Source organism: Panicum virgatum, chromosome 1N (assembly GCF_016808335.1).
Source record: "Panicum virgatum strain AP13 chromosome 1N, P.virgatum_v5, whole genome shotgun sequence".
Classification (NCBI taxonomy): Eukaryota; Viridiplantae; Streptophyta; class Magnoliopsida; order Poales; family Poaceae; genus Panicum; species Panicum virgatum.
The window spans coordinates 58,777,884-58,838,315 of NC_053145.1; the positions used below are offsets into that span (position 1 = coordinate 58,777,884).

The 60,432-nt window shown below is 47.7% G+C and overlaps 5 protein-coding genes across 7 annotated transcripts; all 5 read left to right on the top strand.

The window, feature by feature from the left end:
• Positions 1 to 2,101: 2,101 nt before the first annotated feature.
• LOC120657053 (ADP,ATP carrier protein 2, mitochondrial-like) lies at positions 2,102 to 5,536 on the top strand. Its single transcript, XM_039935295.1, has 4 exons — positions 2,102 to 2,233; positions 3,536 to 4,026; positions 4,369 to 4,740; positions 4,848 to 5,536. The coding sequence occupies exons 2-4, from the start codon at positions 3,556 to 3,558 to the stop codon at positions 5,142 to 5,144; spliced, it is 1,140 nt and encodes a 379-aa protein (XP_039791229.1). The 5' UTR covers positions 2,102 to 2,233; positions 3,536 to 3,555; the 3' UTR covers positions 5,145 to 5,536.
• A 4,342-nt stretch (positions 5,537 to 9,878) lies between these two features.
• Positions 9,879 to 13,168, top strand: LOC120657054 (rho GDP-dissociation inhibitor 1-like). Of its 2 annotated transcripts, none has more exons than XM_039935297.1 (6): positions 9,879 to 9,983; positions 10,319 to 10,689; positions 10,830 to 10,896; positions 12,146 to 12,364; positions 12,517 to 12,641; positions 12,762 to 13,168. In XM_039935297.1, the coding sequence occupies exons 2-6, from the start codon at positions 10,450 to 10,452 to the stop codon at positions 12,840 to 12,842; spliced, it is 732 nt and encodes a 243-aa protein (XP_039791231.1). In that variant the 5' UTR covers positions 9,879 to 9,983; positions 10,319 to 10,449; the 3' UTR covers positions 12,843 to 13,168. The 2 variants fall into 2 exon arrangements, with proteins under 2 accessions (XP_039791231.1, XP_039791230.1); XM_039935296.1 differs by having other exon boundaries at positions 9,920 to 10,098; positions 10,317 to 10,689.
• A 2,449-nt stretch (positions 13,169 to 15,617) lies between these two features.
• LOC120657055 (fimbrin-4-like) lies at positions 15,618 to 20,535 on the top strand. 2 transcript variants are annotated; one of them, XM_039935299.1, is made up of 15 exons: positions 15,618 to 15,791; positions 15,937 to 16,042; positions 16,176 to 16,346; positions 16,467 to 16,720; positions 16,843 to 17,014; positions 17,391 to 17,429; positions 17,531 to 17,599; positions 17,688 to 17,804; positions 18,107 to 18,318; positions 18,493 to 18,651; positions 18,723 to 18,922; positions 19,027 to 19,193; positions 19,273 to 19,369; positions 19,502 to 19,593; positions 19,802 to 20,535. In XM_039935299.1, the coding sequence occupies exons 2-15, from the start codon at positions 15,953 to 15,955 to the stop codon at positions 20,081 to 20,083; spliced, it is 2,121 nt and encodes a 706-aa protein (XP_039791233.1). In that variant the 5' UTR covers positions 15,618 to 15,791; positions 15,937 to 15,952; the 3' UTR covers positions 20,084 to 20,535. The 2 variants fall into 2 exon arrangements, with proteins under 2 accessions (XP_039791233.1, XP_039791232.1); XM_039935298.1 differs by having other exon boundaries at positions 15,635 to 15,791; positions 15,911 to 16,042.
• Positions 20,536 to 33,350: 12,815 nt separating this feature from the next.
• LOC120657056 (anthranilate O-methyltransferase 3-like) lies at positions 33,351 to 36,302 on the top strand. Its single transcript, XM_039935300.1, has 4 exons — positions 33,351 to 33,535; positions 34,623 to 35,075; positions 35,190 to 35,456; positions 35,604 to 36,302. Exons 1-4 carry the CDS (start codon positions 33,461 to 33,463, stop codon positions 36,027 to 36,029), a joined length of 1,221 nt encoding a protein of 406 aa, XP_039791234.1. The 5' UTR covers positions 33,351 to 33,460; the 3' UTR covers positions 36,030 to 36,302.
• A 760-nt stretch (positions 36,303 to 37,062) lies between these two features.
• On the top strand, positions 37,063 to 38,433 carry LOC120653728 (protein ALP1-like). The gene is made up of 2 exons (XM_039931407.1): positions 37,063 to 37,302; positions 37,420 to 38,433. The coding sequence occupies exons 1-2, from the start codon at positions 37,063 to 37,065 to the stop codon at positions 38,431 to 38,433; spliced, it is 1,254 nt and encodes a 417-aa protein (XP_039787341.1).
• The last annotated feature ends 21,999 nt before the right edge of the window (positions 38,434 to 60,432 follow it).

Genomic DNA, 60,432 nt, shown 5'->3' on the forward strand with positions numbered 1-60,432 from the left:
TGATGGACTCCACCTGAAATAGCCCAAATAATCACTTTTTGTGGGATAGTTTTTTGAGATAAGCCAGGAAGTAGCCCTCATGTTTGTGGATTTTGTGTCATTTTTGACTATTTTAGACTAAAAATAGCTATAGTCCTTCAATCCAAACAAGTCCCATGATTGTGGCGATGTAGCTCTCGCAGCCACGTTAACTGTACCACAGGTACTTGTCCCCCTGCAGCAGGGGAGATGATGTTCTCTGAGGTCTCAAAGGTGATTCTCTGCATCCTTGACCTCGAGGAAGAGTTGCTCCTTCATAAGCTGTGCATGCAAGAACGTAAAAGCTGAAATCGTATTTGATCTCACATGGTGCCAGAAGTTGATGGTCTTGTGCATTTAAGAATCAGCTCTAATGATTCTTAGGTGCATTTAATTAATTAGTAGTACTACATATATTCGGATGCTGGATTTTTATTGGCCGATTGGTGGTCGACCCATGAGAACCAATGAGGCACCAAATGAGGCAGTTTAGAAAGAAATGGATCAACTGGTGTACCGCTACTACACGTTGGGTACTTGGGTAGATAATCAGTTGTGGTTCGCTCCATAGAGCAACCATGCTCATCTATATTTGTATGCTATTTTCTCTTATTTTCAGAAAAGTAATCGTGCTTTATACCTACGCTACCTTAAAATTATTACTGTCACAGGATATTTGTAGAGGCCCGCCTCTCAACGGATCATCGTGAACAAACACATGAAACCCTCCTTGACCTCGAGAAAATGTACAAATCGGGGACCACTCCAATTCGATGTTTCCTACTTCCTATGCTGTCACTTTCATATTTGAACTTTCCGCGAAATAAAAAAAAACCCCTCCTTTATTCCCCATCAGCCACCCCCCTCCACAAAATCCAAATCGCCCATTCTTCCCCCACCGGCCATCCAACTTGGAAAAAAGCTACGATTTCTCGGTGCCCTTGCCCCTTTGCGATCGAGACGGACGGTCGAGACTCCCCAGTCTAAAAATCCGAAACAATACACCAATAAACATCCGCATAATTGAGCAATCAAAATTGACCCGGTCCCTATCACAACCAGGGTTTTAAAATCCGACCGGACCGGCCTAACCGCCGCCCTCCGGTACCGGTTTACCGGACCGGTTAGGCCGGTAACCGGTGGAAACCGGTTGAATTCAAATCCAAATTCAAATAAATTCAAAAACTCCTATGCAACCGGTTCCGACCGGTTTACCGGCCGGTTTGACCGGTTTACCGGCCGGTTTGACCGGTTTACCGATCGGTTTGATCGGTTTGAAAATCAAAAGCTCCCGTGCAACCGGTTTACCGGCCGGTTTGACCGGTTTACCGGCCGGTTTGACCGGTTTGATCGGTGGGCCTTCATGGGCCGGCCCATTTTTTTTCTTTTTCTTTTTTGATTTAACTTTAAATTCCTACAAACTATACTAAATGAATGAATTTTTTAGAAAATTTGACACCATTAAATTCATCACACCTTGAAGTATTTTTAGGAATTTTTTGGGAATTTTTCATTTTTTGAATTTAAATTTAAAATTTGAATTTTGGCCGGTTGGGTACCGGCCGAAACCGGAACCGGACCGGACCGGTTTGACCGTAACCGGTCAAACCGGACCGGTTGCCACCGGTTAGGTTAACCATGATCACAACGAAGAGTCCAAAAAAAATCGAAAAGAAATGAAATGGTGTGTGCTGACCATCCGTCCCATCCCCCAGAAGGCCGTAACCAGCCTCGCACGTTTCGCACACCCCCCCAGCCCATGTTCCGTGCTGCGCTGCCCTTTCACACTCTGGCCGCCCCGCCTTCCCCCAAACTTCCCTCGCGCCGGACCCGATCTGACCAACCCGTTCCGCCCTAAACAAACCCTAGCGCTCCCCCATTCCCCACCAACCACGTCCCCACCCCTCCCGCGCCCCCACTGGCCGAGCCCGCCGCGCGGCGCGGTCGAGCGAATCAAAAAAACCCGACATGAAATGGGACTGTGCCCCCATGTGGGCGCGGATCCGCCGTCCCCGCCCGATCGGACGGCCAGGGGCCGCGGGCCGCGGCACGGGAGGGCCCCGCGCGGCGGGGGTACGCGACTGGGGGCGGCGCGGCGGAGATAAAAGGGCACTCCCCGAGAAGGCCTCGCTCCCCCTCCCAACTTGACGCGCCTCTGAAAGATCGGAGCCGCCGCCCAGGCCTGCCTCCATTCCCCCGCCTCCGGTGCCGAAGGGTGAGTCCCTCGCTCGCGCCCCGCCTAGCTTCCCTCCCGGCCTCTGCTCCAGATTTAGCCTCGTGCTCTCCCGCTCCTATTTGTGGCGATCCGTCCGCCAGCGTGGTGTTATATATAGATCTGCTGGTCTGTTCGTCCCGTAGATCCATTCCTTTTCGTTTGTGTTCGCTTGGATTGTCCGTGCGGTGGTCTGGTCTCCCCTTTTGGGGTTCGTCGTACAGATCGGTTCTTCCTGCGTCTGTTAAAGACTGAGGAGGCTCACCTTGTGGTTAGTTCATCTGTGCCTGAGATCTACTTCGTTTCTTCCTAGATGTGTGCATCGCGTGGTTCTCTTGTACTAGCTGGCTCGGAATCTCGAGATCTCAGTGGAGTCTTTAGATCGCCGGGTTATTCGTTGGTCAGCCGGGGAAGGTGGGACAGGGCGTAGAAAAAAATATGGCGTTCTTTTGACCGCTGTTTCGTGATTGTGACGGTGACGCGTTAGATCCGGCTCTGCTGTGTGTTGCCGATGGCGATCTGCCCGTCCCAAAAAGATCTGTTGAAATGTTAAATTCTCTAGACTTGATCCACCAATCATATGAAAAAGATCTTGGTTAGCGTTCTCTCGGACGTAGATCTGTTATCATTTCTGGCTTATTTACGTGATGGCTGTCAGAATCTTTGAACAACTTTGTGTGCGGAGCCTAGTATGGCTACTTGGAATTATAATTCTCTTTAGGTCAACCAGTTGCATCTGTTGCCCAGCCTCATAGAAGCCTTTGTTTTCACATTATGTGCACCGCAAACAATCATCCCTGCAAACAAATATAGTGCTCTTTACCTGAGATCAGGATAGTCGGCATTTGTCATACAACTTGTTGAGTTTTTTAATAGTTCCATAGCAGTTTAGCATGCTTCATGTGATTATCTTACTTTAATTTAGTAGCTTACTTTATTTGTTCGCATCTGTCATACTGTCTGATAATTGTTTTCAAGACTCAGAAAAACAAAGTTATATCATGTGCCCTGATCTTTTTCTGCATATGATGCTGGCACATAGATGATTAATTCTTGAGTATTGGCATGAATGATTCAAAGTTGTCTGTAGTTAATTTCTTTGAAGGTCTTCTGCTTGAAGAACTGCATCTAGTTATGAATTTGCGTGCTTGCCAATGTATGCTGATATAATATACCTGCTGTGCTCTGTTGAAATGTAGCTACTACTGTAGCTTTGGTAGAAAGCCTGGAGTAAAATGTTGGAGGTCTTATTCTGATTATGTTTGTACTGTCCTAACAAATCTTTTCTTGATGTTTACGTGGCAGGAAATAGTTTTGAGGTGGTGATGGCGGACAAGGTCAACCAACCAACTGTCCTTCATAAGCTCGGTGGCCAGTTCCATCTGAGCTCCAGCTTCTCTGAAGGTGTACGGGCCCGTAACATCTGCCCTTCTGTCTCATCCTATGAAAGGAGTTTTGCCACAAGGAATTACATGTCCGTCAGTGGTGGCATAAATGTCCCAGTGGTTTCATCCTCCCCGCTTTTTGCTAATGCTCCAGCTGAGAAAGGAGGCAAGAACTTCATGATTGATTTCCTCATGGGTGGTGTTTCAGCCGCTGTCTCAAAGACTGCTGCTGCTCCCATTGAGCGTGTGAAGCTGCTTATTCAGAACCAGGATGAGATGATTAAGGCTGGTAGGCTGTCCGAGCCATACAAGGGTATTGGTGACTGCTTCAAGCGCACCATCAAGGATGAGGGTTTCTCCTCCCTGTGGAGGGGTAACACAGCTAATGTTATTCGCTACTTCCCTACTCAGGTAAACCTCACATTTATTGAAATTCCTTATTCCTGGTGGCAGAATTTTCATTATGTTTTCTATCAGAAACTATTGGAAATATAACGAAACTGCATGGCCGTTCGGTGCTTCAATGATGAGTTGTTTGTTTTGTAGCCATTTGTATTTTAGATATACTTGATTGATGGTTGTTTAGTGCTGTTTTAGATACCTGACCTTTTTTATTTGAGGCTTACTGTCATTTAGCTGTGTGTAAGTTCAATTTAGAATTGCTGTCCTTAATTCAATTCAAGTGGGTCCTGTTTTGGCTGTCACATTATTTTTCATACTAAATGTCTTGATGCTTGTCTTTCTTTCTCCTAGGCCTTGAACTTCGCATTCAAGGACTACTTCAAGAGGCTCTTCAACTTCAAGAAGGACAGGGATGGTTACTGGAAGTGGTTTGCTGGCAACCTTGCCTCTGGTGGTGCTGCTGGTGCTTCCTCCCTGTTTTTCGTGTACTCCCTTGACTATGCGAGGACAAGGCTGGCCAATGATGCCAAGGCAGCCAAGGGAGGAGGTGAAAGGCAATTCAATGGTCTTGTCGATGTCTACCGCAAGACACTCAAGTCTGATGGTATTGCTGGGCTTTACCGTGGGTTTAACATCTCTTGTGTTGGAATCATTGTGTACCGTGGTCTGTACTTCGGGCTGTATGATTCTATCAAGCCAGTTGTCCTCACAGGCAGCCTCCAGGTTTGTTCGAACTTCAGTCATCTTCTCATCTGTGTTCTGTTACTTCGTGTTTGAGGGCATTAAGTTGTTTGTGATATGAGAGTAAGATTGTGCCTTTTTCTTTGTAGGACAACTTCTTTGCGAGCTTTGCCCTGGGTTGGCTGATCACCAACGGTGCTGGTCTTGCATCCTACCCCATTGACACTGTCCGCAGACGCATGATGATGACGTCTGGTGAGGCTGTCAAGTACAAGAGCTCCTTGGATGCGTTCCAGCAGATCCTGAAGAAGGAAGGCCCCAAGTCTCTGTTCAAGGGTGCTGGTGCCAACATCCTCCGTGCCATTGCTGGTGCTGGTGTGCTTTCTGGCTACGACCAGCTCCAGATCCTCTTCTTCGGCAAGAAGTACGGCTCCGGCGGTGCTTAAATGGAGAAAAAATGATGACGAACAAGAGCAGTTTGTTGCCGGTCCTGCCCAATCGGGATCTGGTGAAGTTTTTGCCTTTCATATCGAAAAAGTAATAATTCATGTAGAGGGAGGATTCTTCCAGCATTCGTTTTGGTTGGAGACTTCGATCTCCAAACACTATCGTAACTATCCTAGATGGTGGCATCAGTCCCCAAAAACATTTATCGTCATAGGTTCAGTCGAGTCTGCCCAACTTTACCAGCGGGGCAATTTTCCTTGCATACATTGCCTTGATTAAATATCGGATGAGTCAAGTTGATGCAGTTGATTTTACTCCTTGTTGCAATGGTTGGTTTTGTTCGTGACAGCATTTGCCTATTGTATTCCATATGAGTACTGCATTTCTCTGACCTATTTCTGTTTCCATATGAGTACTGCATTTCTCTGACCTATTTCTGTTATTGGTGGTTTGTGTCGAGCTTCTGTACAGGGAACTGTTTCAGATTCTCCCGTCTTAGAATGGTTTGACCACACGCTCGACATTTTGAGTGCTGTGTGCGCCTTGACATAGGTGAGAGCTGATGTCGCGGAGCTAGAGGATGCACGTGGTCGCATTTGCGATTGCGAGCGAGCGTATTGTGGAATGCTGACCTGCGCTCACGAGCAACTCGCAGCCGCCTGTCTTCTAACAGCTTCTCACGCTCCCCATTCGGTGTCTAGTCCACCGATTATCTTCTAACCACCCCCTCAACACGCCACCTTGGCCACCTAGGGAAAAATGACATGCCACGTAGTTTATTGCCGTGGCCCTAGTCATGGCCCAGCAAAAAAACCCACTAACATCTTGAATTATAGGCCCAAATGAGAAGCAAGTGGCCCACTAGGGCAAAACGCAAGCCAATCTGAGGCCCTAGTAGCTAAGCAGCACGCAGCAGCTCGCGAGCGCATCGACTCGCGGCGGCGGCCGCGCGGCGCGCTAGCGGCGGGCAGCGGCGGCTCGGCGCACTAGCTGGGCCACCTAAGCAAAAATGACATGCCACCTTGGCCACCAGGCAAAATGACATGCCACGTAGGCAAAAATGATGACATATCATGCAATTTAAGAAGAAAGAGACAAATAGAGTTGCATGGTGATAAAACATGATGTACACCAAAAACCATAAAACTACAATGAAACTCCATTGAGAGGAGTTGAGTTTCATCTACACACATTCAACAAGTTCTATTGGTCACATGACACATTTGATCAATAATGCTAATCAACAATTAAATGTGATAGCTTATATATGAAATTGTGCAATGAAACTATGCATCCAGGGAGGTGATTTTATTCCAGTGTTAAGTTGACATGTCACCCTTAGTAACTGTGTGATCAAACTATGTACTGAGATTGGTCTAGCACAAAGTATCTACGCCCCCTAGAAGAATGCAATGGCGACATCGGTTTTGGCAAAGCTATTAGGGCCAGTCTCAATGAGAGTTTCATGGGCACAATTGCTTAGATTGTGAACTAGGTAACTGTGCCAGATGAGTTTTATGGTGATGAAACTCTACTCATATCCCATGAAACTCCAGCCTTCACTCTCCATGCCATGTCAGCAAAATTGATGATATTTAATGCTACGAAACTTTCTATGAAACTTCTATTGAGACTGGCCTAACAGCGAAGAAAGCAAGGATGGCGTTGGTCTTGGATGGGGATTGGAGGTGATTGAGGTACCTAGAGGATTTGAGGGTTTGCGCTAGTGTAAGGCTACAGGTGGTGATGAGGAATTCCTCGAAAACAAAGCCATCAGGTGGTGATTTGAGAGAGAGAGAGCGAGCGCTAAGGTTTGAGGTGGATCCAAGGGCTATGGTTGTTTGCACGAATTTTAAATATTGAAAGGTGTGAAAGAAAAAAATTCAGTAAGATGGATATGATTGACTAGAAGAGGGGTGCGGAAGCGGTGGAGAGGTGGTTGAGGAAGGAAGTGGGAGGAAGAGGAGGTGGCTATAGAGGCGCAACATCGCGGCTCCAATGTCGGTGGTGCGCATGGGCAACTCGCCGTCACTAAGTCGATTGTGGACATGTTGATTCCGATCCGGTTGAAGTTTTTTAAGATCAGTTTTAACGAGAGTTTCATGAAGAGTTTTAAATCCCATCTCAATAAGAGTTTTATTAGGAGTTTTATGAGCATTAAATAACATACAATGTCACTAATTTTGCGGACTTTATAGTGTCATTATGAGTTGAGAAGAGGGAAAGTTTTATAGGATGAGATAGTAGTTTTATCTCTATAGAATCTACTTGGTACAGATACCAAATTCTTAATTTTCATAAATGTGCTCCAAAGATGGCATAAGTGAACTTAAACTCTAGTCGGTTGAATTCGGAGGCTGCGCCTACCATGGTTGAGTGGCCCGCTAGTCCCGAGTAGGGGCGGATCTACAGGCGGGTTAGGGGGGATCAAGCCCCCACTATCTCCCCAACAACCATAGATACCCCCCTTTTTTTGGGATGAAGCAATGAAAAGGAAGAGGGGAGGAAGAGAAAGAGAAGGGGAGGAAGAAAAAGAGAGTTGATATGAGCCTCTTATACATATTCAATCTAGATTCGCCACTGGTCCCGAGGTTATATAAGTCCAACTTTACAGTAGATCCTGATTGGTGGCTTCGTTGCCGCGCTGGTCCGTAAATGGCGGATTCGTTGCTGAATACAACCTGATGTCGTGCAAAACAAAGTTGTACATTTTCCGATCCGCTAAACTGCAGTTGATATTGTAGAGCGTTAGATTCCCTGCTCGTAGAAGACCACAACACCCGTGCCCCGATTGAAAGAAAATTACCAATCTACAGGCTGCACGACGAGAGTCATGAAATTTGTGCGTAGTTACCATCACAACATTTTTCTCTTACCAAAAATTATACTTCTTTTTCTTTTTACAGTTTTGGCGAAAAAGGAGGCTATATTAGCATAGCAAGGGCATGGTCGCTGTGATGACCAACAAATACTTGCCATTGCCAACCCTCATCTATTAGGCTGTGAGGCTGTTTTTCGATGAAGATTTTCAGCTTGACATGCTTGCCATTGCCAATGTCAACCTTCCTTTGCAGGATTCTTCTGATGGTATAAAGTTTTTTTTTGAAACACAGTACATACACTTATTCCTAAGATATGCATGCAATCCTATCTCTATGAGCATTTTCGAGAGACTGAACCAGCATATCCTCGAAATTGACACATTACCTACCTACCATTGAACAAATAGCGTCAGCTAAATCCTAAAATAAATTCAGAAAAATACAAGCACCAGTACCGAGTCGAGAATTAAAATCCTAGTAAGAGCAAGTATTATGGTGGACTAAAAGCAGTCTAAATGCTGATGTGGAGGAGAGAGAGAGAGGAAAAATGCGCTGTTAGCTTAAAGCCAGCTTCGACATTTTGTGAGATAGACAAGTGGGATATGTATTTATGATGAAGAGCTAAATCATTATACAAGTAGCCTGAAAGATGGTCTGCAAAGATTCTTACAGCCAGCATCAGACTAAATTATTAGAGCAAGTATTATGGTGGGCTAAAAACAGATTGAATGCTGAGGTGGAGGAAAGAGAAGAGGAGAGAGGAGAAGTGGGCTATTAGCTAACAGCCAGTTTCGACATAATAACTAAGAAATTGTGTGAGATAGACAAGTGGGTAATGTATTTATGGTGGGGAGTTAAATCATTATACAAGTGGGCTAAGAAGTGAGCTGCAAAGGTCCTTGCAGCCAGCAGCGGTCTAAATTATTAGTTTTGTCCTAGCCTTGTTCTAAGTAGATTCCACCACAAGGAACTTACAAGCCACGTGGCAGAAAGATTGCATGCCCGTTGGACCCCAGCCAAGCTGAACGGAGCTGAAAATTCGGCGCAGCAGTTGCCTCATCGCCAGTATTGACAACGCTGCGGGCCGTTAGTACGTACGAGCCAGCGGGATGAGTTGGCGTCAGGTGCCCCCTTGATTCGAGCGTTACGCCGCATCGGGTGGCCTGACGCGGCGGAGATCCATGATTGGGGCGTGATGGACGGCACGGGCCCCATGCTACCGGACAAGGCCCCGGACAAAGCTGCCCGCGCGGACGGGGCAGGGCACCCGCCCAGATCTTTACCTGCCGATCAATCTCCCGGCAGGATAAAAACTTTCGGCAGATTAATCCACTCCCCACCCTCACCGTGCTGTCAAACCTTCGATTTACCAAAACCGCTGTTACCACACAACTGTTACAGAAACTTCAAAGCCACCAATGATCTGATCGCATCGGTAGGAGAATTAAAACTCCTAACCAACGCCACCACGGCTGTACAACCTGTAGAAGGGTCGCATCGCATTGCATCACGGCGCAGGGAGGTCGTGCCCGTCACGACGTCTCCACTCCGTCCCCTCTCCGCTCTCCCCCGAGCCGCGGCGTGGAGTTAGCCCGAGTGGTGCGAAGCAATCGGCGGCACTCCACAGGTGGGGGGTTCGAATCCTCACCGGGGCGAATTTCTCTGTTTGTGGAAAAAAACCCCTCTCACTATGCTCCTGATAGCTTGGACTGTGTAGTCAGCCTAGTCCGGCCTAGCGTCACGGTTTCCCGGCCTAGTGGGTAACGGTCCCGGCCCGGGTAACGGTTCCAGGAAATAGCACCGGACCAAAGTCAGAAAGAGCCGGGGTTCGGAGAGTTTCTCGGCCTGTGTTAGAAGGCCTCCTTCTTATAAGAATGCTCGGGGGGGGGGGGGGCAGCTAGCCCCTCACAGGTCGAGTAGAATTAAAGCCTCTTATCCTCTCTGCCGCGCCACCGATCGCCGGATCATCCAAACCATCTCCCCTCGCCGCCCGGCCGCCCGCGCCCTCTTTTTGGAGCCTTGCGCCGCGGCCCTTCCCCCTGTCCGAATCCGCCTCGACGTGTCCGCCTCCTCCCTCCCCTCCCCGTGCGCTCGCCTTTTGGTGCGCTCTTGGTATCTATGCTCGACTCCCGTGCCCTCCCAATCGGGATTTCCTGACTTGTTGAAGGCAAGCCTGTTCCCGTGACTTTTGAGCCTCTGTGGGCCGTCCGCTCTGAGATGGATGGATATGATCCATCACCAGAGCACTCATGCTATAGTGTTCCGTGAACAGTACCCTCTATAGTGTCCATCCAGACTCAGAACACTGTTCCTCTTTGTGACTTATCTTAAGTCAGAGAAGTTGGATCGGTGCCCTCCCCCGCCTCCTCCTCCTCATCTCTGCGGCTCTGCCACGCTTCCTTCCTCCTGTCTTGCGTGCTTCTTCGCCCGTCCACTCCGCTTCGATCTCTTGGCTGGCGGCATTGCGTGCGGGGGCGTGACGATGTCGTCGGCGGTGGAGGCGGCCATCTCCTGCTCCAAGGTAGACGTCCCCGCGGCGCCGGAGCCGGAGGAGGCCAAGGCCAAGAACGCGGCGGCGGAGCACGGCGGCGACGCGGCGAACGGCGAGGCGACGCCGCCGCCGCCGCATTGCCACGAGGACGAGGAGGACGAGGAGGAGGCCCCCAAGGTCATCGACCTCGGCCCCCGCGTCAGCATCAAGGACCAGCTCGAGAAGGACAAGGTACTCGATTACTTACTCTACGTCCCCCCACTCGCCGCCATTACCGTCGATCTCCATGCCGATGATCTTGCCGTTCTTTCGGTTACGGTTAGCTAGTTTTCTGTGCGTTTCTTTCATTTCTCGGTCGTGTTTATTCGCAGGACGACGAGAGCCTGCGGCGGTGGAAGGAGCAGCTCCTCGGCAGCGTGGATTTGAACTCCGTCGGAGGTAAACTCGCAGCAAACATTTAAAACAAGCTACTAAACTTTCCTGCCAATTCGCTGGTTGCGTGCGTTCGATTGGCTCGCGCGCCCGTCCTTGCCGCCTAGTTTAATGCATGGTGGGGGGGGGGGGGGGGGGGGGGGTGGGGGGGGGGGGCACCGGCACATGCCGCGGCTCCGCATGTGAGGGCACCGCCATGCTCGCCGAGATGGTCCCGGCCGTGACCGTGACGCCGGCCGTGAGCCCTTCGTTCGTTGGTTTCCCTTGCTTAGCTCGTGTCCTCGCTAATGCACCGCCGGCCACACCCCGTACCGTACCTGGGGCTCGTGTTGCGTTCTGCCGTAGAAAAGACGCGCTGGGTGTAAAGGAGAGAGGCGGTGGCCGGTGGTGGGCTCGGTTGGATAGGCCGGCCGGCCGGCCGGTCGTCGGCTTGCTTGTCTTTTCATGCCGACCGTTTTCGGAGGAAAGGGGGTGAAGGGGCACCGGTTTTTTTTTCCTTGAACGCTTGATTAAGATCGGCACCTTCCAATCCTGAAAAGTGGCATGCTGGTTGTTGTCGTTGTGCTGATATAGTTTTGAACGGCACTTTTCCTGCTTTTAAGATTAGTGCATCATTATGCAGGGCATAGTTCGGAGCCCTTGCTTTTGGTTTAGACTTTTTAGACGAAGGCCATTTTGGTTTAGACTTTTTAGACGAATGCCATACACATTTTCATGCATTGCGTATTTTTATTTAACACGCGAAACACCTTCCTGGCTTTTAGCTAGGGTTGTTAGACACATTTTCGTGCATTCATGTTCAGAATCAGCTTGGCCTGCATTAGAATGCAGAATTCTGAACAGTCCATGTCCTAAATGCAAGTAGCACATTCAGAACTTTTTCGGCCATTTAAGTGGGAGATTCAAGTATCTCAAAAATTGGAGCGATTCATGTTCAGAGAAAAATAATATTATCGCGATCTGATCAAGTAGCACATTCAAGAAATTTGGTGCTTATAAGATGAGCACATTTCTAGAGGGCCTCGTTCAGGAGCCCCTGCTTTTGGTTTAGACTTTTTAGACTAATGTTACACGCATTTTTATGCATTTCGTATTTTTGTTTACTGTTAAGCTCCTTCCCTGTTTCAGTATGAGTGTTGGGCACATTTTCATTCATTGCATATTCAGAAGAATCAACCATTCAGCATGCTTTGCATCTGAAATTTGATGCAAACAGCAGATCTGAATTTTGAACATCGTCCTGTATGCTTTGCAGAGACGCTGGAGCCGGACGTGAAGATAATGAGCCTGTCGATCCTGTCCCCCGGCCGCCCCGACATCTTCCTGCCGCTGCCGGTGGAGCCCAACGCCAAGGGCGTGTGGTTCACCCTCAAGGAAGGCTCTCCCTACCGGCTCAAGTTCACCTTCTCCGTCAGCAACAACATCGTCTCCGGCCTCCGCTACACCAACACCGTCTGGAAGACCGGCCTCAAAGGTGAGAGCTGACTCTGAAAATCTGGAACATGATCTCGATCGCCGAACACCCCATGCTCCCATTTCTGTGCACGACCACGTTCCAGTCGTCGCCTGCTCAATGATCACACAGCTCACGGCCTGCTCGCTGCTGTTTGTCCCGCGGTGGCGCAGTTGACAGGGCCAAGGAGATGCTCGGCACGTTCAGCCCCCAGCTGGAGCCCTACACCTACGTGACGCCGGAGGACACCACACCGTCTGGAATGTTCGCCCGGGGTTCCTACTCTGCCAGGACCAAGGTAAATCGCAATGTCGAGAACGAGATCGTTCAGTTAATTCAGGGGTGGTAAATTGCAGGCGGTAAATTCAGACTTCAGAGTTTCAGAAGGTTTATTTATCCGACATCCTGGTTTCGGCAGTTCCTCGACGACGACCGGAAGTGCTACCTGGAGATCAACTACACCTTCGACATCCGCCGGGAGTGGCCGTCGACGAGCTGATCACTCGTTGGGTTCAGAGCAGATCACTTGTTTCGTTTGTGTGTTCCTTCTTTTTTTTGCCTGTTCCGTTGGGTTCGTGCCGTCTTCCCTAGGTTTGTATTCGTCCTGTGTGACTGCGCGTGTGTGAATATCGTTTCCTTCTGTTTTGTCAGTTGGCTGTTGTGTTGGCAACGTCCGCAGACGGGTTCAGTGAGGTCGGTTGTCCATCGGTGTGGGCGTGTTGAACTTGTGTCCGGGTCTCGTTTCCAAACTGCCTGTTGAATTCAGAGCGATGGAATGGAGCTGCTTTCTACGTAATGCACTCTTGACAGGGCTTTGTTTTGTAAGTGTTAACTCGTGGAGATTACCCTTTCGGCATCGTTACAGTACTGGAGGTCGAGTACTTGACACCAACTTTTGAAATCCCTGGTGACATGACATCTTGAAGGCAGTACATTTGAGCAGTTGAACACGTGCCGCTCTTCAGCGCACTTGTTTCGGCCGTTCTATTTGCTTTCATCGAGCCATGCCAAGAATCATTCTTCAGGCCTACACTACATACCTCGTGTCCAGGTCCGCGACACGCCCTGCCTGGCTGAGCTCGGCAGGGCAGCGCCCGCGCATATACCACTCCCGGCGGTTGCCGGCGGCGACAAGCGAAGCGTGTGGTCTCTTCGCGGATCCTGGAGGCACAAATCGGCCCCATGGCATGGCCCAGAGGGCCGAATAACAAACTGGGCAGGCTGACGAAAAGGGTATGGTCTCTGGTCACAGACGGGGCCAGGCCGACCAAACCGGTCTAGTTTGGTTGGCCCATCACTGCCCGGAGTTCAGGTGGGGTGGGGTGGCCGGGTGGGGGAACCCATTCATCCACCATCGATAGGGACCGTCGTCACTCACACCTGTCCGTGTCTCTGCGATACTGCTGGCCTACGTTCGTTCGAGCCACAGCCCACAGCCACCTCGAGCTAGGTGGCTGTAAACTATGTTTAAAAAATTCGTCTAACAAATTATAGATAAATTGTGTAATTAATTATTTTATTTAATTATATTTAATATTTCATACATACGTTCAAACAAAGATTCGATGTGTTGAGGAATCTTGTAAAATTTTGAAATTTTAAAAGCAACTAAACAAAACCTAAAATAAAAGAAAAGGACGCCGCTTCACGTGAGCGCGGAGTAAAACCCGTCACGCTACAAAAGGCGTGTGGGCACGTTCACGCCCGCGGCGATCCACCTCGCCGGTCGCAAGACGCATGTGCCATGTGCCCCGGACGGGGCATATAGTACTTTAATTTATTCGGAAATCGGAAGAACCCCCGTCCCCTTTGCTCTCCGAACTCGTCAACTGGCACCTGCTGCTTGCCATTCCTCTCCCCCTCTTCTTGTTCTCGCCGTCGGATCACAAGCGGTAGCACTCCGAATATACAAAAAGCCTTGAAGCCAAGGAATGTACGGGCGACCGACGCAGCTGGACGCCGCGCGCGCCCCCGATCGGCGCGAGCACAGCCACACCGATGCGGCTCGGCCGGTACCCCAACGTGCGGCGTGCAAGCCTGGCGATCTGGAGCTTTCGGAGGATGCTTCAGCCGGGCGCCGGAACGGCAGCGCGCGACAAATTTTGCCAGGAGGGAGCGGGGATCGTCAGCTCGGCGGCCCAGGGCCGTGCGAAAACTGCTTGCTCGCCGTCCGCTTCGCGGCGATCTCCCCAATGGCGTTTAGCTGTTTAGCTTTCATGCTCGGTGCGTGACAGCCACAGGAGTGGCCGAATTGGTCGATCGCTCATGCAGCTCGTACCGCGAGCACAGAAATGCTACTGCTTTTTGTAGTTGTGGAAGTCAGAAAAGTAGTCATTGGGCAGACTCGGTCACACGTTTTTCTCTGCAATTCTGAATATTTGTGCCTCTCCATTTCTGCTGCGGCGAAGGAGCTGTACGTGTACGATACGTGTGTGCCCACGACCACCAACGGAGCCACGCGCGTCGCTGTGACGGGCCCGGCGTGGGCCAGGGGCGGCGCGGGCAGGGACACGAAGCCATGTGTGCCGCTGCGTGCGTGTATGTACTACGCAGGGCGGTGCGTTTCCGCCGCGAACAGTGTCGAGGTCGGAACGCGCCGAAGCCAAGCTGCCAAGGGCCAGGCCGGTGGCGCTTTCGGCAGCACAAATCGCAAGGGGACAAGGGACTTGCGGCCGCGGTGGGCCGTGCCGAAGTGTCGGTCCGATCTGGTGTCTCGCCCGCTCGTGCTGGGATCGGCGCTGGCCGGCGCGTTCTTGGCGTCTCATTTTTCTTTTTGCTGTCCTAAAAACTCGTGCGCCACCGGTTCCAGTGCGCTGGCACCACCGATTCTGAACGGTTTTTCTGCTAGCAGTTCGGATAGTTGTAACAGCGTGACAGATTATTTTACCCGCAAGCGACGTGGCAATTTACAGTTGATTCAAATGTGTTTTATGAATTATAAGGTCCGGAGCTTGTTGTAACGAGTTTGATGGTTAATGGAACCTGCTTTCGGTGTAGAGAAAACTGTAAATCCATGAGAAAAAAAGTTTATGCCAACTCAGCCATGAAGAAAGAAAGCAATAGGAACTGGGAAGGGGGAGGAAAGAGGCAGTTTCCTGGATTTGTTTACCTTTTCCAATCACTGCGTTTGACAGACTAGAGTTGGAATGTTGTGAGAAAAAAACACTATTAACTGGCTAGTGGCTGGAGGCTGCAGCGATGTGAGAGGGAAATACTGTCTTAACCCCCGATAAACTTAATTCGGCGACAGGAAACAAAAAAAAAAACAAACAGAAGAAAACGGGGCCCACCCCTGCCCTTACCTCCCCTCCTCGTCTCCACCACTTTGCCTCTGCGCCCCGGCCCCCACGAAATCTGGAGACCTGGACGCCATTGCTCGCCTTTTTTCCGTCGAGCGCAAGGAAACCCGCGCGCGCCAGGGGAGGGATTGCCGTGACCAATTCGAAAGGTATCTCCTCGCCGCGCCGCGCCGTCGGCGGGGCCGGGCCGCCTCCTCGTTTGCTTTTTCCAGGGGGGGTTCCATTCCGTCCGGGCCGTGAACCTCCCTGATCTGGATTCCTCTTGCAGCCGCTGCGGGCGCGGGCGGAATCTGGCCGCGGCGGTGGTGAGATGTCCGCCGGATTCGTCGGGGTCGTCGTGTCCGACCCATCGCTGCAGGGGCAGTTCACGCAGGTCGAACTCCGATCGCTCAAGGCCAAGGTGATGTCCGAATCCGTGGATTCTCCGCGCCGCGCCCTCACCTCTGCTGCGCCTGCGCTGGAAACCGCAGTTGTTTCGCGCTTGGTTGGTCAGTTTCGTTCCGGTTGGTTATTTTGTTTTGCCGGTGTCGCAGTTCGTGTCTCTGAAGAGGGATTCCGGCCATGTCACCACGAAGAATCTGCCGGGGCTGATGAAGAAGCTGAGGGGGCTCAATGAGGTGGTATCCGAGGAGGAGATCGCCGCCTTCCTGTCGGAGTCCTACCCCGACAGCGATCAGGAGATTGAGTTCGAGTCCTTCCTCCGGGTACATGCATCTCGGCGTTTCTCTGAGCTATTGAATTGGAATGTGGACAGCAGGACAGGAATGGTGCGCTATTCTCAAACTATTCTAATGCGACTGTGGAATCTGGCTCTGTTTCCGCAGGAGTATCTGAATCTGCAGGCCAGGGTGAGTGCCAAGGAAGGTGGTGCTGGTGCTGGGGGCGGGGGCGGCAAGACGTCGTTCCTCAAGTCCAGCATCACTACGCTGCTGCACAATATCAATCAGGCAGAGAAATCGTCCTACGTGGCGCACATCAACACTTATCTCCGCGACGACCCATTTCTGAAGAAGTACTTGCCAATCGACCCCGCTGGAAACCAGTTGTTTGATCTCATCAGGGACGGTGTTCTGCTCTGGTGAGATGGCTTTGTTGTTTCTGGCTTGTAGCAGAGGGCATTCGTTTAACTTATTGTTAAATAAAAAATTATCCAATGCTAGACATTTCTGATGGTTGTTCATTTATGGCTCATTTTCTCAGCAAATTGATCAATGTAGCTGTACCTGGGACCATCGATGAGAGAGCAATAAATAAGAAAAGAGTTCTTAATCCATGGCAGAGAAATGAAAATCATACACTCTGCCTCAATTCTGCCAAGGCCATTGGATGCACTGTTGTCAACATTGGTACACAGGATTTGGTAGAGGGAAGGGTATGTTTATCTGTTCCCTCCTTGAATGCTGCAGTTTAATTTGTTTTAAAAAGTTTGGTGACGATGTTCATGGAACTATCTGTCCTCCAATTCCTCAATGTATTGTACCGTGCTTATTAACTTGGGTACCAACCTTGCAACGTTTACTACTTTGTACCAGTCTCTATATTCTTTATATCACCTATTACTACGTGCTCCCTACATTTTCTTGCCTTTTGCTGATTGCTGCAGTGCTTTTTTCCAATCTGCTTCTCTAGATGTTGCAGACATTTAGACACCTTCTTGCATGGGCTCAATATTACTCTTAGTTCATGTTTTTTATCCAAGCTATTGGAAATGCCATGGCTTACACAAACTTATATTGTTTTGCATGCAGCCTCACTTAGTTCTTGGATTGATATCACAAATCATAAAGGTAAGCATTGAATCAAGCTTTGCATTTTGGGCTATTCAGCAAACAGACTATCGTCAGACGTCTGGTTCATTGAATAAAGATTTGTTTGTACTTTTCATCAGATTCAACTTTTGGCTGATCTGAACCTCAAGAAGACACCGCAGCTGGTGGAATTGTTTGATGACAGCAAGGTAAATAATGGCAGGCATGTTTTAATTGTTTATTTTTATTTCGGGATGTTTTCTTGAAACAAATTTCATTTTAACCCTTACTGTGCAGGATATAGATGAGGTTTTGAGCTTATCACCAGAAAAAATGCTACTTCGGTGGATGAACCATCATCTGAAAAAAGCTGGCTACAAGAAAATCGTTAACAATTTCTCTTCAGATGTGAAGGTGCATACAATTAACAAAAATGCCGCCAAAATATGAGTCACTGTTTATTTGTTGATACATGCCACTTGATTATATTGTCACCGCATTTGAGTTACATTGACAAACTAAGGTTATGCAACAGTTGTTAAAGACTACTTTATTCTATTATACCCATAGCTGGATGTGATTACCACCTTAGGGAATATAGGAGTTAGGAAAAGTGTGTCAGAATGTGCTTGATCCATCAAAATTGGTTTTTTTTTTTCATGCTGATGTGCTTACTCTGTTCAACCACCATGGTCACACAAGTTAGTTCTGTACAGGATGGTGAAGCATATGCTTACCTTCTGAAAGCTCTTGCTCCAGAGCATTCCCCTGAAACTACATTGGATACCAAGGATCCGGAGGAGAGGGCAAAACTGGTACTCGAACAAGCTGAGAAGTTGGACTGTAAAAGATACCTGACCCCAAAGGATATCACTGAGGGGTCTGCCAATTTAAATCTTGCATTTGTTGCGCAAATATTCCAACATAGGTAAATATGACAAACATTGGTTTCATAAAACATTCAATATGTGACTTAGCTCACCAAATCATGAGCTAATTTCCCTCGGTCTTCCACATTTACACTAAAAGTTTAACAGATAACCACTAAGGATTCGGCATTGTCATCTGATCCTCACTTGGATGCTATTGTCCTATGCCACAGGAATGGTCTAACCAGTGACACCAAACAAGTTACGCTCACACAGACAGCAACACGTGATGATGTTCTATTGTCTAGAGAAGAAAGAGCCTTTCGGATGTGGATCAACAGCCTTGGGGTTGAATCATATGTGAACAATGTATTTGAAGATGTTCGCAATGGGTAATAAGATATTTGGTATATTTTGTGTTTTTCTCTAAATGAGTTGGTTATTAATGTCCATCCTGATGCAGATGGGTACTTCTTGAAGTACTTGACAAGGTTTCTCCTGGATCTGTCAATTGGAAGCTGGCAACAAAACCTCCAATTAAATTGCCATTTAGAAAACTGGAGAATTGCAATCAAGTTATAAAAATTGGGAAGCAGTTAAAGTTTTCTTTAGTAAATCTAGCTGGGAATGATATTGTTCAGGGAAACAAGAAATTGATTGTTGGTGAGTTTGTCCACGTCTAATTTTTCTAGTGGAACTAAATGGAACACACTCTTAATATTCATTTGTAGCATCATGTAACTTAAGTTTTGGGTGTTGTCTTTCAGCACTCTTGTGGCAATTGATGAGATTCAATATCCTTCAGTTGTTAAACAAACTGAGATTCCACTCCCAAGGGCCCCAAGGAAAAGAAATTACTGATGCTGATATTCTAAATTGGGCCAACAGCAAAGTGAAAGCATCAGGAAGAACTTCTCGAATGGAAAGTTTCAAGGTGCTTAAATGCCATCTATTGAAGTCCTATTTTCTTGTCAGAAAACTCTGGATGCTTAGTTTCGTATTTTTCTCTTCAGGACAAGAGCTTATCAAATGGATTGTTCTTCCTTGAGCTGCTTAGCGCAGTACAGCCAAGGGTTGTGAACTGGAAAGTTGTTACAAAGGGGGAAACTGGTCTGTTCTCAGCCCATATGCATTCAGTTGACCATTGGACCACCTTATTTCCTGACTAATCTTTCGCGGTCTTCATAGCTGACGTCAAAACTGAATCATAACTAATCTACAATTTATTTTTCGATTTGTCAGATGAGGACAAGAAGCTGAATGCTACCTACATCATTAGTGTTGCAAGGAAGCTTGGATGCTCTGTGTTTCTGTTGCCAGAGGACATCATAGAGGTAAATCGCTATTGCTAGTAAATATGAAACTTCCAGTAGTGTTGCCAGCAAAGATAAATTAAATGCCTAGTAAGCAGCGCTATTTGCTGAAATGTTTCGGTATCTTCATCTTTTTACTCTCTTCTGAAAACAATGATGCTGATTCTCACTTGCAAATTGTTACTTAGTCATGCCATTACTTTATCATTCTTATGTTCTTTCTGAACAGGTGAATCAGAAGATGATCCTTACACTTACTGCTAGCATTATGTATTGGAGCCTACAGAAACAGCCTCAGTCACCATCTGAAATGCCAGAACAATCAGACCCATCTAGCATGGCTTCCGATGCAGCCTCTGATGTTGGCTCAGAGGATGGTGCTTCAACAATCGCACCATCCGAGTCTGAAGATGTGAACTCGCTGTCTGATAGCATATCCAATTTGACAATGGATGATGCTACTTCAATCGCCCCATCTACCGAAAATGGAAATGTCGTGGCAGAATCCTGATGATTATGCATCTGCAGTTCTTTTTCCACATAGTACTGTTTTTTATACAGGGAATAGTGCTTTCGTGGTTCCCAAAGTCGTAGCTACCAGAAGTGAATTTTTTTACTACTTCTGCTTCCTGTGTATGGTAGCTTGATAGATACAACAAATGCAGATAGATATAGATGGTGTTGGTTCATTGAACTCGCTTCATATATGATACTATAGGAGGGGAATGGATAATTATATGTTGCTGGATGGGTTCTTTTTTTTTTTGTGTTGTTGGTATAGACCCCATGCAAATCTTAAGTTCTCTTCTGCATCTGGGCGGCCAATTCGTTCATCTGTTCGATGGACTCGTCATTTTGTACTACCTGGTGGCCATCATCTCTTGTAATGTCTTGCTATTCTGAACTATGCCTGTACATAACATACTTTAAAAAGGTTTTGCCTTGCCCAGGAGCTTTTGTAAATACTGTTCTTTCTTCGTTCTTTGCATGCGATTTGCGCAGTTCAATCTGAGAATTCGATTTGGTTAGACTGTTTGCCTTGTGGGCATTTTTGAAATACAATTCAGTACCCGTTTTAATATCATATCATACGCAGGAGCCAAAATGACTAACTGCATCGATCACGCTTCTTTCACCTGTGATGACGGTTTCCTCATGCGAGCAGCACAAGTCTTAGTTTTGTGCCCTTCCGCCGGTGAAACACGATAAAGATGACTTCAGTTAATTCTTTAGGAAAAAAAAGAAAGGAAGATGACTTCAGTTGTTAAGCAGTGGTGGCATCTTACATCACGTGCTTGCTAATTCTAGTTAACTGATAAGTAACTACTCCTAAGTACTTACTGGGTTAAGCCTGTCCTATGCCCTTGAACAGACAGGCTGAGATAGCTCCCTGCCATCACTCAGTACATAGGTGCCTGCTCCCCTACTGCTACTCAAATTGCACCATTCCCTCTCCCTCTCCCTTCAACCGCTCAACTCTGTCCTCTCTCTCAAGCGAGCTAAGGTCCGGGCACTATGTAAGCCAAGCCGGAAGCCGTGGCTCCCCCTGTCGTCTCCACCGCTGCCAGCTCCGCCGCCTATCCATCAACGCGGAATGGCGGAGGGGAGTAGCCGGGCATGGCAACCCGGCGGTGGTCAAGGAGTTCAGCCGGCCTAGACGTATCGGCGTCGCGGCATACAAGGGCAGGCCAGGCATTCGATTCCCTTCGTGTGTTACTCCCAGCTGTAGCTAGCAATTGATCATTGATTCATTCTCTTGCTCTCGATTTTGCCTAGTTTTTGCTTCCGCAACAACGACATTGTTATTGCCGCAGAGTGCTGTGAACAATCTCGCAGTTTTTTCGGGTGATGGGTGTCGCCTTGGTTCATCTCTGTACCGTTTCCTTGGAGAAACACACTCGCTCTGAATCGGAATGAGTGTTTAGTTCTGAGCTGCGACGATTTTTCTTCTCGATGTGGGTTGGCTCTTGCTTCTGCCTTGCACCTGGCATCGAAAGCACACCAGCATGCAGTGCCTTCTTTCTCCATCTGCATGTTTGGTACGGCGCATAACTTTGCTCACCACTGCGCCTATCAGGAAGCAAACAGCTCCTTCTTGCTTGGTAGCATGATTAGAGGAGGAAATTAAATTGGCAGAGCATGCTTGAGACCTCTGTCTATTGTCAAAAATCAGCATTGGAGCTGCTGCACTTCGTTCACATTCCAGACATTGCCTCTGTGCACATCACCGCCAAACCATTGTCGAAAAACTTCACCTGAGCACGCCGGCTGCTTTGGCAAGCGACATTGCAGCAGCCCGCAACCTTCCGTCGCTCGGGATGGCTTCCTCACCTTCGCGAGAGACACGCCTTTCGCTCCACAAGGCAACACCGCAACGCCTGGGCTGGGCAGCACTGGAACGGCTGGCGCCGGGGCAGCATCACAGCTCTTGCCGGCCGCGTCCCACCAAAAACTCCTCGCGGCGCGCACGGCCGCACATGCAGTCGTCGCTGTCTGGCTCTGGCTCCCCCACAAGTCGCGGTCGGCCCGCTGGCGCCGCGCGTGCAGGCAGCGCAGGACCGGCCGACCTGTCCGCTCCCCACCCCACGGTGCCTGCCCTCTGCCCTCCGCGCGCGGCCAGGAACAGGACACGGCGCCGGCCGAGCCTCGGCCTGCGCTGGCGCGCTGCGAGCGTGTAGCCCGCCGGCCGGGCCAGCACCTGGTTTTCGGGCGTGGCGCTGGGAGCATTTGGCAAGTTCCGCCTCAAGTCATCGCGCGCTGCTGGAGCTCGTCGCTAGATGCCAACGCGAGATGGACGGCCAGGGTTGACCTTATTGTCTTTGAGCGGCAGGAGGGGCAGGCTCAGGCGCTGTTGAAGTGGTGCTGTGGTGGCGGCACCGGAGCAGGGGACAGGGGTTTACCGTTCAAGTGGTAAGAGACGCTGTTGGAAGTGAGGTACACGAGATTGGATCGGACGGTCCGCAGTGGTCGGATCTAGAAATCTTCTCTCTCTTTTTTCAAAATCACAACGCGCCGTTGTTTCTTTACCCAACAGCCGGCCATTTTTTTTTATGGAGAGGACCGAGAGGTTGTAGGTTCGGGCGTTCCTATATACCGTCCGGAAGATCGTTAAGCAACTTGTCGCACAGCCCAACTCGGGCCACCTGCTGAGTAACACACAGCCCATAGCGAATAAAGAAACAGCGGGAGAGAGGAGGCGGCATTGCGATGGCCTGAACTGCTGAACAAAAGTAGCACTGCAGCATTCGACTCACTCAGAAGCTAATATCTAATAGACTAGTCTAGTATTTTCTAGTTTTACTTAACTCTTTTAATGGAGTCAACATTATTGACAAATGGATTCAACATTCTAAGAAAACTAATTCAACAGTTTGAAAAAATTAATTCAACATTTTTCTAAAAAATGTTGAAACAGTAAGTTACAAATGTTAAAAATCATAAATTAAATTGTTGAACTAGTATATTAAAATATTGAACTGTTAGATAAAAGATTAAAAATAGCATATTGGATCTTATTTTCTTGCATTAATTTCAACGAATATTATGGTCCAAACGGATTTTTAATCGGATGTATGGTTGAAGAGAAAAGATCCATTGAAGTTTCGAATATGTGTAACTTTCCATCATCTCCCTACACTTGCTGGCGTGGCATCCCACCACTGCTAGTCTGTTCCAATCAACACGCCGCTGTATGCACGACCAACGCGCCCACGTGCTAGGCTATTCGGATATAATCATAGTCACTGCACCAATCTCAAACAGTGGAAGATATATGGACTAAAAATCTAGTGGAAGATGGATAGGATTTCTCTGTAGGTTCCAGCGGGGCAGGTCCAGCAAGAGAACAGGCTGCATGCCGTGACGACCCATGAGAGGCCCGGTAGATGCTTAAGGCCCGTAAAGGGCAAAATGGAAAATCTGCCAAATCTAGACTACGATATATGATAGGCAGAGAAGGGGGAGCGTTGGCGCCGCCGAGAGGGGGCATCCATTTCTTGCATGTGCTAGGAATCGTACGTGCGTCAAAGCGAGCGCCTCCATCTCTCACGTCTCTCTTGGCTCCGACGGCGCCTCCGCCGCTCTTCATTACCGTCGACGCTAATCAAGCATGTCGTCGCGCCGCTCGTCCACCACCGGCTACCGCCCACAGATTGTCCGACTCTGCCTGATCGGCGGTGCTCCTGCGCCACCTCATCTCTGTTGCCGCCGGATCGTCGCCACCCCAGGTTCCTTCCTCGAGGCCATGGAGCCGCTCCAGCTCGGCAGCCCCAAACCCTAAACGCCTCCTTCCACCGTCCCGACCGCCGACGACTTCGGTGGCGGCCGCTCCCCTCATCTACCACCAAGGGCGATGTGAGGTTCATTTTTCCTGGTGCATATGCACCACGGTGAAAAGCAAATTTTTAGTAGTTGATCCAATTTTTACCATGTAAATTATATCAATTTTGTTCTATGCAATTGAGAGTGCACCAGGGTTATTTCAATCCTAACTTCGCCTCCGCCTATCACTCTCGGATCCTGGCAATCCCTCTTCTCCAACCCGGCGGCCATCACCGCCACGAGATCGAGAGGAAGAAGAAGAACAGTACGTGATCGGAACCTCTAACGCCTTGGCGCCGCCTCGCCTCCTATTCGTAGTTTTAAACTCCGCTCGTAGCCCGTCTCGTCTACCCCTTCCAAGTGGAATCATCGGCACTCGGCAGATAGAGCTGGGCGCCGCCGTTTTGTTTCATTTTTCTTAACTTATATAAAAGAAGGACTTGCGTATTTTCAAAAAAAAAAGGACTAGCTCCTGACCAGCCGTCGGGGAGAAATAATGCCAGCCTCGCGAGTCGCCAGTCGCCACGGCTCTCCGCGCGTCATCCCGCTGGCGTAACAGCGCTTACGGCACCCGGGCATGTCTGCACGGCTCGCTCGCACGCCGGGCGTAGCGCAGTGTGAAAAGGGTTGGCATTTTAAGTTTTTAACTTGTCTTCGATATAAACGAGGGACACATCGACTGGGTTGGAAATTGGGATGGAGAGAGCTCCAAGTCCAACAACCGTTCCCGCTAAAACTCACGCACTCGGGCGCACGTGCTCGTGTGAAATTTTTGACTGTGGCTCTGCTCTGGCTGCCCGCCCCGGCGCGGCGTCATCTCTGCTGGCGTCGCGGCGCTTACGCCCACGCTCACGCACGCTGGAGACGGCGGCGTCCCGGCCTCCCCGCCGCGCAGCGACGCGGGACATCCATCACGATCGCGTAAACGAGGAGAAGGGGGACGCATGCACTGCCTCTCCGCCGCGCGGAGACTATAGATGGCCATTTGGCCCGATACCTATGGGCCCGAAGCCCGGCCCATATTAGCCCGACCCGAGCACGGCACGGGCCCGAATATTATTGGGCTCGGGCCGGCACGGGCACGATAGCCGGGCCGTGCCTGGGCCTCAATCCCGGCCCATGGACGCGTCCAAGCACAGCCCGAAAAAGGGCGGCCCGATGGGTAGCACGATAGGCCCGTTTAAATACTATGTTATCCATTATCAAACCCAATTTAAATATTTTCGGGCCGCCGGGCTGCCGGGCCAAACGGGCCGGCCCGGCCCGATTAAATCAATTTCGGGCCGTGCCTGGGCCGGCACTTCGGCCCATGGGCAGGCACGGCACGGCCCGATAATATTTTCGTGCTTAAGCAGGTCGTGCCTAAACGGGCCGTGCTTAGACGGGCCTGTGCCGGGCCGGGCCGGGCCGGGCCGCCCGTTTGACCACCTATAGCGGAGACCATCTATCTATCTACTTCCTCCGTATCAAATTAAATATACTTTTAGAATTTAGGTGCGGAGATCAATTGTAGTGAGAAATTACATATCTATTCCTACGAAAATATAATCATTTTACTTTGGAGGGAAAGAAAGTAGAAAAAGATAATCAGAGACAGATTTTCCTATTAATAGAAATACATTTATTTTAAGGCAAATTTAGAACTCTATAGATGTATATATTTTAGAATGGAGGAAGTATCTATTTGTACGAGACCAACGGTGGCGTGCTCCTACTGGTAGATACTACGTGAGTGCAGGTTGGTGTCGCATCGTTTCGCTCCAGGGTCATTCTAGCAGTACTGTCCTCGTCACTCGTCAGTACTCCGTACTCTCGGTAGCACGGCGCGGCACGGTTGGTGAGAGGTGCTACTCGTACCCGGCCGGCCTGTCGTCGAAACACAGCAGGAGTCGGCGCTGCCAAAGGTTCCCGATGAACGTCATGCTCGTCCTGGCGAGCGGTGAGCGCCTGCAATGAGAAAAACATGTACTCCTCCGTTCTCTCCGTTCCAAACTAGATTCTCTAAGAATATTTTAAATTTTACCAAATTTATATAATATTTATGATACTGAATAAATTATTTATTCATTAGATTCCATATTAAATATATTTTCATAGTGTATCTATTTGATGCCATAGATCTTTATAATCTCTTCTATAATTTTGGTTAAATATAAAAATATTTTGACCCTTCAAAAAGTTATAATGGCTTACAATTTGAAACAAACTAATAGATCTTAGAGCTTCTCCAGTGATGAGTCGAATCATCCGGAAAAGAATCTGCCAGGCATGCTGTGTATCTTCAATTCTTCATTCTCTAGTCGTGTTGAACTGGAACCGGATCCGCTGCAGTAACGTCCCCTGCAGTTGGGTCACTGCCACGTGGGCCCCACTGCGTGCAGGCCCCACACGCAGTGACTCAACTGCGGGGGACGTAACTGCAGCAGAGCCTCGTCCGTGTTGAACTATCATGTGGTACCATATACAGTAAAAAGTTCTCATTTCTCTCTCCAACGTACACACTCGCTAGAGGTGTGGAGATGTGCTTCGCTGTACACATATATTTGCTCAAATCCATGCATCGAGTCATAATTGGAGGTCGATTCTTTGTACCGTACAAGATTCGGCTATTCTCCGAGGAAGAGTCAACTCATGTACTATCAGGTCATTCCATGATTCTTTTTTTTTTCTCATCACTGGAGAGTGGAGATGGCATTAGGCTATCCACAGCGGCCCGAGCAAAATGCTGGTTCCCTCTCCTCGTTTCCCACGCCCTCACATATTTACTGTCTACAGTATGTCTACAGTGTCAAATAGTAGTCATGCTCGTCCATTTGCTCGCTTCAAACAGTAGGCATGCTCGTCCATTCGCTAGCAGTAGGCTGCACGAGGAACACACCACAAGCATCTCGCGTCCCCACAGGCCACATCTAGGCCTTTCTTTCTAGAAATCCTGGAGCACGCAAGTCGAGAAAAATTTCTTCCATAAAATATAGAATAAAGTTTATTTGCAAAACCTCTTCATAAATAGGTATAACTTTTCGCGACGAATCTAATGATGATAATTAATCGATGATTGGCTCCGGTGATGCTATAGTAACCATCATCTAATCACACGGTCAAAAATCTCATTAGATTCATCAGGGTTCTTAGCACATGGATTCTGAAATTAGTTTTGTAAACTATATTTATTTAATACAGTAATTAGCAGTCAAAGTGTTGATTTTCTAGAATTCTAGAAAACCAAACGGGCCCTACCATCTTTCTGCTAGCCACACACACATTCAGAAGGGTATGGTTTAAGAGGTCACAACTTACTCGTTATCTAGAAGAAATCTTCAAAAGGTGCAGCACGAAAGAAATATATCTTTATTTTTTGTGGTTGCCAGTGGTGAAGTCTAACCTGGGCTGGTCCGGGATCGATCATCAACTGATGGAACGGTTTTTGTTTTCAGGAAAAGGAATACCCGTTTACACGTACCTGTCCGATCAAGATCTGCAGCAGAATTATGAGAAGAGGCTGAGAGAGAGCGCATTTTTCTATTTTCAGGAAAAAGGAATACCCGTTTACTCGTACCTGTGCTCGTCATGTGGCCGTTAGATCAGACAAGTCAACGGTCCATGTGCTTTTTCTTCATCTAGCCTTTTCCCCTCTTCCCCTCTTCCCCGCCACCGCTAAAACTACTACATAAATTTTAATTTGTCCTTGTTGGAAATCTGAAATAGTCTTGATTTTTCAACTGGCACCGCCAGTCTCGAACAAATGACCTCGATCTTTAATCCCGATTGTACCAACCGGGACAAAAAAAAACTAAATCCCGGTTGATACAACCAACAAGGACCAAACACTATTAAAAGTATAAAAAATCATATATTCTGCTCTCACACTGCTTGCTGCAGCTCGCCGGCGCCCAAGAGCTGCACCCGGCTCGCCGACAGTCCATGCATCTTGCCGTGTTTGGTTTCAGTAGTACTACTAGTATTACAAAAAGAATTTTGCATATACGAAGTATTAAACGAAATTTATTTGCAAAACTTTTTCACGGATGGACATAACTTTTCGCGACGAATCTTATGACGGTAATTAATCGATGATTGGCTACAGTAATGGTACAGTAACCAATCTCTGATCGTGCGGTCAAAGGCCTCATTAAATTCATCTCGCGAAGTAGTGCAGGGTTATGGAATTAGTTTTATAAACTGACTTTGTTTAATACCCATAATTATTGGTCAAAGTTTGTGCTATTTCCTAGCACAAACTAACCAAACAGGACCCTTGCAGACGCCCCCATGTCCTCGCTGCCATGGCACCACCGCAGAACAACCATTCGGCACTAAAGTCAACCCCCCAAAAAAGAAATCATACAAGTGTTGCTATTTTCCTCATCAAGAGAATACAGCTGCTATTCTTGCAGAAACTCAAACTCAATCTACAAAAATACTACAACAATTCCTCCCACGACTGAGAAAAGAACAAGAAAATCAAATTATTTAGAAATAACACTACACGCATGGGACTTCTAGGGTGCGTTTGGTTGGAGAGCGAGGTAGAATGGAGCGGTTCTATTCCAGATTCCAGGGATACGATGGTTCCATGCTCTGTGTTTGGTTGGAGGGATGGAATTGCTCTATTTTATATTTGGTTGGAGGAACGAGAATGAAAAATGTTACCGCTCTGTTAACCACCGTCCCATGGGCCCGCATGTCAGTCACCCAATCTCTCCTCCCTCTCTCTTCAACCGCCGCCGTGCCTCCCCGCGGCCGCCAGCCTTCAGCCTCGCCCCGAGCTTGGCCGCCGCCGCCGGAGCTCCGCCTCCACGCCGAGCGCCGCCCTTGTCCCGAGCTCGGCCGCCGCTGGATTGCCGCCTCCGTGCCGAGCCCCACCCACTCCGGCTTCGCGAGCGGCGGCCGGGCAAGGGGCAGCCTGTGCAGCGGGGGAGGGGCCGCCGCCAGAGTGCCGCTTGCCCGCCTCCGCGCCGAGCTCCGCCCGCTCCGGCTTCGCGAGCGGCGGCCGGGCGAGGGGTGGCCCGTGCAGCGGGGGAGGGGCGGCGCGGCCTGGAGAGCACCTCCGCCTCCGGTCCGCCGCGAAGCACCTCCGCCCTCGGTCCCCTACGCCGCCGCCACGAAGCCCCTCCGCCTCCGGTCCGACGCGCCGCCGCCGCCGCCGCGCACCTCCGCCCCCGGTCCGCCGCTCGAGCTTCGTTGGCGCGCAGGCCATCGCCCCCACCGCGCCCGAGGTGTGTTCCCTCCTCACAGAGCGAGACGGCGTCGAAGTGGGATGGCTCGGTTCGCTCGATTTTGTGGGGTCGATCCGTCCCGACTCCCGAATCTTGAGCGAATATTCGCTCTTCAGAACCGCTCCGTTCCTACGCTCTTCATCCAAACATGAGATGGAGCGGCTCCATCCCAGCAGACTCCTGAACCAAACGCACCCCTACTTGCTGAGGGCTGAGCGGCCGCTACTCGCTTGCGCCCCTCGCCCTCTAGCTCCGCCGCTCGTTGCAGCCACCTCATCCTCAGCCAACCGCCGCTCTCTGAAGTGGCCATTGGCTTCCTCCTTCAACTCAACCCACCGCTACAAGCCTCCACCGCGGCGAGCGCGGCTTGCCGCAAACCCAAGCCGTCGCTATGCGACGTTGCTTGCCGCGGCCTTTAGCCGCCGCCGCTCCCCGAGCTCCCTGCCCGGGCGTTGCTTGCCGCAGTCTCGCGTCGCGACTGCTCGCCTGTCCTAGCCTGCAGCTCTGTCCGGCTGTGCTGCTCCCACCCGATGGCACCTGCCTTGCCTCAGGCTCTGCCGCTCCTGAACGAGAGAGAGGGGGTCGAGATTGGAGAGGGAGAAGGAAAGGAGACCGAAGAGGATAAGATAGAGGACGACTTGATGTGGCATATACTCCCTCTATATAGGAATTAGAGGTCGTTTAGAGCGTGGCTAATAGTAGCGCCCGCGGTTGGCTGGGAGGAACGCAATGATGGTGGCAAGGTCCACTACCTCAACCAATGGAAGCGGATGCAGAGCCTCTCAGCTGGCTTGAGCGGGCGCATGACCAAACACCGGTCTTCTTCTCTTTCTTGGTCCACGTAGACTCTCAGCAACCCATAATACTTGCTCTTAGGACATTATTGTGCATACTAAGGAGTGACTAATTAGGGATTAGTTTTTTTTGTCTGCCCATATTAAATGGAACATATCCAGTGCAAACTAAGTTTTGGTGCAAACCCCGTGCAAACCTACTAAAAAACATCTCAAAAAATTCTAAAAAAATCATGAATGTGCTTCTCAGGTTACCTCATCTATATATAAAATTTCATGGTCAAATTCATCTTACCCTAGAAGTTACAAAAAAGACAAATTTGGGGTGCATTTGAACCATTACTGTTTGTCAGAAAATTTGTCTTTTTTGTAACTTATAGGGTAAGATGAATTTGACCATGAAATTTTATATATAGATGAGGTAAGCTGAGAAGCACATTCATGATTTTTTTCAAGATTTTTTGAAATATTTTTTAGTAGGTTTGTATGGGGTTTACACCAAAACTTGGTTTGCACTGGATATGTTCCCATATTAAATAGGGTGTGACGGGTGTATTATTGCCACCAAAATGCACGCAGCTCGATTGGTTTGTGCTGCTAGTCCCGAGGCTAGAGGGTGCCGGATTGAGTCCTCGCGGCTTCTTATTTTGCCCATCACACATCCTTTTCTCAACTCACGGTGGGCACTAGAACGACTGCTAAAAAGTATACAGAGGGAGTATAGATGGAGATGAGCCAAAATAAACTGTTCGAGTTTTTAATTCCGATGTGGGGTTGCAACCGGGACTAATGTACCCTTTAGTCCCGTTGAAGCCACCAACCACAACAATGGATCAAAGTTCCATCTAGGGTTGGACGAAAAACTCGTAACTCGCTAGCCCGCTCGTTAATGGCTCGGCTCGAGCTCGACTCGTTTTATAATAAGCCAGCTCGTTTTATATCGAGTCGGCTCGAGCCGGCTCGCGAGCCATAATAAGCCATGTTAAATCTCAAGCTTACAAGAAAAATTGGCTTGGTCCATATAACTACACATCCCTTGGCAGCTGGGCCCAACCCAATTATGAAACCCTAACCCTTGTACAATACAGTACACCACACCACCACCATCCACGGTCCACGGTCTCCTTTCTCTTTCGCCCTTTCCCCTTTCCCCTCCTCCCGATCCCGAGCTGCCGCCTGCTGCCCTGCCTCCCGCGTGGCGCCGCCCTACCTGCGCAGCGCACGCCGGCCTGCGCGCGTGGCAACACCCCCGCCAGGCCCCTGCCGGCTGCTGCCGCCCGCCTGCGCAGCGCACGGCGCCCTACGCTGCGCGCGCGGCACCGCCCCCGCCAGGCCGCCGCCCTGTTCGCCCTGCGCACGCTGAACGCTACCTGCACGCACGACAGACGACATCATTGCGCCGTTGCCCGTTGCCGCCGGTCATGGAGGATTTGGAAGAAGTCCCTGTACTGTGTTTTTGTGATTTGGCTCGCGAGCCAAACGAGCTGGCTCGAGCTTTTTAGCGAGCCGAGCCGAGCTGGTCTGCTGGCTCGTTTGTATAACGAGCCGAGCCGAGCCATAACGAGCCGAGTTGGCTCGAAATCCAGCCATAGTTCCATCTACCTATTGGAACCAGAACTAATGTCCACATTAGTCGGGTTTTTGTAGTAGTGTAAGTTAGATTCTTGTGGTGAACTTAATCAGAGCGTGTGAAACTCATTGGCAAATACTCCCTCCGTTCCAAATTACAAGCCATTTCAAGAATCTTGGAGAGTCAATATTTTTCAAGTTTGACCAAATTTATATAACAATATAATAATATTTATGATATCAATTAAGTATCATTAGATTCTTTGTTCGCTATATTTTCATAGTATACATATTTGATGTCATTAATTTTTGTGTTTCTCTCTATAATTTTGGTCAAACTTTGAGATGGTTTGACTCTCCAAAAGTTTTGGAATGACTTATAATTTGGAACGGAGGGAGTATGTCGACTTCCATCTCTATGAACAATGAAATAGCCCGATTTGGACACCCATGCGCCGTCACGCTCACGCCAAAACAACGCCAAGCCCGTCGCCGTGATGCCCTGGCCCATCCAGCAGTCATCCGTCGCTCACTTGAAGCCTCGCCATGCCTTGCGCCCACGCTCACCACCGGAGCCAAATCAACTTACCTCTCATACTCGCCCTACCATTCCTTTAAGCCTCCAGACACCAGTGATTCCCCAGCCAAATCATGACACAAATCTTGTGGCTACAAAGTGCAAAATATCGAGTGCCAGAAGGAGAACAAACTATCGATGATGTAGAAGGATTCAGTAAGTCAAAAGGTAACTTGCACTAAAGTACAAGGAAAGACACCGTGCCGATATCATTGTAGCAGCTACTGTAACAAAAATACTATTGCATGGATACTATTTTATGTACTGTTGCACGAGAACTGTTCATGCAGATGTGACCATTGATTTTGCGATGAACGGCTTCCAAAGGATGGTAAGGGGTGGTTTGGTTCCCGGGACTTTTTTTAAGTCTTTGGAACTTTTTAGTATTTAGAAGTATTAAATAAAAGTTAATTATAAAACTAACCGCAGAACCCTGGGGCTAAATTGCGAGACGAATCTAATGATGTATATTAATCTATGATTAGCGGATGGTTACTGTAGCATCAATGTAGCAAATTATGAATTAATTAGGTTCATTAGATTCGTCTCGTGAATTAGCACTCAGCTGTCAAAAAACATTTATAAATAGATTTTATTTAATTGAGCAGTAGTATGTGACTTTTTCGATTATACTGGTCACCGGTCGACTCGAAATGATGGGATCACTAGTCCTAAATGCACTAGCCACACGTCCAGTACACATGTAATTTGAGTTCAACCTCAAAATTTCAGGTAACGGGAAAATTGAGCAGTTCACATATCCTTTAAAGCCTCACATATATCTCGCTCATGTATCAACACATCGTGAAAATATAGGTTAGTTGTAATTGTTTCATTTGAGCGCGTTCATTAGAGTTCGAACTAGAGATTTCTTACTTTTTTTTTGACTCATAGAGATTTCTTACTTGGTACTATGGATAACTTCCTCGCAATAAAAATACTATGAATAATTTGTTATCCTTCAACAATCATGTTTCGACGACGGTGTATATCCTATAAGAGATGATCGCATAGACTACCCGGCCGAAAAAAAGGAAAAGAAAAAAAAGAAAAAGATGACCGCATATTTTTTTGTAGTGATATTTTGAGTTCGTGGCTAGCACCGGCTGAATGCTTCGAACAGAAGGACCGGCAAGAAAGGGACCAGCTGGATATGGAAACACCACGAGGCTCCACCGGATTGGAGGAGCACCAAAGGCGTACGCTAAAGCTACATGAGTTTGGACTCACTCGCCTTTCAGGTGCTATTGGCCGTGCTGGTGTGCTGGATGATGGGCCTATAAATTGAGAAGCTAAGCTCTGCTCGTGTTCTGCAACTACAACGTGCCACCGCGAAACTACAGTCTACATTACAATCCGAAGTGGCAAAAGCAAAGCTTGCCATTTTCCAGCACCTCGCCGGTAGTGCAGCCATGAAGGTAGAGCGCGACCTCCACATGAGCCGTGGCGACGGCGAGACCAGCTACGCCTCCAACTCCAGGCTTCAGGTTCGTGCTTCCCCGCCATCAGCATCTGTACCTGCAGTGCAGGAGATGGCTGCATGTATGCTAAGAAAATTGTTTTTTTTTTTGGAAAAAATCTGTTTTTCAACCCTGAACTATCACACTAGTCCGATTTTGGCCCTTGAACTACAAAATCGGACATCCTACACCTCCAACTAACGAAACCGTTTGAAAAACAACCCTGGCTCAGCCAAAGGCGGTTTTGCTACAGTAAAATTTCCGAATTTCTGGAATTTCACACCTCACTCAATTAAATAATAAAGAAAGCATAGTTAATATTGTCTAAAAATCATGATATTTTTTTGTAAGGTAGATCAAAAGACAAGGAATCTATTTTGGCTAGATGTGCTACAATAGACATAAAGAAATTTGAATTATAAAATTTTAAAAATAGGTAGAATTCAAAATTCCTTGAATTTTTAGGTCAATTAAACCTATGATAAAAATGCATTAAAAATATGATAATTCATAATTTTTTATTTAGTTTAGTTAGGTACTTTTTATTGGCCCAAGTTCTATAGAAAATTCATAAATTAAAATTTAAGGAATCAAATTTGATTCAAATTTGAGCATTGCGAAGTAATTCAAAAACTTTCATAAAAACTTGGGCCAATAAAAAATACCTTATTAAACTAAATAAAAAATTATGAATTATCATATTTTTATTTCATTTTTATCAAAGGTTTAGCTAACCCAAAACTTCAAGAAATTTTGAATTCTACCCATTTTTAAAATTTTATAATTCAAATTTCATTATGTTTAATGTATCACATCTAGCCAAAATAAATTCCTTGTCTTTTTATCTACCTCCCAAAAAAATATCATGATTTTTAGACAATATTAACTATGCTTTCTTTCTTATTTAATTGAGAGAGGTGTGAAATTCCAGAAATTCGAAAATGCTACTGTAGCAAAACCGCCCTCAAAACAGCTTGCTACAGTGCTCGAGGGGGTGATTCAGACAGTTTTGCCAGTTCGAGGGCCTAGGTTACCCGATTTCGTAGTTGGAGGTTGAAAAACGGACTTCTTGACTAGCTCGAGGTTGTAAAATAGACTTTTTTTTTTTCTTCAGGAGAAGTCGATACTGAAGACGAGGCCCGTGCTCCACGAGGCCGTGGCGGCCGCGCGCGCGTCGGCGTCGCTCTCCTCCGCCGCCGCGATGGTCGTCGCGGACCTCGGCTGCTCGTCGGGGCCCAACACGCTCCTCGTCGTCTCCGAGGTGCTCGGCGCGGTCGCCACCGGCGGCCGCCGGGAGGCGGAGGAGCTGCGGCTGGTGACGGGCGGCCAGCAACCGCAGCCGCCGGCGCAGCACGTGCAGTTCTTCCTGAACGACCTCCCCGGGAACGACTTCAACCTCGTCTTCCAGTCCCTGGAGCTGTTCAAGAAGCTGGCCGCCAGGGACAAGCGGGACTCCTTGCCGCCGTACTACGTCGCCGGGCTGCCGGGGTCCTTCTACACCAGGCTCTTCCCCGACCGCTCCGTCCACCTCTTCCACTCCTCCTACTCCCTCATGTGGCGATCCAAGGCACGCACAGATTTAACCAATCAACATTTAAGTGATGAAGTGACTTTGCCACCGGCCTGATGCTGCAGTTCTGATCGATACAGCTTCATATATGTGTGTGTCGTGTGTCTCTAGGTACCTGAGGAGCTCGCGAGAGGCACGGTTCTGAACGAGGGCGACATCTACATCTGGGAGTCCACGCCGCCGCCGGTGGTGAAGCTGTACAGGAAGCAGTTCCAGGAGGACTTCTCGCTGTTCCTCAAGCTGCGTCACAAGGAACTCGCGTCCAACGGCCAGATGGTGCTGGCGTTCCTGGGCAGGAAGAACCAAGACGTTCTGCGTGGCGAAGTCAGCTACATGTGGGGGCTGCTTGCGCAGGCTCTTCAGTCCCTTGTAAAAGAGGTTTGTCGTTCGGGCAACATAAATACATCAACTGGAGATGCATGATCTGTGTCGATCGCTCAGTCCCGTAATTCACGAGCTGAACCCTTGCCAATCTCCAAGAAGGTTTAACCTGGATCTTCTTGCTTCGATCTTGATGCATGGCAGGGCCTTGTGGAGAAGGAGAAGCTGGACTCCTTCAACCTCCCGTTCTACGCGCCTTCGGTGGACGAGGTGCGGGACGTGATCAGGCAGAGCGAGGCGTTCGACATCAACCACATCCACCTCTTCGAGTCCAACTGGGATCCCCAAGACGACCTGGACGACGGCGACCTCGTGCTCGACAGCGCCCAGAGCGGCGCCAACGTCGCCCAGTGCATCAGGGCTGTGATCGAGCCCCTGGTCGCGCACCATTTTGGCGAGCACATACTCGACGATCTCTTCGAGATTTATGCGCGGAACGTCGCGGCGCACCTCCGGAAAGTGAAGACCAAGTACCCTGTCATCGTCCTGTCCTTGGCGGCGAGGCGCGCGCCCAAGTACCAAACGAATGGCGATTGCTATTCGCTTTTCACACGAGGCCAGTTAATGTAGAAATGACTAATAATTTGGGACAGAGGGAGTATATAAAATGCAGCTACAGAATATATATAGTTCGTGGACTATTAGTAGCAGAGAATAGTTCCTCCACTGCTTCCTTTGGATTTAACTGGTTCAGCATTTCCAAAATGTCAATCTATCAGGTTAAATATGTACCGTAATCTTAAGTGTCTAGGTAATGCCTTGTGCTGTACGTAATCTCGAGTTAATATATTGAAAAGTTCCAAATATTTATATCAAATAAACATCATTATATTTATTATGAAATATGTTTTTATAGCATACATATTTGGTATCATAAAAAATACTCCATTCTTCTCTATAATTAAGTTTAATTTGGGGCAAAAATAGGATTGCACAATATATCATCAGCGCCGCTCAAGGCTGACGGGAAATCATCAGTCATCGAGTACTATAACAAAAGGACATCATGCATTCAGGCCCATCGGCTTTCTGCACCTGATGACCTGACGCACTCAAAGTCTGAAACCATAATGTCTATAAACTAACTCCAACAATGAAATGCAATTTTGAGAGGCAAATCAGGGTTGCCTCACGTGTACAGTAAATGCAACATGCATGTATTTAGTGACATCTCCAACAACCATAGCATTTCCCGCTCTCCCGGCAGTATCAGTTTCATTTCCCGCCAACTCCCGGAACTGAAGAGGCATGGCATGGCGATTTCGGCGGCTCGGCGACTGAGCAGCATCGGTCCTCGACTGCTCCTGTTGCTGGCCGGCGGTTTCGGCGGCTCCGCGACTGAGCAGCGTCGGTCTTGGACTGCTCCTGTTGCTGGCTGGCGATTTCGGCGGCTCCGCAACTGAGCAGTGTTGGCCCTTGACTGCTCCTGCGCTGCTTCACCAGAGCTCATGGTGATGGCCAAATCTTAGATTTGTGATTTGTCGGCAGAGGCTCGTGCTCCTTCTCGGCGCCAGGTAACACTTGTTCTTAGGATCCGGTCTGCAAATTAATTTTCCTCATTTATATAAAGTTTGTCATTGGATATGTGGCTGTGATTTTAGGGATGGCGATGAGGTATATTAAGCTTTCAAATTGTGGAATGGCTGCCAGTCAGGGGAGAGATGCTGATGATGTTGAGATAGCTGCAACAGTTCTCGTTGTTGGGACAAAACGTCGATGGGGAGGTTCAACACCGGGTCACAAGACATACAAGCGCGACCGTGAAGGTGCTAACAAAATATTGAATGCTCAATATTTTGTTGAACATCCAATTTACAACCCAGATCATTTCCGCAGGAGGTGTGTACGTGAGCTGAAACATAACTTTTACTATATTGTCAACCAAATATGCAGTAAATAATACAAATTGTGTGGTAGGTACCGAATGCGGGAGAGTTTGTTCCTTTGGATTGTCGTTAAGGTTACTGAAGCAGACTCCTACTTCAAACAAAAACGAAATTGTGCTGGTCAGCGAGGATTTTCCCCCATCCACAAATGCACGATTGCAATTAGAATGCTAGCTTATGGTAGCATTGCTGATTCATTGGACGAGTATCTTCAGATGGGTGAGAGCACTGTATTGGAGACATTGAAGTGTTTTGTCAGAACAATAGTAAATGTTTTCGGGGAAGAATGGATTAGGCCACCAACAGAACTGGAGTTACAGCATATACTAAAGGTTAATGAGGCAAGAGGATTTCCTGGAATGGTTGGCAGCATAGATTGTATGCATTGGGAGTGGTCTAGTTGCCCCACTGCTTTGCACGGGATGTACAAGGGCCACAAAGGGAAGCCAACTATGATTCTAGAGGCTGTGGTGACTGAGGACCTCAGGTTTTGGCATGCATACTTTGGATTACCTGGATCCCATAATGATATTAATGTGCTGCAGCGATCACCGGTCTTTGATGATTTAGCTAATGGCAGAGCACCTCCGGTTGAGTTCAATGTGAATGGCAACATTTACAATATTGGTTATTACCTAGCTGATGGGATATATCCAGATTGGGCTACCTTAATCAAGACAATTAGTGCACCCATAAGTAACAAGCACAAGGTGTATGCAGAGCGACAAGAGGCATGTAGGAAGGATGTGGAGCGTGGTTTCCGTGTTCTTCAGGCTAGGTGGAAGATTTTGCACTCCCCTGGTAGGTTGTGGCACCAAGAAGATCTAAATTATATTATGAGGGCTTGCATCATCTTACATAACATGATCATCATGGATGAGAAAGGTGTGGATCTTCCTACAATTCATTCATCAGAGTGGCCTGGTAGGGAGAACCCTTCTGTCTGTAATATTGCAGATTTTATAGATGCTCAAACTTATATCCGGAACAAAGAAATTTGCCACCATCTTCGTTCTAACCTTGTCGAGCATATATGGGGATTGTACGGTTCAGGCACTGGACCTTTTGCTCGAAAGGGAAGCATATGAATGTTCAAGCAGATCAGCTACCTTTTGAAGTCAAGCTTTTGAATGGTGTTGATATCAGGTGGAGACAACAATGGATGTAATTAAGTAGCATGTATCCCAGAACTTGCCACCTTGTAATGAAGGAGCATGCGTCCTCAAAGTTAGTCATATATGTAATTAAGTAGCACATGTCAGGAAGTATAAGTCTCTAATTTTGTTCCACTTTTCGTTCTGCTCTACCACATATATAAAACTGATGTTGTGAAACGATCATTACAACAGAACTTACAAAGTTGAGTTCACACATAGATTCGCAGAACTTACAAAGTTTAGTTCACACATAGACTCTCAAACATCAACTCTGAAATATAAATACCCTCAAACTTAAATGGGGATTGTTCAAATGACATAGTTAACCCTGAAACATACACACACAGTAATTCAACTCATGCACCTTTTGGGTCCGAGCTAGCAAATCCACGACGTTCCATGATCAGGCGTAGCATGGTAATGTAATAATTCTTCAGATGCGGAGCTACCTTGTCAATGTCTATTGCCATGATTGCAGCTTCAGCAGTCAGCAGCTGTGCCTCAGCTTGCTTTGCTACATTATCAGCCTCTTGTTTTCTGAGAATTAAATTCTTCTCACGCTGCTGCTTCTTGAGATCTAGATATTCCCTTTGAAGGCTGAGTTTCTCATCTTTCCTAGTAAGGATCTGAATCATTTGCTCATCTTCTTTCTGTTGGCACTTCTCCCTGTTGTCGTGAATGCGTTGAAGCACATCAACTGTTGTGCTGGATGAGGAAGCATCTGCAACTCTCTTTCTTTTAGTACTATCTCTTCTTGCTGGTCTAGCAAGAATGCTATTCTCATTACCTTCCTCTGCCACTGCAGTAGGAGCTGTGTTTGCTTGTGAAGAACCTTCCCCCTGTCCCTGCAGAGTTGCTGTTGAGCTCCAAAACCTTGTCATTCCATTTTGATTCGTTTCGGAGGATTTTCCAGCAATGAATGAATTGGAAAGGTTCCACAGCCTCGTACATACGGACTGCATCGTCAATCTACAAAATTCAGACATCTCGTCAATGGCATGTGAAAAAATTCAGACCAGCACTAAGCTTAGTTTTGAAAAATGACTTGTAAAGAATACACTTTAGATCAGTTTAAAGTACAAGAGCATACCCTGTATTGTTCATTCTCCCCACTCTCATGAAGACGATCAACAGCAGACTTAAACCCACGGAACTTGTTCACCGATCTTTGAATGGTGCCCCACCTATACTGGACAGCTAGTTGGCTGCGGTTACTTCCCTCTGGCTTAAAAGTATTATAATAATCATGCAACTGTTTGTAATAACCTTCTTGAGTGTGATTGACACCTGCATATGATCCAAAAAGATAGTTCATACATATATAATAATAAGGCTTGACTAAGGAATTGTTGCTTGACTAACCGGTTATTGCATCCTTGCTTACGTTGAGGAAGGCGGAACAAAGGACTCCATCTTCTTCTTTTGTGAGACCACCACCCCTCCGCGACACCTTCTTCTCCTTGCCTTTCCGTGTTGTATGAAAGGATCGGGTGCTCTAGCCTAAGAGGGGGAGGGGGTGAATTAGGCACTAATAAAAACTTTGACCTATGGCTCCAACCAGTTTGCACAAAACTTAAACTAAAACATGCTATCTAGATGTGCAACTAGGTAGTTCTAGTGTGAAACCTCTATCCCAAAAGAGTTTAGCAACCTATAGCCTTTCCTATCAAGAAACTATTATATGAAAGTAAAGGCACACAAAGGTTGCAAGTATTAAATGCGGAAGCTTAGAGAGCGGGATAGGAGATAGCAAACTCTTGACGCGGGTGTTTATCCCGTGGTTCGGTAAGCCACAAAGGCACACCTACATCTACGTTGTTGTAGCACTCACTAAGAGTATTGCTACTCGGCCACCAAGTCTTTTCCGTGAAACACGGTCACCTTGGCCCCGGATTCCACTAAGGAGCTTCTCCACAAAGGATGAGGGTCTCCACGTCCCCCGCACAAAGATGTCGTCGCCGCTCCACACCAAATCGGAGGGCCGATGACGTTGCCGGCGAGCTTCGCAGCTCCAAGGAGGCTGGCGCACCAAGCTCTTGTTTGGTTTACTAGAGAACCACAGCACAAAGAATCAAGGCCTTGCAATCTCACTCACTAAGAGCTATTCTAGCACTCACACTTTACAAGCTAGTGCTAAAAGCTAAGGATATGATCTTGATGCTCTTGTATGGCTTGGAGATATTCTTGGGTGTGTGTGGGATGTTCAGCAACTCCAGCAAGCTTCAAATGGCCGGGGTGAGGCGTATATATATAGGCCACCAAGTCTTGTAGCCGTTGCTCCAACGGTCAACAGAAAATCTGCGTATCATCGGATGAACCGATGCCTCTGGCAGGGGTAGCGTCGGTTCATCCGGTCACTCTAAGGCCCGAAGTAGCCGTTGAACTCCTGACAGCTGACACAGTGACCACCGGTTCAACCGATGCTTAGCCGTCGGTTAATCCGGTCACTCACAGCACTCAACTGTTCTGCTGACGTCATTACACCGATGGTATGCACCGATGCTTCACCGGTTCAACCGGTGCTGAAGACTTGACTCTAGCGCGACTTGCATCGTCTCTGGAACATAGTACGTCCAATGCACTGATGCCCCTTTTCGAACCATCGGTTCAACCGGTGCCTATAAGCTGACTTGGCTTCGATTTCCTTCTGCACCAAAATACCATGGCGTCGGTTCTTCCGACAACCATCGGATGCACCAATGCTTATGCGTCGGTTCTTCCGGTGCTGCTAACCGGGTAGCGGAACCCCCGTAGGGGCGGCCCTTCGGGCCTAACTTTGCCTATCTTCTCTTTGTCATCACTTGAACCTAAAAGCCTGAGAATGATCATCTTAATAATCATATTAGTCCAAGTGTTGTGTGTGTCATCAATCGTCAAAACAATATATTGAAATATGGCATGAGAGGCCATTTTCGCTACATTGTAGGAGGTTGCACAATTTCCACATCTTCGCGATAAACTTGCACACCCATGACATAATTCACCTATCCAACAACCACTAATGCTTATGAACACAACTTCATGATGATAAATAACTTTATGAAGTACCAGCTTACCTATTCGGCCTGTGGGCACTCAAGAGGGTCTATGGAGGATTGTAGCTGATAGGGCCATTGATCAGGAGCATAATACGGCAGGTCTTGAGAGCCCTGCCCTCCAAATCTGGGAATCTGATTATCCATTCTAAAATAAAGATAGAATGAGTGAATGACAATATGAATCGTAGACATCAAGAGCTATCCAACCTTGAATACTAATATGAAAATAATATGTAATGCCAAATTTGATACAGACAGGATCCACAATTTTGCAATCTCTGCATACACGGATGGTATTCTATTTGTAGAAATAAAAACCTAATGAGTGATGAATGGGTGCACAAGGATCCACAACAAAGACCTCACAAATCCACAGATCTACACTACCCAAAACCTACAGAAGCATGGAATCCACCAAAGAGGTGTGCGAACTGCATAGAATCCACCAAAGAGAAAGGGAGCTGGATGGAATCCACCAAGAGAAAGGGGAATGCGAACTGTCTGCAGTAGTTGACACTCACCGTCGCGGGTGTTTCTTGTGGTTCAGTCGCTCGCCGCCACTGCTCGCCCCGCGCGCCGCCCACCTCGTGCACGCAGGCTCCGCCGTCGCTAGCCCAGCGTGCCGCCACCGCTCGCCCCACGCGCCGCCCGGACAGGGTTGCTCAGCCCGTGGGGTGCCGCCTGCTCCGCCTCCGGCTACTCTTCCGACTCTCGGTCGTTGTCCCCTCCTCAAATGTCTTGCAGGAGAGAGGACATGTATTTTTACTTCGTCTCTCTCTGCAAAGGCAAAATGCCTGCTTCTTATGCCTAGTGTGTTGGAGGTAATTTTGTGATGCACAGTATGAATTGAAGAGGCATATTTGGTTTGCCCATGCTATTGGGGTCAGTCTAATCAAAGGACATCATGCATTCAGGCCCATCGGCTACATGCACCTGATGACCTGACGCACTCGACGTACTCGTCGTACTTTAAATTCATCCTTTAAAAAAATATTTTTGTCTGATCAGCAAGATTTTCTACTCTATCTACATCCAGTTTCGCTGTACTCATTCATCCTCTATATCAACTACCGCCTGTGGGTCCCACATGTCAGTTTTTTTAACCCCCCGACACCCCTCCCTCACATTCTCTCTCCCCCATCCACCCCGAAAGCGCCGGCCGCCGGCGCCCCTGCTCTCGTCCGGCGCCCCTTCTCCCTCCGCGAGCCGGCAGCGCGCGAGCGGGCGGCGGAGCGGCGCGAGCGACCACGGGCCCTGCTTGCTCCTTCCCCCTTCCTACTGCTGAAGAGCTCGAGCAAGAGAAGGTGGCCGGCGACGGCATGGTGGGCGCAGACAGCAGCAGGCTGCTGTTGCGCGGGTTGGGCTCGAACGGCACCTGGTCCAGCCCTGCCACGGCGGCGGCACCTGGTCCTGCGAACGCGCGGTGGACCTCGGCGAGCGCGGCGGCCCGGCGAGCTCGGCGGCGCGGCCTGTGCAGCGGACGGCCTAGCGCCGCCACCTGCCCTCGACTCCCGCCGCCGCCGCTTGGCCGCCGCGGCATGCTGCGTGCTCGGTGGGCGGCTCGGTGGGCTGCCGCCGCGGGGCACCAGGCGCCCACGCTCGAGGAGTACTCGCGCCCGCTGCTGGATGCCGTGGCCGCGGCGCCCGACGGCGAGAGGCTTGTCCGTCGTGTTCCTAGCCGCGTCCATGCCGACGCGGCCGGCGAGCGCGGCGGCAGGCGGGTCCGCGCGGTGTGGACCGCATGCGGCGAGTCAGGCCGCGGAGAGGCGGAGGGGCGGCGCGAGGAGAGGCGGGCCGTGGCGAGGAGGAGGACGGCGGTGCACACGGCGGCGGCGCGCGCAGAGGCGTCGCTCGCGGCGTGCGGCGAGGAAGGTGGAGTGGCGAGGAGGAGGTCCGCGGCGAGCAGGAGGGCCGCGGCGAGGCGGAGGTGCATGCGACTCTCCGGCCTCCGTCTCGCGCTGGCCCCTCCTCCCTCCTCCTTCCTTGGGCAGCATGGGGCACTCGCCCTCACCGAGCTCGAGCACCTCGGCGCGGGACCATGGCGGACCGGAGGCGCGGAGCAGAGGGCGCGCAGGCCCTGGCGGACCAGAGGGCGGCGGCTCCTCGCGGCGCGGCGCTCGGCTGTGCGGAGGCACAGACTGCAGGGCGCGGCCGGCGGGCGGCGGCTCCGACTCCGCGCGGCGCGACACTCGGCAGGGCGGAGGCTCGGCCGGCGCGGCGGCGTACGGGCCCTACCCCGCTTTCTCTCTCTCCCAGAGCCTCTCTCCCGGCGCGAGGAGGTTGAGCGGTGCGGGCCCGCGCCATGCTGGCGGCGTAGCGGGAGGCCGCTACCTCCTCTGCATTTGGCGGAGCGCAGCTCGTCCGCAAGCGTCGCGGATGGGATAGAGTACCCCGCTGCTGCAGTTTTTACGCTAAATGCGTACTGCAGTGCGGGGTACCGTTCAGACAGCCTCAAAGTCTGAAACCATGACGTTTACGGTCTACTGAAACTGCTCCAAATGTCGCCAATCCTCGGTTGTGAACAAAAGCGAATATGATGATTCTGCTACTTTCTTCAGCCCCGGTGTGACAGAACGAAACCATTCCAATCAGATCAGATTAGCATCAGCTTCAAGTCTCAGTTTCTCACACACATTGAAAGTGAATCCCATGGACTTTAGCAATGCTCCTGCCACAGAATCAACAGCTCGACCCACCTGCGTGCATTCTGTCGGTGGCACTGCTCCTAGTTTGGGTTTTGGCTACGCACACTCGCCGGTTGCCACACTAGTGCAAAGTACTACGACGTGCTTGGGAAGACACGCCTCAAATTGCAACGAATTTAGCGTTAAAACGACTCCGAAACTCTAGCTATACTGAACATCAAAAGAGTTATCTTTCAGATGGTACGTGTAGCCGTTGCTGAAATTTTCTGTTGTTTCTGAAGCTTCCTTCTCTATAAGCCGTGCGTGGATATATAATTCGCTGTCTTCGCTTGGCTGTGGTTGGTGGCTGGTCCTGATTTGTTAGGAGAGAACAGTCCTGCTGACTGGCTGGTGGCTGGTGCTGATTTAGTCTGAGAGAACAGTACTGCTGGCTGGTTAGATGACAAGTCAAACGAACACAGCGAATGAAACTATGAGCAACATATTACTAGCTGGACTATTTTGGTCATTGATTTAGTCTGTTCTAGCCATGAAATGGTCTGCGCCAGTGTTTACAAATCCGACCGGTCCGGTCAAACCGGCGGTGTCCGGTTCCGGTCCAAACCGGTTGAATTCAAATTTGAACCGGTTTACCGACTGGTTAGACCGTCTTACCGGCCGGTTTGGCCGGTTTACCGTTGATTTAATGATATTTTCCAATGGTTAAAAGTGGTACTTGCTCGTTCTGATTAAGATACTTGCCATCAATATCCCATCCAGTGAGTGATGCGATACCTTCACCTGCAACCATATGAAAATCATGAGATACAAGAATGTAGCTCATAGGTGTCATTTCAATGAAAGAAAACTTACCCCACTTCTGTGTCTCCCTGACCGCGCTGATAAAGTATGGACTGTCAGCCTGTCTTTCAAGTACTCCTGCAATATGAAAAAACTTTGACCAAGCTTTACCAATAGCTTCCTTTGCATTCTTACCCTTCTGAGTCCAGGATCCTGTATCAATCCTTGGTTGCGTCATTCCTCTTCTCCCACCAGCTGCCAAGTTATAGTCCTCCACCACAGGACTCTCCCTCTACAAAGTGGCCCTTCGAAACATCCTCTGTATAGCATTCCCCCTCGTCGAACCACTACCCCCTCCACGCTCGTATGCACCTCCTCTCTGTTCCACCCCCGTCGGAACTCTGCTTCCGCTCTCGATAGATCCATGGCACGCTGCACCTGAGCCTCCTCATCTTCTTCATCACCGGTATAGTTTCGCTCCGCTGCAGACTTCTTCCGTCTCAAACTCTCTCGAGCCCGGTCAGCAGTTGCCTTCTTTGCCCTATCAATGTCACGCTGAAAGAAGTCCCGCACACCAGGTGGCACATTTCTGCAATGGACCACCTCTGCCCCGCGCCCAGCCAAATGTTGTTTCAATCTAGTCGCACCTCCTCCTCTTTTTTGCGTACGACAATAGTTGCATCGCCATCCGGGATAAAGATTTTCACCGTATTCCCATACAACATCTCTGCCTGCCATTGTCTATCTGCATACATGGACAACAAAAACATATCATCTAATATTCTAACTCCTAAATCATAGTGTCAAAAATCATCTAATACACTACACCTAAATCAAATCTACCTAAATCCTACTACATAGTGTCAAAAATCATCTAATACAAATAAATCTTACCTACATTCTAAATACACCTAAGTCATACACCTAAATCCTAAAATAAATCATCTAATACTCTAAATCATAGGGGAAAAAATTACCTGGCCGCGGCTTATCGCCGCTCGTGGGCGGTTTACCGCCTCTCCGGGCCGGTAAACCGAGCTCCCCAGGCGGCTAACTAGTCGGGACCGGTAGATCTGCTATCGGCCCGGCTTACCGGCGCAGCTGCCCGGCTAGCCGCGCGCCGCGGGCGGTTGGCCGGGGTCGAGCGGCGGACGGGGCGTCCTGGCGGCGGACAAGCGCGACTGTGGGGGGAGCGGACTGAGGGGGGCGCGACTGATGCTAAGGGATACTGGGGGGTTAACTGGCCGCTGCCGCGCGATGGGCCTTAATGGCCCGTCGGTTTTTTCTTTTTTTATTTAACTTTAAAATTCCGCAAACTATATTAATTGAATGAATTTTTTAGAAAATTTGACATCATTAGATTTGTCGCACCTTGAAGTATTTTTAGTAATTTTTTTAGGAATTTTTCATTTTTTAAAATTTGAATTTGAATTTTAAATTTGGGCCGGTTTGATACCGGCCCAAACCGAAACCGGCCCGACCGGTTCTGTAACACCCCGGGTGTCTGCACAGTAATTAAATAGGTGTCTGCACAGTAATTGTGTATGTTTGCTATGCATCATGTGCTTGAATTGCTTAAAAAGGATCTTTTTGTAATTATAAAACGCTATATGTGTAATTATGATTTTATGCAGGGTCCTTTCTTTAGTTATTTCTGAATATAACTTTTGTGGAGGGTGTTTTTGCAAAAATTCAATGCATTTAACGCATGGTAGCCAATTTTGCTTGTAAGAATACATTTGAAGTGAAATTGCTTTGAAAAAGACAAATTTCCTAGAATTCAAATTCCTTTCTATGTTTTTAATTTTAGCTCTTGTATCTTTGGTCAAATAAATTTTTGCACAACATCAAAGTTGTAGATCATGAAAAGTTGAACAACTTTCATGTTGGGCACTTTTTCATTTGAGCCCTATTTTAAAAGTTATCGCTAGTTTACAGTTTAGTCCCTGGAATTTTTGGAAATTGCAAAATCGCCCTTATCCCCATCTCCCACCTCCCTGCTCTGCTTCTCGCCGCCGTCTACCGACAGCGCCGCCCGCCGGTGCCTTCCCGGCCATTCCGGCCATTAATTCGGCGCGCGCTGGCACCCACGCGTCGCGGACGACCTCCTTCACCGCCCTCTAGCCTCGCGCTGGCCCTCTCCTTCCCGTGCCACGCGCCCCGCAGCTTCCAGAGCCGCCTCGACGGCCGCCACCGCGACGCCGCCGTGGACAGCCCCGGGCAGAGCTCGCCGCCCTCTTCTAGCGAGCGCCCGAGCACTACACATACCCCAGGACTCGATTTCGTGCGTTCCTTTGCCCTCTCCTCGCTCTCACACCGCAGAACGCCGCCGCCGCCCCGCTCGAAACCCCGGCGAGCTCACCCCCGCCGCGGAGCCGCCTCACCGCCGCTCCTCTGACCGCGCTAAACCCCTAGTGAGCTCCGCCGTGAGCCCGCGCAACTCCCAGGCCACTTCCCCTCGCCCAATCCTCACCGGAGCACCCTCGCCGTCGTTCGCCTCCGCCGCCGAGCCGCCCTGCTCCATCGAGCCGCCGTTTCCGAGCCCCTCTTCGGGAAACGGCAGGTCAACCGCCGCCTCCCCTCTCTGACCCGGCCAAGGGACCTCGGGTTGAAAGGAAAGAAAACCCAGGGGGTTATTTGAATAGGCCTAGACTCAGATGAATAGTGCCTTAGGGACTGCTTTGTAATGTTTTTCAGTGATCTTTGAAATTCAATATCAATTCATAGAAAATTCGTAAAATAGCAAATCTTGATGTTTTGGAATCCTCTTGAAGAGCTCTATGCAGTAGAACCATAATATGTTAGGCTTTAGTTGCAAGTTTTTGCTGTAGAATTTAATTTGTGTTGCTAGTGCTTAAATATTAGTTGTTTTCATCTTTTTCTTAACTACTGTATAAAGCCATGTCTTGTAGTGAAACTTTTATGATAGTTCATTCATGTGACACTAGCTTTGCTATAAAAATTTCATGATCAGTTCTTTGGTGTAACTTTTTATTTGATTTAATATTTGTTTAGTAGACTTTAATTATGGTAAATAGTTCCTGTTCTTAATAAATCATGAATTTATTTCTCCATGCTCTTTCTGAGTAGCTTAGTTTGTCCAGGAAGTTTGAGCCTCAGTTCATGAATACAACAGGAGCTAAATTTGAATCTTGCTAAACTAATGTCTGTTTGGTTTATTTTCTCAGAATTAATTCTGTGTAGATAAAATCATGAAGAATTCACAGTAGTTATATCATCCCTGTGTAGACCTACTGTTAAATTTTGAGCTCATGTTTTTTTTATTTTGACTAGTATAATTCAAACTTGTTCTAGGTGTTGTCTGAATGAATGAATTGTTGTGATTAATTGGCTACATGTCTTGGCATGATTTTTACAGGGTAGCTTAATCTGTTCATGTTCTGTTTAGGGTAATTTTTGGTAAATTAATTACTGTTTGTACTTTGAGTTATATGTTTATTTGCAAACATGGAAGTAATTGCTATAGGAATCCACCCCCACTTGTTCATGAAGTTAGTCAACTTCTTTTGTGCTGTTGATCATGATGCATTGTGTAGTTAAATTTGTTATTTAACTACTCTATATACGATTGCCCATATATGTTTTTAATGTTGTTCTTGCATTACATATAGACACGACTGCCTTATCGGACGGGACGTACGAGCTGATCCCTGAATCTGACGGAGGTGATCTCGAGGCTCAAGTAAACACTGCTGAACTAACTGAAGCCCCGGACCAAAGTTCGGAAGAGCCTAGAGCTGGAATAGTTAGCAACTACCGAGAAGGCAAGCCCCGGACATAACCTATATTTCAAATTATTATCATTTACTGTTATTACTTACTTGTGCATTTACAGTTCTTAGGATTTGAATTGAAACCCTAGATGCATGATCCTAGGAACCTATGTACTGAACACTAGACTTGAGTTCGACTACATGCTAAGCTTATAGGACCGGTAAAAGTCGAGTGATTGTCTGTCACTCGCGAGCTTTATAGGAATTGCCTGTTTACTTTCTGTTATCAATATAAGGACGACGGACGGGGTTGTGATCGATATCATCACTTTATGTGAGACCCCGTCTATGTTGATGAACTTGCTAAGGTCGCGGTGTGTGGTAGTGTTGGTTAAGTTTTTGAAAGTACTAGTCACATGCCGTAAATATGGTACGCGGCAAGCCTAGTAGAAGATTGGACCGGGGAGTGGATATACCTTTCACTCTCTCAGTAGGGATAGGTTTTATTTTTATGTTACGCAACACTACGACTTCAAGGGACAAGGTTCGGCCTTGGAGCCCTGTAGTCGGGGAGAGTGACCCTATCCACAAACCGGAAAGAAAGGTCAACGGTTGTTTGGGAATGACCCGACGGTGTTCCAGACGTGTGTACTAGGTTATCCTTGCAAGGTTGAATTTCGATTCAGAATCGTCCGCCTCTCACGATGAAATGAGACTGCTTGATCTCTTTGCCACACAGAGTAAGAAGAGCAACAATACTTTAATCAATCTTGATGTTTGCTTAGATTTCTACCATGATTGGATAGTAGTTGCTTACATAGAATGGTTAATCAACTAGAATATTGAAAGCTAAAACTTGAAAGTAAGGACATACTCTTTATTGCTTTTCAGCAAAAAGGAAAACCAGAGCCTCACAAAACCTCGCATAGTCTAGTTAGAATGGGCTACTTATACCCGTTGACGGTTAAGTCTTACTGAGTATTAGAATACTCAGCCTTGCTGTTGAAACCCTTTTTCAGGTATGAGTTTTGAGGATCAGATCGCTAGCTTGACCTATCCTTGCTCGTTGCCTCCTGGCTGGTCCGTAGAATGGGATACGTCTTCGACCGGCAATGACCTTGACGAGTGATACCATGCTTGGGCTAGCCTGGTGTCCTTTTGCGACGTGTTGTAGCCGTCGTGTTTTTATCTTCTGCTGTTTTAAACTCTGAACTTAAGTTATGGTTTGTATAACTGTTTTACTACGTTTGGTCTTGTATTAATGTTTTAGAACCAGTTTGTAATAACGTTTATGCCTGTGATGTAAAAGATTGTGGTTGTAATATCTCCGGACTCGCCTTCGTGCGGGGTATGCTTGTCCGATCCGAGAATCGGTGGTTGTATCGGGACGTTACCCGACAGACCAAGAATTGTTCCGTTTGAAGTGCGTTTAAGCTAATGTTGCCTTATTGGTGATGGCCTGCACACTTGAGCCGGGATAATTTAGGCGGTTCTGCCACAGCTGGCATCAGAGCTGCAAGCATACACCAGAGGTGTTGGAACCTTAAAAATCGTTTTTCCGTATAAAACGGAACAACAAAGGATTTCGAAAAACTACGTCGGATTCGTTAAGAGTGGTGCATAGAACATAAAGTCCTAGGGAATTTACGGGAATTACTAGGTGGCTATCTGTGTATGGTTTATGTTATCTGACTTCCAGCACTTTACATTTTTGTCAAACCATACTCACAAGCAACTCTTAATTCCTGTAACGACGCACCTACGTTGAGGTAAGATGGTAAGGATCCTCAGTCAGCTGAGGGAGTCTGACCTTCCCGTCAGTGATGCGAGCCGAATGCTGCCCTCAAGCAGTGGCTTACTTGAGGTGCTTCCAATATATCGACGATTAGTTGACTATATTGGAAGTAAAGTGTGCTCAGTCAGCTGAGGGAGTCTGACCTTCCCGTCAGTGATGCGAACCGAACGCTGCGCTCAAGCAGTGACCTACTTGAGCTGCTGCCAATATACCGATCTCGGTCGACTATATTGGGAGTAAAGGAACTTGTGAATACGCCTCTGAGTAGCGTATGTTAACGTTGGCCATACGGCGGAAATTGTATGGCTGCCGCTTCTATAGTGAGCGGTAATGTTTGGGGACGCTTTCATGAGTGCTGGCATGAAAGGTTCAATGGATATATATATGTTCTGTCAATCTTCTGCAGGTACACTAACCGCGATTCGATAAGTTAAGAACGGTTAAAATGTATCGACTAGCTATATAGGGAGTGCCGTATTTATGTATGCCACCGTGCTAACCACGTAAGCCCAACGATAGTTGGCCATTGTTTATCTTGTGAGGACGGTCAGGACATGCATGCATATCTAGTTGATGTTTGATTTGGTTCTTAGTGTTTGAAGTTGTTACCTAAGCTTTGTAAGGAATTTCTAGTATGAATTCTCATAGATAAGTGTTAGTGTGCTTAAACCATAAGTGGGTTAGATTTTGATTTTAGAAGCATGCTTGTTAAATGCTTAGGTTTTCTTGGATGAAAAATATGGTTTCGAGTCGTATGTTCATCCTAAGCCCCATCTTGTTGTTGTAAAGATCTTTTCATTCCTTAGCATCTCAAATGATGAACCAGTACCGATTGTGGTTTATTATTCCTTGAGTTTGGAATCATATCATCTTTTGATTTAGAATCATAGTTGTTTTTCCGCAGTCTTCTTAAAGCTGTATTTGAGAAGTCTTGAGATAATCACATTACTCACATTTGAATCCTTTTTGATTCAGATGGTGACTTGTTCCCAGGTCTTTTGGGATGAGGAGGGAAATGCTCATACCGACTGTCTGTACTGGGAGGGTTTTCTGAGGATTCTTTGGGATTCACTTCGTATCTTCCACTACCCAGATCCACCCCAGTACACGGGACGCCAGTTTTCTGAGGATGGAATTAAGAAGAACAGAGTTACAATGACCATTCCTCAGCACCCCACCTTGGAGTGGCCACCGATTGAGATTGAGGTGATTGGGTACCGTCTTGTGGATGCTTTTGAGAAAGCAGCTCTCAACGCTATCACCACTTTTTGTGAGCACCATCCCGAGGAGGTAGCTGCATATCCTATTGGTTTGTTTCCAGCAGTCAGTGCTGTCAATGCAGAGTGGCTGTTCAGGGTCACACACTTTGGGCACTTGATTGGAGATGTAGCGGATGAGACTATCGAGGCAGTAGTCAGATATATGAATGCTCAGTCGCACTACCAGATACTTCAGCAGCGACACATGGACCAGGTGATAGACTTGGCCCAGAGTTTTCAGCGAGGTCTTCGTTTGAGAGATACCCAGATTCAGGGACTTCAGGATGCCGTTGCTGGGAGGGATCTGGCCATTGCACAGTTTGAGCATCAGGCTATGGAGCATGGTGCTGAGATAGAGCAGCGCAACATAGTTATTGGTTTTCTTCAGGGGCAGGTGAATGAGCTTCAAGCAGATTGGGCTGATGCTTTAGCACATGTTGGTATGCTCCAGGAGCAACTAGATGCCCCAGCCGAGCCTGCAGCAGTAGAAGAGGACCCAGAGGAGATTGAGGGAATATCTGATATAGATTCACAGCACGCACTTGCCGAGCCTAACCCTCAGCCGGATGACTCTTCTTCCGGCAGTGCCTCTTCTGTTGGCAACCTCGACGACTTCTAGGCGTCTTAGACTTGTCCTAGATAGTTCGTGTTTTCTCTTGTTGTAGCTTGTACATAGGAAAGAGATGTTGTAAGAGAGCCCTAGGGAGGAGTACCACTTGTTGTATTATATGTGGTAAGGGTGAGTGATGTTAGGTTGTAAGAAAAATGCTGCTTTAGATGTAATATAAGTAGCGACTACCAGTTTGGAAATCAGGATCATCCTACTTACCAAATCTCTTCATTTGTGCATTTTCACGCCGTTTGATGAATACTATAGATGTTGCAAATTTTGTGGCATGTGTGCTCATCAAATGTTAGTCTGTTGAATCTGTGAGACTAAATTTTAGTCCAATCCCTACTATGATCTCTGTTGTTTAACAGCATAGCACATAGCGATGAAGGGTGAATTGTTAGATTACTTTCTTTACCCTTTGCTCTCAGCATTGAGTATCAATACGATGGAGCCTGAAGCTATCTAACAGCTGACCTGTTCTGAGTGTTGTGGGTTGCACAGTTGTGTGTTGTGCATATTGTGCTACACCGCATCTAATTAAATTTTGCTGATTTTGTTTTATCCAATGTATGATCATTGCACGTACCATTGATTTTGGAAGCAGGAAATATGTATCTAATGGATGTCTTCCATAATTACAGATGGTTGGTCATACTCGTGGAACGCCTGATGGCTTCGGTTGTGAAGCTGGCAGTGGATCTCAGCAACCACCGCCACCCCCGTCGAATCTGGCCGAGTTAATGGCCATGCAAACAGAGTTGCTTCGCCAGCTAGTCCAAGGGCAACAAAATCAGCCACGCTAACAGTATGGAGGGCGGGAGGCACAACCAGCGGGTTACCAGAAATTCTTTGGTACCCAACCTCTGCTTTTCAGCAAAGCTGATGACCCACTGGACGCCGATGCTTGGCTCCGTACCATCAATTCCAAGTTTGCTTTGTTGGCAGTACCGTGTGTTGATGCAAACAAGGCCCACTTTGCCGCTCAGCAACTTCGTGGTCCTACACGTATATGGTCGGATCATTATTGTGCAATGCAGCCTGCTGAACATATCATATCTTGGGAGGAATTCAGAATTGCCTTCAGATCACATCATATTCCGGATGGACTAATTGAAAGAAAGTTAAATGAGTTCTTGGCTCTAGATCAGGGAACCCGCACTGTTCTACAATATGCACAGACCTTCAATCATCTGTGCCAGTATGCGGGCCACCATGCTGATACTGATGCCAAGAAACGTGATCGTTTCCGTCGTGGCCTCAATACCAAGCTCAAGGAACGTTTAAACTTGGTTCAGCCCAATACCTATAATGAGCTGGTTAATATGGCCATTACGCAAGAGGACTGTATTGCTGCACATCGTGCTGTGAAAAAGCGAAAGGCACCAACGGGACCCTCGAGTGCCCAGCCGCCGAGGTATCGTCTAGTGCAAAATACTCCACCCAGGCCTCCACAAAGAAATGCCCCAGTGGACAGGTTTGTCTTTAGGCCGCCTCAGCAACAAGGAGGATTCAGACCTCCAGTGCCTCAGCAACAGCAACAGCAGCAGCAACAGCAGCAATTTAGCCCAAGGCCGAATGCCCCACAGTTCAATAGTGGGAATGGTAATAATCGATGCTTCAACTGCGGCAGTACTTCTCACTTTGCCAAGAATTGTCCGCAGCCCAGAAGAAATAATCCAGGGCAAAACTCCAACCAGAACAACAACAAAGGCAAGGGCAAGAGGCAAATGGTGCAAGTCCGGCAAGGGCGAGTTAACTTCACCACTCTTGCAGACCTTCCTGAGGGAGCACCAGTAATGACGGGTACTTTCTCTATCCACAATAAACCCGCAGTCAGATTATTTGATTCTGGTGCAACGCATAGTTTTATAAGTGCCAAATTTGGAGCAAGGGTAGGATTGGACTTTTGTCATACTAAGGGATCTTTTATGATAACAACTCCTAGTGGGAAGATAGCTTCCAATCAAATCACTAGACATGTGCCAATTAAGCTGGGTAGTAAATTGATCAAGACAGATTTGATCTTAATGAATTTAGAAGGCATGGATGTTATTCTGGGCATGGATTGGATGACTAAACATAAAGTACTGTTAGATATCTCTTCCCGAGCTATTGAGATAGATGCACCAAATCAAGGAGCCACCATACTCTATCTACCACAACGAGAGTGCTTTAACTTTTGTGCCTATGCCGCAAAAGAAATTAAACTTGAAGATATCCCTGTTGTGTGGGAGTATGCGGATGTATTTCCAGATGATTTGCCTGGAATGCCCCCTGATAGAGACATCGAGTTTGTTATCGAACTTCAACCCGGTACCGCCCCTATATCTAAGAGGTCGTACCGAATGCCTCCAAATGAGTTAGCAGAATTGAAAGTCCAACTCCAAGACCTTCTTGACAAGGGCTTTATACGTCCAAGTTCTTCACCCCGGGGATATCCTGCCCTGTTTGTGAAGAAGAAGGACAACAGCTTGAGGCTATGTGTTGACTATCGACCACTCAATGCGGTCACTATTAAAAATAAGTATCCTCTTCTCCGCATTGATATTCTGTTTGACCAGTTAGCTGGAGCTAAGGTTTTTTCTAAGATTGATCTTCGTTCTGGCACCATCAAATAAAGATCAAGCCTTGTGATATTCCAAAGACTGCTTTCTCTACCAGATATGGACTATATGAATATCTGGTTATGTCTTTTGGCCTTACCAACGCCTCAGCATATTTTATGTACTTGATGAATTCAGTCTTCATACCGGAGCTGGATAAATTCGTCGTGGTTTTCATTGACGATATTTTGATCTACTCCAAGAATGAAGAAGATCATGCTGAACATTTGCGTATCGTTCTTCAACGATTACGAGATCATCATCTTTATGCCAAATTCTCCAAGTGTGAATTTTGGTTGGACAGTGTGAAATTCTTAGGTCACACTATCTCCAGTGATGGTATATCTGTTGATCCAACTAAAGTACAAGAAGTGATGGATTGGGAATCTCCTATTTCAGTCCATCAAATTCGCAGTTTTCTTGGTTTAGCTGGATATTATCGTCGATTCATTACTGATTTCTCCAGAATAGCCAAGCCTATAACGGAGTTATTGAAGAAGGGAGTGAAGTTTGTTTGGAATGATAAGTGTGAAGAAGCTTTCCAAACTCTCAAAGCACGATTAACTACTGCTCCAGTATTGGCTACACCAGACAGTACCAAACCTTTCGATGTCTATTGTGATGCTTCGGGTACGGGACTTGGTTGTGTGCTTATGCAGGATAACCGGGTTATTGCCTATGCATCAAGAGCTCTCCGGAATCATGAGAAGAATTATCCAACCCATGATCTGGAGTTAGCAGCTATCATTCACGCTCTTAAGATTTGGAGACATCATTTTATGGGAACTCACTGTAATATTTACACTGACCATAAGAGCCTCAAATATATCTTCACTCAAGCTGATCTCAACATGAGACAGAGGCGCTGGCTAGAGTTGATAAAGGATTATGATCTAGAAGTGCATTATCATCCAGGAAAGGCTAATGTGGTTGCGGATGCACTCAGCCGCAAGTCACAATGCCATTGTCTATCTGTAGAACCATTCAATGAAACTCTATGCCAGGAAATGATGAAGTTAAACCTAGAGATGGTACCTCAAGGAAGTTTGAACCATATATCCCTTGAGCCTACACTTCATGATAGCATCATCATGGGGCAATTACATGATGAGGGTATCAAGATCATCAGGGAAAAGTTATCACAAGGAGAAGCAAAGTATAAATGTTTCCGAGTGGATCATAGAGGAGTTCTATGGTTTGAATCTCGACTGGTGGTACCTAAGGATCATCAGCTTAGAAAGCAAATCCTTGATGAAGCACATCTATCGAAGTTTTCGATTCATCCCGGTGGTACCAAGATGTACCACGATCTCAAACAAAACTTCTGGTGGACTCGAATGAAAAGAGAGATTGCCAGATATGTTTCCGAATGTGATGTTTGTCAAAGAGTTAAGGCTAGTCACTTGAAAGTAGCTGGTACTCTCCAACCTTTACCCATTCCATCCTGGAAATGGGAGGACATCAGTATGGATTTTATCGTTGGCCTACCCATTACTCCTCATAAGTATGATTCTGTGTGGGTAATCGTTGATAGACTCACCAAGACCGCTCATTTTATTCCAGTACACACAACTTATTCTGCCAAGAGGTACGCAGAGATTTATCTCAATCAGGTTGTTCGTTTACATGGAATTCCAAAGACGATTATTTCTGATCGTGGGCCTCAGTTTATTGCACGTTTCTGGCAGCAGATGCAAGAATCCCTTGGAACAAAACTGATTCGTAGTTCAGCTTATCATCCACAAACAGATGGGCAAACTGAACGAATCAATCAAATCCTTGAAGACATGTTGAGGGCATGTACTATTCAATATGGCAAGAACTAGGTTAAATGCCTAGCACTGGCAGAGTTTTCATATAATAACAGTTATCAATCCAGCTTGCAAATGGCACCATTTGAAGCATTATACGGTCGAAGGTGTCGAACTCCTTTGAATTGGTCACAAGCTGGAGAACGCAAAATATTTGGGCCAGATTTAGTCTCTGAGGCAGAGGAGAAAGTCAAAGTTATCCAGGTTAATCTTAAAGCGGCTCAATCAAGACAGAAAAGTTATGCAGACAAAAGAAGAGATCCTTTACAATTCGAGGTAGGGGACTTCGTATATTTGCGAGTATCTCCTACTAAAGGTGTTCAACGCTTTGGCGTAAAAGGGAAATTAGCACCCCGATACATCGGACCATTTGAAATTATCGAAACTTGTGGACCCGTTGCCTACCGACTTCGTCTTCCATCTCAGTTGGCTGCCATTCATGATGTCTTCCATGTATCGCAACTCCGGAAGTGTACCAGGGTACCTACTGAGATCCTTGAACCACAAGATATCGAGATTGAATCCGATCTATCTTATACGGAGTATCCAATCAAGATTCTTGACACCAAAGAAAGAAGTACTAGAAGGGAGAAAGTTAAAATGTACAAAATCCAGTGGAATCAGCATACTGTAGAAGAAGCTACTTGGGAGACTGAACAATTTTCTCCAACGAAACTTTCCCGACTTTCTTAGAACCAATCCAGGTACCAAGTCTTTGCATCCTTTCTTCCTGTAATCTCGGGACGAGATTCCTTTTAGGGGGGAAGGCTGTAACACCCCGGGTGTCTGCACAGTAATTAAATAGGTGTCTGCACAGTAATTGTGTATGTTTGCTATGCATCATGTGCTTGAATTGCTTAAAAAGGATCTTTTTGTAATTATAAAAGACTATATGTGTAATTATGATTTTATGCAGGGTCCTTTCTTTAGTTATTTCTGAATATAGCTTTTGTGGAGGGTGTTTTTGCAAAAATTCAATGCATTTAATGCATGGTAGCCAATTTTGCTTGTAAGTCTACATTTGAAGTGAAATTGCTTTGAAAAAGACAAATTTCCTAGAATTCAAATTCCTTTCTATGTTTTTAATTTTAGCTCTTGTATCTTTGGTCAAATAAATTTTTGCACAACATCAAAGTTGTAGATCTTGAAAAGTTGAACAACTTTCATGTTGGGCACTTTTTCATTTGAGCCCTATTTTAAAAGTTATCGCTGGTTTACAGTTTAGTCCCTGGAATTTTTGGAAATTGCAAAATCGCCCTTATCCCCATCTCCCACCTCCCTGCTCTGCTTCTCGCCGCCGTCCACCGACAGCGCCGCCCGCCGGTGCCTTCCCGGCCATTCCGGCCGTTAATTCGGCGCGCGCTGGCACCCACGCGTCGCGGACGACCTCCTCCACCGCCCTCTAGCCTCGCGCTGGCCCTCTCCTTCCCGTGCCACGCGCCCCGCAGCTTCCAGAGCCGCCTCGACGGCCGCCACCGCGACGCCGCCGTGGACAGCCCCGGGCAGAGCTCGCCGCCCTCTTCTAGCGAGCGCCCGAGCACTACACATACCCCAAGACTCGATTTCGTGCGTTCCTTTGCCCTCTCCTCGCTCTCACACCGCAGAACGCCGCCGCCGCCCCGCTCGAAACCCCGGCGAGCTCACCCCCGCCGCGGAGCCGCCTCACCGCCGCTCCTCCGACCGCGCTAAACCCCTAGCGAGCTCCGCCGTGAGCCCGCGCAACTCCCAGGCCACTTCCCCTCGCCCAATCCTCACCGGAGCACCCTCGCCGTCGTTCGCCTCCGCCGCCGAGCCGCCCTGCTCCGTCGAGCCGCCGCTTCCGAGCCCCTCCCCGCACCCCAAGACCACCTTGTGGTGCGCCTTGAACCCGTGGAGCTCCCACACCCCTCCACCCTCGCCGCCGGTGAGCCCCTCGCCGGGAAACGGCCGGTCAACCGCCGCCTCCCCTCTCTGACCCGGCCAAGGGACCTCGGGTTGAAAGGAAAGAAAACCCAGGGGGTTATTTGAATAGGCCTAGACTCAGATGAATAGTGCCTTAGGGACTGCTTTGTAATGTTTTTCAGTGATCTTTGAAATTCAATATCAATTCATAGAAAATTCGTAAAATAGCAAATCTTGATGTTTTGGAATCCTATTGAAGAGCTCTATGCAGTAGAACCATAATATGTTAGGCTTTAGTTTCAAATTTTTGCTGTAGAATTTAATTTGTGTTGCTAGTGCTTAAATATTAGTTGTTTTCATCTTTTTCTTAACTACTGTATAAAGCCATATCTTGCAGTGAAAATTTTATGGTAGTTCATTCATGTGACACTAGCTTTGCTATAAAAATTTCATGATCAGTTCTTTGGTGTAGCTTTTTATTTGATTTAATCTTTGTTTAGTAGACTTTAATTATGGTAAATAGTTCCTTTTCTAAATAAATCATGAATTTATTTCTCCATGCTCTTTATGAGTAGCTTAGTTTGTCCACGAAGTTTGAGCCTCAGTTCATGACTAGAACAGGAGATAAATTTGAATCTTGCTAAACTGATGTCTGTTTGGTTTATTTTCTCAGAATTAATTCTGTGTAGATAAAATCATGAATAATTCACAGTAGCTATATCATCCCTGTGTAGACCTACTGTTAAATTTTGAGCTCATGTTTTGTTTTATTTTGACTAGTATAATTCAAACTTGTTCTAGGTGTTGTCTGAATGAATGAATTGTTGTGATTAATTGGCTACATGTCTTGGCATGATTTTTACAGGGTAGCTTAATCTATTCATTTTCTGTTTAGGGTAATTTTTGGTAAATTAATTACTATTTGTACTTTGAGTTATATGTTTATTTGCAAACATGGAAGTAATTGCTATAGGAATCCACCCCCACTTGTTCATGAAGTTAGTCAACTTCTTTTGTGTTGTTGATCATGATGTCTTGTGTAGTTAAATTTGTTATTTAACTACTCTATATACGATTGCCCATATATGTTTTTAATGTTGTTCTTGCATTACATATAGACACGACTGCCTTATCGGACGGGACGTACGAGCTGATCCCTGAATCTGACGGAGGTGATCTCGAGGCTCAAGTAAACACTGCTGAACTAACTGAAGCCCCGGACCAAAGTTCGGAAGAGCCTAGAGCTGGAATAGTTAGCAACTACCGAGAAGACAAGCCCCGGACATAACCTATATTTCAAATTATTATCATTTACTGTTATTACTTACTTGTGCATTTACAGTTCTTAGGATTTGAATTGAAACCCTAGATGCATGATCCTAGGAACCTATGTACTGAACACTAGACTTGAGTTCGACTACTTGCTAAGCTTATAGGACCGGTAAAAGTCGAGTGATTGTCTGTCACTCGCGAGCTTTATAGGAATTGCCTGTTTACTTTCTGTTATCAATATAAGGACGACGGACGGGGTTGTGATCAATATCATCACTTTATGTGAGACCCCGTCTATGTTGATGAACTTGCTAAGGTCGCGGTGTGTGGTAGTGCTGGTTAAGTTTTTGAAAGTACTAGTCACATGCCGTAAATATGGTACGCGGCAAGCCTAGTAGAAGATTGGACCGGGGAGTGGATATACCTTTCACTCTCTCAGTAGGGATAGGTTTTATTTTTATGTTGCGCAACACTACGACTTCAAGGGACAAGGTTCGGC

What these genes read in the sequence shown, in the direction of transcription:
- LOC120657053 (XM_039935295.1), top strand. Translation starts at nt 3,556, where the DNA reads ATGGCGGACAAGGTCAACCAACCAACTGTCCTTCATAAGCTCGGTGGC. An exon ending in TTCGCTACTTCCCTACTCAG is followed by an intron (nt 4,027 to 4,368) that starts GTAAACCTCACA and finishes TCTTTCTCCTAG; the next exon opens with GCCTTGAACTTCGCATTCAA. An exon ending in TCCTCACAGGCAGCCTCCAG is followed by an intron (nt 4,741 to 4,847) that starts GTTTGTTCGAAC and finishes TTTTCTTTGTAG; the next exon opens with GACAACTTCTTTGCGAGCTT.
- LOC120657054 (XM_039935297.1), top strand. Translation starts at nt 10,450, where the DNA reads ATGTCGTCGGCGGTGGAGGCGGCCATCTCCTGCTCCAAGGTAGACGTC. An exon ending in ACCAGCTCGAGAAGGACAAG is followed by an intron (nt 10,690 to 10,829) that starts GTACTCGATTAC and finishes GTTTATTCGCAG; the next exon opens with GACGACGAGAGCCTGCGGCG. An exon ending in CTGGAAGACCGGCCTCAAAG is followed by an intron (nt 12,365 to 12,516) that starts GTGAGAGCTGAC and finishes GCGGTGGCGCAG; the next exon opens with TTGACAGGGCCAAGGAGATG.
- LOC120657055 (XM_039935299.1), top strand. Translation starts at nt 15,953, where the DNA reads ATGTCCGCCGGATTCGTCGGGGTCGTCGTGTCCGACCCATCGCTGCAG. An exon ending in CTCGAATGGAAAGTTTCAAG is followed by an intron (nt 19,194 to 19,272) that starts GTGCTTAAATGC and finishes TTTTCTCTTCAG; the next exon opens with GACAAGAGCTTATCAAATGG. An exon ending in TGTTACAAAGGGGGAAACTG is followed by an intron (nt 19,370 to 19,501) that starts GTCTGTTCTCAG and finishes TCGATTTGTCAG; the next exon opens with ATGAGGACAAGAAGCTGAAT.
- LOC120657056 (XM_039935300.1), top strand. Translation starts at nt 33,461, where the DNA reads ATGAAGGTAGAGCGCGACCTCCACATGAGCCGTGGCGACGGCGAGACC. An exon ending in CCTCCAACTCCAGGCTTCAG is followed by an intron (nt 33,536 to 34,622) that starts GTTCGTGCTTCC and finishes TTTTTTCTTCAG; the next exon opens with GAGAAGTCGATACTGAAGAC. An exon ending in CCCTCATGTGGCGATCCAAG is followed by an intron (nt 35,076 to 35,189) that starts GCACGCACAGAT and finishes GTGTGTCTCTAG; the next exon opens with GTACCTGAGGAGCTCGCGAG.
- LOC120653728 (XM_039931407.1), top strand. Translation starts at nt 37,063, where the DNA reads ATGGCGATGAGGTATATTAAGCTTTCAAATTGTGGAATGGCTGCCAGT. An exon ending in ATCATTTCCGCAGGAGGTGT is followed by an intron (nt 37,303 to 37,419) that starts GTACGTGAGCTG and finishes ATTGTCGTTAAG; the next exon opens with GTTACTGAAGCAGACTCCTA.